The following is a 72089-nucleotide window of genomic DNA, read 5'->3' as shown; positions in this document are numbered from 1 at the left end:
GCAAGCTGCATATCTTTTGGCTGTATTGTCACTCGCTTTGCATGAATGGCACATAGGTTGGTATCTTCCAACACTAAAATGATGTGGGCCTCTGCAGCTTCTTGAATAGCCTCTAGCGCTATTGCTTGCATTCTATACTGATTTCCATAGCTTTGAAGAACTTCCTTCACAGTGCGAGCAAAGGGGACGCGTCGAATCAAGAGCTCCGTCGTCTTCTGGTAGTGGCGGATTTCTGCAAATGCCCTTGCTATTTTTCGGCGTCGCTGCGGTTGTCTTGGGGGCACTTGCACATTTGCTGGCGGGCGGCGTGAAGGCTTCTTTGAAAAACTTAGACTTGCGTCTGTTTACATGCTTAGGGGCTGGTTCTGCAGCCTGTTCTGATTCTTCCTCTTCCCTTGGTTGCCGATCTTGTCGTGTGGGGAGAGCTCCCTTGCCTTGAGGCAATGTCTTCCCCCCAACGGCCACCCGGTGTGTGCGCGGTATGTTTCTCGCAGCCATGGTGGCTCACTCTCTGATTCGGTGTCTGTATTGACCACCCGAGTCCTGGATGGTCCTGCTTGTGATTGGGGGGCGACGGCGCTGCTCCCTATCGGACTCTGATGTTTGCTGGCCCTCTGCTTCTCTCCAGCGCTGGGCACGTTGCTTCATTCTCTTTCTAGGTGTTATATCTTGAGGAGGTGGAGATTCAACAGTCCTTGATGACTCTCGTGCCCTACTACCATGCCCACTACCAGAAGAGTTCCTGGAACGGCCAGGTGTTCGTGGCCGTTTTCTTGTGCCTTTAAGCCATGACGGCTTCTCACATCCTTGGAGGTGTTTTTGTTGGCAGGCGGATGCTCTTTCGCGGTTTGTTTGGTGCGCGCCATTTCGTTGGTAAGAGCTCACTTTGCTCTTAAGAAATGAGTGATTTATGAGAGCATGCAATATTTCATAAGGGCCCATTTAAAAAGGGCCCTGTTCACACTAATTTTTTTAAAAGAAGTATTATTTTTTAAATAAACATGTCGCTAAGAGTTGGACCCTACGTTCACGTTTAGTGACTCGCGCAGTATCCACTTTGATCCTTGTCGCACTCTGTATCGCCGCCATGCAGCATGCTTGGTGGGACCTTGCGACATTTTCCACTTGTTGCTATGCTCTTGACGACTCCATTTGCACACTTCAATAGCAATCTTGGATTGTCGCGCACGCTCCATTGTGAGCTTACGAGCAAATGTTGTGCGAAAAAACCAGTTGAACATCTCCTCCAAATAATTGGATTGCACCATTCCACCACTATGTCGAGTATTTTTGAAGTACACTCCCCTTGCTCGATAATGGAACTTCTCCATGCCTTGAGTGCTAAAAATTTCAAGCGATCCATACTTGTGCATAAAAAATGCACCATGCGCAAACAAGATATGTTGTTCACATGAGTAAACGATCCACATTAGTAAATAAAAACAATCCCTTGTAATGAATACACCATGAATGACTTACCATGTAATGTGTGATGTTATTTTCACCCCAAGAAAGGGTGAAGACCTTGGTAAAATCCGCCAAAGCTTCTTGAAATGATTGCCGTTGTTCTTCTGTTGTGCTATTAAGGCTCATAAGCTTGACCATTTTATCAAAATGGGCCCAAACTTGCTTGCGCTTGTTTGCAAGCTCGCCATTTGAATCATTGTCAGTAGTAGCTTTGCATAACTCCTTCCAAAGCTCCCAAAGGTTACCTGCCTGCTGGTTGGAGCTGCTTTGAGCATCATATCGACTTGGCTTTCCTTGGGAAACTTTCTTCAAAAAGTGTGTAGCTTTTTGTCCACTCATTGACACTTGTTGAGCAATTTCATGGGCCTCCCCTGTGTTCTTTGCAGCAACTATAGACACATTTCCACCATGACAGCCAATGGAATCCAAGAGTACCTCCACTCTTTCGATCGCTTCCTGGGACTTTTCCAACGGTTTCATTGTGAAAGCATAGTCAATGTGGAGCTTCAATAGCCTATCAAAAATACGCATGAATGCGTGTAATGTACAAAAATGTACATTCGATAGAGGAAATCGAAAGATTGGATTCCAAGTGTGGTCCTTTTGATCACGGTCTGGGGCATTGAGCATGGGACATCTCAGAATAGACGCTTCCCATTCTCTACCTTCATCTCCGACATCATGACAATCTAACCCTTGTTCTCCATGCCCTTGCCATGGAAGCATGTAACTGGCCTTTGCAGTGCTCTTATGTGATTTTTGTCCATTAGGTTTTGTACCCTCGAGTGCAAAATGGACAAGGCATGAGAGAAGAAGCCCCTTGTTTGCATCCAAGCAAACACTTTATGGTCTTCAAATCCCCACCTAAGTGCCACTCCACATCATAACTACCAAAGCCCTCAATCTCCAACTTCTGACCTGCAATTTGGGAGTGTATTACTTCTGTGATCCATGGAGTTCTCTCAAAAATCCACGAAAGTACTCCATTGGTCTCTTTGGGCACCTCAATAGCACCCAACCACCAAATGTCTTTCTCTGATTGCACGCTAAAAGATAGGGTGGGATATGGCTCGACTGAATCCCTTCGCTTGGTTTGCAGAAGGGCCTCGTTCATTAGAGTGACACTTAGCCTCTCTAACCTTCGGCCTTTCACTATTTGACACTCATCGAGTTTCAGCACAAAAGCGACTTTTGTGCCAAGCACTACAAAATAAATAGTGCTAAGACCTTAAACTTCAGCTTCTATGAAAAGAATAATACCAAAGAAAAAAGTAAAGTGTGTCACCTTCTTCAGGTAACTCGTAAAATCTAAGCATGGCTTCTTGAAGCCTTCTAAGATCCACGAAAATATTGTTCCACATTGTGTAAGGAAAGCCCTTATTCGACGGTCTTATGGATTGTTTCTTACCTTTTCCCCTTGTCTTTGTTGCACACGAAGCATAAAGGGAAGTTGGCATTGTGTCCTCAATGTGTAGGTATGTCCCAATGCGGGAGAACACATCTTCGTTTGTGGCCTTCTTTGCGAGCTTGACCTTGTGAGGAACGGAAATAGGTTTTCCACAATGCCATGTTCTTTGAGGGCATCCTTTAGGAGTTGAAAAATAGCCTGATAAGCTTTGGTGCTGATTCCAGCCTCATCACAAGCTTGTTGAACGTCATCATCATTAACCACATTTCTTAATTTACGCATAAGGTCCTTGGTGACTGCATCCTTAATGTGCTTACCTCCAGGTGATTGTAAGATAGAAATAACGTCCTCGGTATTGAGACAACTAGTGAGAAGGTTGACTCGATTATCTTGGCTTGTTCCACCGCATGCCTCCTGGATGAAGTTTCTAGCAACAAATAAACATAAATGTTAGAAAATAGTGTGAAGTAAGAATGCAGCATGCAAGTAAAGACCAAATCACCTTGTGGCTGTAACTCGTCGTTTGCGTGCTCCTCCGGAATGTGCAAGAGTTCAAATGGATGAATACGGGCGTTTGCGTTCCCTTGCACCAAGGGGTGTTTCTTTCAAGTATGTGATGGTGTTGGTAAGCTTCTGGATGTGGGACTCCTTTTCTTGAATTACCCTCTCCGAAGAGGCAACACTCTCTTGTAATGCCGTCGTCTTGAGGTGAAGAGCTTGACATTCGTGCATCCACATATGCAAAGAAGCACCTGCACCCATACACAGCCGCTTGCAATAGCCTAACAAGCCTGCTTCTCCCCTCCCAAGAAATTGAAGAAATGTGGAAAGGCTATTAAACGGTGGATGGAAGCAGCTTATAGGATCGTAAGGGTACAAATGGCCATCCACCCAAATGTCAACATTGGTCTCACAAGCGGTGCGACGTTCCTGTGATGACCTTTGATCACCTTCACTAGTGGTCTTCGGTGCAAATGCCGTGGGTAAGCGAATATGTATGCTTTTGGTGTGCGGAGTACGTGGTGGTGGAAGCAAACCATTTGTGATGTCCGTGAGCACCATGGAAGCTGTTGCGTGAGGAAGCAAATGATGAAAAGATAGAGGGGGAAGGGTAGAGAGGCCGAGCAGGATGGGAGGAGAGAAGGAGGGAGGGAGGGGAGGGAGAGATTGGGGAGGAGGAGGAAGGTAGGGGCAGAGAGGGAGAGAGGAGGAGGAGGATGAGAGAACAAAATGTTTATTACTTTTTGGGGAAAAGATTTTTGAAAAAATGGACTTTCTAAGCTTGTGGGTTAAAAAATGGGTCAAAAAATGATTTTTGGATATGTATATATGTTGGTAGGGAGTTTTAAGTAAAAAACAAATAAAAATGAAAATTTTTAAAAAAAGTCAAATTTTGACTCTTTTTGACCCACGGAATTGCTGATGTGGACACACCCCTATGCTTCCTTCACTTTAAAAAAGGCTAGAGAGAGAAAGCAACCTTTTAGGTCCACATCCTACATTTGTCCAAAAAAAGGCTAGAAAAGCCTACTCAAAACTACCTTCTTCAATGCCCTTGCCCCCTAAACCCCACACAACATTAGCCTTAATCCTTAAAAATTAGGATTCCTTACAAGGCCCATGCAAGGTTCGTATTTCTCCTAATGCTCTCGCTCTCTCTCTCTCTCTCACACACACACACACACACTTGTAGATTGTAATCTAAGTTCCGAATAGCGTCTCTCTCTCTCTCACACACACACACACACACACACTTGTAGATTGTAATCTAAGCTCCGAATAGTGTGGATGATAAAAGAAAGAGAGAGAGAGAGAGAGAGAGAGAGAGAGAGAGAGAGAGAGAGAGAGAGAGAGAGAGAGAAATCACAGCTCTTCAAAATTTACTTTAACAACACAAACTATTGGACGATCCCTTCCTCCCTCCCGCAGCCTCACTCTCATCTGGAGCACAGGAAAAGTACACACACAATTTCCACTCCTAAAATGCACCCAATGGACCGAACAAAAATAGAAATCCTATGCATGCCTTCCACCCAAAAAACACGCCCTTGCTCGGCAACTTCGCATTGGCCTAAGCCCCTATGGCCATGCTAGAAAATTTCCTTTCCATAGACCCTACCTTACGACAGTGCCAACAACAAAGGCAAATAACGCATAATATAATGGCACATAATTAACTAAGGCAAAATGTGGCATAAGATAATGGCGCATAAGATAATGCAAAAATTGATTATGGATGTGTTCGACCTTGTCTGCATGGTGAGATGGCATTGTGGTGCTGCAATCTACTCCAAGACTAGGGCTGAGAGTCCGGGGTGGGCTCTAACGCGCAGTAAGAGACCCTACTTGCTTGTTGTTTTTGTGGCAACAAGCGTCCTCTAGCTTTGCTCTGTTTGCGGAGTTTTGTTGTGCTTAGTTTCTCAAGCATAGAGTACTACCCGCCTCTAGCTTGAAGTTCTGCTCACAGTTTGCTTGACATTGGGGCTTGGCCTTGGGCCTTGTGCTCTCGCATTGTAGATGGCAGTCATCTTCTGGATACATACTCTAACCTTTGTTATTCTTTCCTTAGTGAGCCGTTTTTAGGTCACTTATCCTTAGAGAGCTTTCGATTATAGTATGCACTAGTTTAGGAATTCTTATGAAAAAATTAAGCTGAACTTGGTATATCAAGCCCTATATCCATGGAAATACGCAGATCTAAGGGCTGGTATATTTAAAAATTTGATTTTTATAATGAATGCAGTAAGTCACAATAATTATCCATGCAATGTGCAAGGAGAATGACATTTGTCTTTGAAAAATGCCACTTCCACGCGGTTGGCTTCCGATTGGGGAACTTTCTTATCGACACTCTCAAGCAATGACACTGTCAGAGTGGGTTTTGTGTAGCCGGGAACACACAAGGTGCCTAGCTGTGAGAGTGTCGATTGTAGAGATGGTGCATTCAAAGAAGAGACTAGAAATGAAGTGATTATCGCACATGTAGAGGATAGGGGCAAGTAAAAGCACACATACACCAAGAGACATTACTGTTTACACCCAATACCTTTACAAAAACCTGTATTTCTCACCCTTGACATGAAAGGGAGCTATGGCGATATGAATCTTAATTTTCTAATGATGGCAAGGCGAGAGATAATCTGGCTATGGAGCTCAAAGAAGAGGGAGAGAAAGAAGCTTTATGCCTCCCAGGGGAGAAAGCCATGAAATATTGGCTTGAGAGTGAGAGAGAGACATAAACCTGTCTTGCAACATGCTATTCCCTTCGTTGCTTCTCCTCCGATCTCATCGCCGTTAAGCTCACAAGATAAGACCCTTCTTTTAACTTAAAGGTCGAATATATATATGCTCACATCTTCCCCCAATTTAACTTAAACAATCAGCAATACATTGCTTGAATGATCTGCAGCTCTCTGCCGCCCTCTCAAGTGGTGCACTCCCTTCTGATATGGCAGCCTTCTTTGGCTTTTCCAGCAGCTCACATCATCCCTCACCACGAGGGACCTCCCACTTCATGTAGCATGCTCCTTGGACTTCAAGAGCTTGCGGTACCCTTCCTTTAAGTACACCCACGCTTTTCGGCATGCTAGCTGACGTGGCCTTTGACTTTCCTTTCCAGCAGGGCGTCAAGATCCACACTCGCCGAGCCACGTTTTCCGTGGAGTGTAGTCAAATGACATGCGTCACCGGCCACGTCATGCAAGCGTCAGTCTGTTTCCAAGGGCTCAAGTCTGAGCACCCGCCGTCTGCTGCAGGATCTCATGAAGGTGTCTTGGCCTGCCATGGTCTCGGGTTTGGCGCTTGTAAGGCCACTCGCTAATGGACACGTCATTTTTTGTTCTTTTCTCCCCAATCAACCATCAATTCTCCCAAGGCTAAGGTTAACAAAAACACTTTAAGCTAATAAAGGAGTGAAACTTTCTCTAGCCACACAAATTGAAGAGCGCGCGCATGCGCACACACACACAAATGTTCACAAGAAAATTCTCTCTCTCTCTCTCTCTCTCTCTCTCTCTCTCTCTCTCTCTCTCTCTCTCTCACTCTCCCTCCCTCCCCCCCCCCCCCCCCCCCCCCCCCCCCCCCCCGCCCCCCCCCCCCAACACACACACATGATCATTAGCAAAGAGCTAGCTCTCTCTCTCTCTCTCTCTCTCTCTCTCTCTCTCTCTCTCTCTCTCTCTCTCTTTCTCCTCTCTCTCTCTCTCTCTCTCTCTCTCTCTCTCTCCCCCCCCCCCCCCCCCCCCCCTCAACAAGCAAAAACCCTTACTCACACACACACACAATGTTGACAAATTGGGAGATTTTAATTGAATAGGTTTCCTTGAGGGCCAATTAATTCACGGCATAATTGGATAAGCCCCAATCTCCCTTCTCTCTCTCTCTCTGTCTCTCTCTCTCTCTCTCTCTCTCACACACACACACACACACACACACACACACACACACACACACACACACACACACACACACACACACACACACACACACACACACACACACACACACACACAAACAATGCAAAATTTGCAAATCCTCATGTCCGGTGCTTTTAATGCTACCATTTTATAATGGACGCTTGTGCATGACAAGCGCTTGAAGTACAAGGTTATGCGACAAGCAATTATCCCATGGTCACGAGTTGATGATTTCATGCACCAGCGAAGGTGAAATTGATGGCTATGATACAGTGTCCAAGAAGTACACTCACCATCATCATCTTCCGAATGAAAAGAAGAGGTTGCTCAATGATGCTGGATTGAAAAGATTGTGTGAGTGCCAAATGATTATTGGTAACCTCCTAATTTTTTCAATTATTAGGTGTTTTTGAGCATTGGTCTGACAATTCTAACTTGTAGGTTTTGGTGTACTTATGGTCCGCACAAGGAGCGACATGGTGCTTCCCCCTTATTCTAGCAATGGAGATGCTGTATCATTACCAAGTGAGGTTGTCACAAGCAAGAAAACTCGAAGGCGACGCAATAAAATCCTCTTCAAGAGAGGATGTCAGTGCCATTTCAATAATAGCCGCTTGGCACATGAGCAAAGCCTTAGGTTGATCTCATATGTTCATCCTAATCATACTGATAAGGATGATTTGGTTTGTCATGGTGAGGGTTCTCAAATCTTGTTCTCTCCGTGGGTGTCCAAGGAAAAGAAATTATGGGTGTATAATCTACTACGGTGAGGGTTCACTCCTCAACAGATATTGGACGGACATATAAAGCATTGCACAATCAGCTCATAATGGATCCCCTCCGTTCTACCATGAGAGATGATTTTCTCTCCATACGTGACATTTTCAACATATCACGAAAGATAGCGGCTGAGACAATTCAATTTCATGAGGACGATGCCGAGAGCACGAGGCGGTGGTGTCTTGAGAATGAGGCTATAATTTTCATCTACCAAGAGCAAGACCTCACACATAGCAAGGATTTCATTCTTGGCATTCAATTGGCATGGCAAAGGGAGATGTGCAAAATGTATGGTGATAACAACCTTATCGTGATGGATGCCACATTCGGAACAAGCAAATACAAGGTATGTACTTCAATCCTCGACTTGCATGTCCATTAATTGCTAGCATAATCAAATGTGCATCATTGTCATTTATAGTTTCACTTGTATACTATCCTGGTGTTCAACGCCCATCGCAATGGCGTGCCCATAGCTTAGGTATTGACTTCAAGTGCCATGATGGAGGTGACTTGCTTATGGATGTCACAATTTAGAGATTCTATGCTTGATTACCATAAATGCTGGGAACCTTCTGCTTTCATGGTGGATGATGCTGAGAGAGAAATTTTTACAATTAGGCATTATGTATCCTTCTATCATGTAGATATATACACGTTGCTCATTGTTCTTTGATTGCTCATTGTTTTCAATGTGAGTACAGACATGCCTTCAATGTTCCTATCTACTTGTGCTTGTGGCATGTGCGGCGATGTTGGCTCAAGCATCTTGTTAGAAAGATACGGGGTTGGCCAACTAGGACTTCCATATTTCATAGCCTTGGAGTGATCATGCACATGCGAGAGCCTTCAAGAACGTCTAAGGTGGAAACACAAGAACACATTCAAGGCATGCTAGCTTCCTCTTCCTTGAATACCATGAGGAGGAGGCCTTTGTTGAGTACTTCAAAACATATTGGCTCCCAAAAATTGGTATGTATGGTGGACCACTTTCTTGATGAAAACACTTTATTCTCCGTTCTTGGCTTGATAATATTTGTGCTTTTGTTTGTAGACATGTGGGTGTGTGTAGCCAGGACACTCCCACATTCATCACGAGAGACAAATCGGGCCATCGAAGCCTACCATGGTGTGTTGAAGTCAAGATTTTTTGGGAGCTCGAGGAAGATGGCTGGCTATAGAGTTAATTGGTTGCTACATAAATTACCTCTGCGGCTCTTCCTTTCTATTGGTATGTTCAAATGATGAAAGATAATGGTTCTGTTCATAACAATGCCATTGAGAATCTTGTGGAAAATTCCTTTGTGAGGGGGATTATCGAAATTCCCGATGAGCATGTATCTATGATTTTGGGGAGAATGGCAAGCATGCCTAGTGGAAAGTGCATCAAACCGCATCGTGCGGAGAAAGAAGAGAGGACACCTTACTCATTGGATGTAGACACTTAAGTACTTATTAATAACAACATATTATTTCCTTACTTTGATTAATTAATCTTGAAGTCTCTCAGCTCATGATTCTGTCATCTAAGTGTGTGTGTGTGTGGTGTGTGTGTGTGTGTGTGTGTGTGTGTGTGTGTGTGAGAGAGAGAGAGAGAGAGAGAGAGAGAGAGAGAGAGAGAGTGTAACATTTAATGACCTAAAAACTTGTGTGTAGCGGAAATTAGCATGAACATAGTGGGCATTTCATTAGAATAGATTCCTAATGAGAATTACAAGAGTGCTTGGGTGGAGAGAGCAACAAAAAGCATAACACCTAGTTAGATAGCATAAACAATACTTTCAAAAGAGAGAGAAATTAAGCTATTGAAAACAATTGAGGACCGGATTTGCATGGAGCCGGTCCCCCCTCCAAAAGGCTTTGTATTATGGTTTCTCCCATCAAGAGAGACATTGTAAAATACAATTCTTTGTGTTCCTTCAAGACTAGCTAGTGCAATGAAGATGAAAGCTTCATGCACTAAACAAAACACTTAGCAAACACAACATTAATTATCCCCGATCTCAGAACCAAGACCTCACACACCTTCGAAGATGGTGAGAGCTAGCAGGGTATGAGAGTATATTGAGAGGAAGAAGGAGTATCTTACGAGAAAGATGTACATCTCCTCACATAATCACTCATATTAGCATAGCTTAGCTTAGTAATTAGCTTCGTAAAGGAGATGAGCATGCATTGAAGCTTGGCTCTTGGTTGGATTTGCATCCACATGCCAAGAGTGTGTCGATGTAGGCTTCTATCTCACAAGCTTGGAGTAGGTGATGAGCTCTCCATTAAAGCTTGGGAAGAGATAGTCTTCTCTTTCTTCACACATGAGATTGTGTGAGTGTGTGTGTGATAATGCCTTGCAAAAATCAGCCCCCCCTCTCTCTTGGGCGAGCCCTCTTGCTATTTGCTCTTGCTCTACCCTCATTGGACCTCCCCAAGTCAAGCCAATGACTATTAAGCAGCAGAAGTGATAGCCTTCTGACATGTGTCCCCCTTTCCCCTTTTGTGAGAGCTTAAGGTAATTTAATAATTCAACTAAACTCTCATTGGACCCCTTTGCCTCCTGGACAATAGGAATCAGGCAAGCCATTGAGCTGCTGAATGCTCATTGGACCACTTGGGAGACTGTCCAATAGTCTTCTAGAGGACTTAATTCTCATTGGTTCTTTTATTAAGTGTTTTTAAATTAATTAAACTAGATTTACTCTAGCCTAATTCTCATTGGTCCACCTCCAAGGCCATGCAATAGGAATTGGGTACACCTTGTGGGCATTTGGGCTAGGGAGCTGACATGTGTCCCTCATTCCCTTTGTGTAAAGGAATTTATAGAATTTATACTTTAAAATTATTTAAGACGACAACCTTTTTGGTGAAAAATGATCAAACTGAAAACTTCTTTTTTGTATAAACACATTGTGCAACAATAAAAAGCTAATATATCAAAACATGAATTTAAAATCATACTTGAAAATAAACGATTGAGCAAAAAGTGTTGTTTTACAAAAACATGCTCTAGAGATCAAACACACAAAACTCCAAGAAAGAGCGACTCAAAATGCGAGTTTGAGCTCCTTTTAAGGCATATTGACTTTTTCTTTTTTCTTTTTTTAATTTTTATTTTTTAAAATACATTTAAATAGGGTAAGAAGTGCTAAGGACGCTCAAACTCATTCTAACAAGAACCAAAGCTAAAAATTCCTTTGTGGAATCATTTTTTTGTCATTTTTAATATGTTGCCTTAAATATGTCATTTTCAAGCACTCTTGAATCTTTTCACTTACCTTCTTCCTTAATTACACCATTAACAAAGAATAATACATATAGCGGTGAAGAGGCAATTAGCCAAAGGCTTCAACAAATGTCGGACATGGAGTTGGATGCGTTTTTGGCTCTCAAGGAAATGTTGAAAGTGTTGAAAATTCAAACGCTACTCTGAGAAGAACAAAAAGATAACTCAAAGGATCACCTATGAAAGAAATTTGTTGAAAGTATTGTTGTGCAAAGAATTGTTTAAGAAGTTTAGGCTTTAGTAAAATCAACCAAGAAAGAGAAATATTCTTTGGGATTAAGCAATCTAACCAAAATAGTTTTTTATGTGCATCAATTGGGATAGTGAAGGAACACACAAGAAATCCATTTTTGGAAGAAATGGTATGCCAAATATGTGCTATAAAAGTTTTATGCTTGAGCAATCAGTGTCTGAAAAAAAATTCAACATGTTCAAGATTTGGAGAGGAGGTTATGCAGTGCTCATACACAACATGTGATACTCTAGAGATGTCTTTAACTAATTGGCTATATGTATTTGTGGGTTACAATGGTGAAAATATTTTGAACTGTAAGTTTACACACTTACCAGATAATTTAGAAAGACAGAGCTTTACAATCTTTATGATCACAATCTCAAGGAACGGAATATGCCAATTCTTTCTCTCCGCTCATTTCTAAGAGTTTAGAGAAAACACTTCTCCCACATGAAGATTCCCAAAAAAACAAGAATGGGTGTGTCAAATTTGAGAAAAAATAAAAGCAAAGCGATCCACATCCAAAACATTAGAACAAAAAAGTTAGCTCGATCTAGATTTTGAAGTTCAAATATAATTATTTGGAACATGTCATTCAATAACTAATATTGTTATATTGTTTTGTATCTCCTATTCAACTTGCACTCAAAAGCCACCGAGAACAACAAAGTGTAGAGCGACAAAAGCTAGCAAAGCATAGGAAAAAGTGTCTAAAACACAAAGATCAATACTTGGGATTGGTCATTGATAGGATGGATTAGAAGAAGACTTTGCTACCTCAAATTTTACGTGCTCCAAAAAATTTTAAAGAAGAAAATTTTGTGCAGCTACATGTGGTTGGACCACTTATCTTCAATGGTGTCATGACATCCAAAGTTTTCATCAACTTACCTAATCTACATAATGATCCAAACCTCTTGATCATTGTGATCCAAAATATTTTAAACGAGTGGGAAGGAGAACTACCAGGAACATTGCATGTGCAACTTGACAACACAACTCCGGAAAACAAGAATCAAGTGTTGATATCTACTTAAGCATGCTAGTGGAAAAAAAGTTTTTTAGAAGGTCAAACTTGGGTCTTTGTTAGCGGGACATACTCACTATCAAATTGACCAAATGTTCATTAGATTTTCAGTGAAGCTCGCAAAGAAAAGTGCATTTGATCTTCCTAAAATTTGTGAAGTTCTTAGAGAATCTTACAAACCTCAATCAAAAGTACATATTCACAAAGGAACATATGATTTTTGTGAGTTTTCCATTGGTGGAGCTGTAGGTACATCATCCTTTGTGCATCTAAATGATCGTAGTTTTCAACATCAATTCAAGATGAAGCAAAAAGATGGTGAAACTCAACTTTGGTGCAAGAAGTATTCTAACACAGAATCATGGCATCCTACTGCTGGTTTAAAATTTATATCATTTCTTCTAGAACAACAAACTGTGCCATCTAGATACATGTTATTAGCATCGAGAAATGAACCGCCAAAGGTTCTAAATGAGAATCAAAGCATCAATTATCTGCAATGCTTAGCTAAAATCAAAGACACAATATGTATACTTTCTAGCATGTTTGATGGAGTGGTGGCTTAGTTTTTTGAGGAGAAAAAGCAGTTAATTGAGGGCCTAGAAAGTGACATACCCCGAAGTCATAAACTTTGATCCTTTATTTTAGCATGTGTATCAATCAAACATTATTCCCAATGATAATTTTGTAGAGGGTGGAAATCAAGAGACTCGATTAATAGAGGAGCTAGAGCGACTGGTGCACAGAGAGACTCGAGAAGCATATGCTGGTGCAAGAAAAACAACATAGATATGACAACAATTAAGAGAAAAATGTAGGAGGGGAATGTCAAATCAGCATGATTTTCTGATCGGTGTTGCCTAAATCGATGAATTGACACCAATGAGACATGCTATCTAAATTGACATATCTGCACTTCTGCTGCCTAAATTGGCAAATTTGCATAATAATGTTTAAACTATTAAACTTATTTTTTTTGTGATGTCTAAATCGGCGAATCCGCACTTGTTAATTCGTGTTGCCTAAATTAGTGAATCTACACCAGGATGAGCATATACACACTACCTAAATTGGCAAATCTACACCAGGATGAGCATATACACACTGCCTAAATCGGTGAATCTATGTGTATGTGACAATGGACTAGACAAGTCATAAACTTAACAAGACATTTACTACCTACTTGACACTAAATTGGTAGGTGGGAAAAGTAAGTGTTGTTGATCATCCCAAATCACCTAAGCGCATGTGGATAGCTTTCTAGCTTAATGATTAATCATGTCATTTAGACCAAGTAGAATCCATGTCCATAGCGAATTTTTATTTCACAGCTCATAAAGTAATATAAGTAAGTAAAAGAGCCATGTCTTCTAAAAAATGGGTGATAGTATTCTACCTTGTTGCAAAAATGCTTGAGTGTGGCCCCGCCCCTTAGGTATATTTGCAAAAAGTGTCACTTAAAAAAACAGTGAACAAAATGAGAATTTATCAAATGGGTATATTAAATTGGGGCATTTTTATATAAGAAGATGTTGTAATGGTGGTGCAAAATTTAGAGATCACAAAATAAAGAAGGAAGGAGAATAAGCATTAAGATGGTGCATTATATATGGCATTTGGGCATATAAAGAAAACTAACTCATTAAAGAGAGAATAATTTTGTTAGGTCTTTTATTAATATAATACATGAATAAATTGTGTACATGGAGGTTCTCTAAAGAAGCAGCTAGTTGATAAAATTGATAAGCAAGCCACCCAATTTGATTCTATGCACTTGTATTTTTCTCTCAATAGGTGACTTCAATTCTTGTGTCGTTATTGTTATGCTCATAGTAAGCTCAAAAAGGAATTTATGCCACACATTCTATATAGCTCTTTGTGAATCATTAGAAGGTAAAAAATGCTAGAAAAAGGAATAAATATCATCAAAAGCAGCTGGTGAATGTGAAGACAATTGTATTGCCTTAAAATTGTGGTAAACACAATAAAGATAATAATTTTGACAAAATTTAATGTAATTAACAACTAGAAAAATATAACAATGAGTCATTTAAAGAGGAAAAAATTAAGAAAACCTTCTCAAATTTGTAAGTGTCACAGACAATAAGCCATACATATAGATATTAATTTTGGTGATAATTCTAAATTACTTTTAACTCATGTATTTAGCTTTATTTCAAAAAGTATTTTCTCAAAGACAAAGCAATAAGATGGTATGTTGTTAAATTCAACCATGGATTTAACTATACAATAAATATATTAACACTTTAGAAGTTTGTAATGAAAAAATGGGTGGAAAGTGGGAGTTATTTTCTGCTAAATTTTCTTTGAAAGTTGGCAAACTTGAGTACACATGAGAGGATAATGGAAAAGCTATGTAAATATAGAGAGTGATTTGCAAAGAAGGGGGTAGTCAGTATAGATCAGGGTTGTGTCAAAGCAGTACTAAGCATAAATGATAACTCCAAATGAAGCAGTAGGAGAAACCTTAGCCATTCATAAGGTAGTATTAAAAACAGTAGCAATGATGTCATACACAAGTAAAGAAATAATGTAATATCAACCACTCCAATAATATATGGGGTAGTGTTAACGATCATAACAAAGTTATCCATGCAAAAATTCCATTGTATTACATCAACATTAATAGATATAATCATACATCTTCCACCCAATGGCTCGTGGAAATAGTGAGGAGAGAGAAATTTATCTTGTTTTAGCAGATAATTTCTTGCATAGTTGTATTCTCCTTCTAATAACCAAGGTAGAAGTCATCACATGTATTAGGGAGAGTATTAGGGGTTCTAGTAGCAACAAGATTTAGCTAAAACTTGGTTGTCATGGCCTATTTTAACCAATTGATATTGTAGCCTATGAATGAGAATACTTGGTTTGTATGTCTATATTGATAATTATAACTATTGGCTAAAGGTAGATTCATGAACAATTGCGTTTAGCTTCTCCTCTTGTAGGCTATCTGCAGTGAGTCCCAAGTCATGATGATCTTGAGTGGAATGCCCTTCCCAAAGAGGATCAAGGTGGTCTTATTGTAGCTTTTGAAAGTGAATTATCAGGCTTTGGTAGAGAGGAAGACATGATATTTCTGTGTTGATCAATGTCGTTAAGAGGAGTGTCCATTGTAGATCTATGCATAAAACCATCATTTTTATTACAAGACTGGGCATCCTCTTGTTGTATGGGGTTAACTACGATTGGGATAACTGGCATGTAATGGTTAACTAATGTGCTATCTTTTTGTTTTTTACTAATAATGAGTTGATGATATGCAGATTGGAACTCTGGGAGTTGAGGAGAAGGCATTGGCATAAATTATTCTCTAGGTCATTTTTCGTTTACATAGTGTTATAGTTAGTTTTCCAATAAGCCACTATGGATCCCTTGTAAATAATCATAGAGAACGCACCTTATAGCAGGTCATGCAATAAGTGATAGCCACCACTCATAGACTAAAGGGGGGCTAAGTGTAAAGAGGGGCCTCCAGTTTTTGGCACCAATAAGCAATAATAAAATTAAACACCAAACTCCATTAGCCGTGGAGTTTGAGCCTACAATATGTAGGCCATTCATGCACAAGATTCTTTTCTCTTCACTCTTCTGCTATGCTATGTATTCACAAATCAAGTCTACATCTCCTTATCTTACAATCTTTCACTATCAAGTCTATTCTATATGTGTGTGTGTGTGTGTGTGTGTGTGTGTGTGTGTGTGTGTGTGTGTGTGTGTGTGTGTGTGTGTGTGTGTGTGTGTGTGTGTATGGCGTCCTAGTCTAGATGTGTGTACTCAGGTTTTGAGAGAGTTCTAGGAGAACAATTGCTTGAACAATTCAAATTTCCTCACACACATTCCCGTCGAGAGAGTTTTTGGGAGAATGATTAATACAAATTTCCTCACACAGATACCCATCAACCTCTCACCATCTCTCCCAAAGCCCAAGTACACACACCTAAACTAGGACACCATACACACACACACACACACACAAACACACATAGAATAAACTTGATATTGAAAGATTGTAAGAGAAGTAGATATAGACATGATTTGTGAATACACAACATACCATAATAGTGGAGAGAAAAGAATCTTGCACATGAATGGCCTCTTTCAATTTTTCTAGTAGATACTAGATCATTCACTTTGGGAATAGGAAATCTATTCTTAATGATGATCTTGTTTAGAACCGTGTAGTCAAAACACATACCAAAGATTCCATTTTTTTCTTAACAAGAAGTACTAGACCTTTGTATGGTAAACTATCAGGTCTAATAAGTCCTCGATCAAGTAAATCTATGATTTGGTTTTGTATATCCCTTTGTGCGGTTGGGTTTACATTATTGGGTACTATATAAGGTGGTTCATTACTATCAATTTTATGGTGTTTAGCATGCAATGGTGGTATTCCAGGAGGCAAATCATGCATGAAACAATGTCTGAACTGTGAGAAAAAGCATCATGTGAAGAGTTTTGAGAGGTTTTAGTTCGAGCAGAGAGTTGGTTTGCAAACAAATATGTTTTTTCTTGCTTTTGAATTTTTCATTTGGATTGAGTGTGAGAAAGTAGTGGAAATTTTTGATGTTCTAGGATTGATTTGATAGAGTAGGTTTTGTTTTCATGGGTGATCAGAGTCAAAGTGTGTGTTTTGTAATTGATTGGTGGATTGAATTTGTGTCAAAAAGGCATCCCCAAAATCATATAAATACCATGCTGTGGTGCAAAATTCAACAATAATTTGAGTTTTACAATTGAAACATTGATTGTTAAAGACAATCTTTACTTTGTGAGGTGAAGAGAGTTGAGAGAGAGAGAGAGAGAGAGAGAGAGAGAGAGAGAGAGAGAGAGAGAGAGAGAGAGAGAAAGTTGTTGTACCAATTGTGTAGAGATGAAATCATGGCTCCTACCATCATCTAAAAGAATTGAGATATCTTCACCTTTTAATTGTGCCTCTGACTTTGAGCAGAGTGTGTCTCAAAGATATAGGATTACCTAGAGTAGGATTTTTATGGAATCATACTCGGGATCATAGCCCTCACCATAATTGAATTCAACTTCATTGTCATTAGGAATAGCATCTTCAATGAGGTTAATTTGTACATTGTTTGGTCTGTTCTTATTGAATGGTCTTTGTTTGTGGTTGCATGTGACTCCATTAGGTTGGCGATTGGTATGGCCATTGTGCTTAGCAAGGTTGTTTGTGCACTTATTTGCATAGTGCCCAAAATGAAAACATTTGAAACATTTCACCTTTTTATTACCATTGGAAGGTTGATTAGGATGTTGATTGTTGGAAGGATTTTGGTTGTCCCTCTACTGCATTTGGTTGTTGCTGTTTCTAGGAGGTTGAGAGGATGTAGCAGAGTTGTCTACGTCTCTTGAAGAAAGTACGACTCTGGTTTTTCTTCCTGTCAAAGTTAGGAAAGGAAGGAACTCTCTTGTTACAGTTAGTGTTGCTTGGTTGATCAAAATGGATTTAATGTCCTTGAGTGCCAAATTGATGGCTTTTGATGTGAATCTGACTCACACATGTCTACTTCAACACCAATTTGCAGTGCTAACCCATATAGATACTTATGATTTAATTTACTGCGGTTGACATGTTCGATAGCTTGAAGCTGAATGAGACAATTCCAAAAATGGTCAGTGTAAGCATGTACATCTTCATTTCTACCTTGGCAAATTAAATCCCATTGGCAACATGCTTTAGCTTTGTACTTTGTGGGTAAGAAATAGAGTAGAAAGAACTTCTTGAATGTATGCCATGTGTGAGATATTCTACCGTGTTGTTTAGTGGCATTCCACTATAGTGTAGTGCTATCAATGAGGTGATTTGATACACATTTGACCATGTCATGCTCGGAAAAGTCTTCATCATGAAAATAGTCTTCTAATGGCTAACCCATGCCACTAATGTTCTAATATCTTTAGTATCGTCAAAATCCTTGAATGTGAAAGCTTTTCTGCTAATTTTGTTTTGCTTAGAGCAGGTGAAATTTTGGTGCGGACAGCATGCAATAGCTTATCTTCTAATTCTTATCTTTGCATGTGCTTATATAAGTGATTGTTGCAAATTTGCAAGCTCTTCAACAATAGAGGGTGATTGTGGGAGATGGGCCATGATAGCATACCTTTTCTTTTCTCTTTTTATATTTTTTCTCTTTTTTGGATAATTTTAATTACAAACACACATATATATATATTTATTTATTTATTGTTTTTATTATTTTTTAAAATGTCTATATATGATTGATATGAAAAATATTAAGAAAATAAAATAAATAAACAAATAATATGTACTTAGCTCTATGGTCGATGATGATGTCCCAATTTAAAGTATCGTACCAAGGCACGATTGAAATTTGCAAGGGATGGAGCATGTTAGTGTGTGAAAGAAGAGAAATCAAACTTATGTTTTCATTTGAACTTCCTTTTTTTCTTTCTTAGAAGGTGATCACCAAGGCATCCAATTTTTTGGATGTCGTTGCCTAGTAATTACTGGCTAGCATGATCTTGAATATATTCACTGCTGCTAGGATTTTGAAAACCACGAAAAACACAAGGTTTAGAATACTTGAATGTTTTTCTGATGTGTCAATTACTTCTTTTGAAGCCACAGAAGATTTGATTTTGAGCCTCCAAAAAGGCGTGGGTTAAAATTGGTAGTTGACCATGGGTCTGCCAAAGTTGTGTGGCCAATAAATAATTTTTTTGAAGATTAAGTGGCCAAAATATTTGAGTTGGGTAGCCAAAGCTGTTGGTGATGGGTGGCCAAAAGAAATAAAGAAAAATTATTTATTTTCTTCTTATATCTGGCAACTGACCAAGAAATTGAGGCGAGTGGGGGTGATTGCACCCTTAAGGACTATGGTCTTAGCAACTATAGGTGGCTGACCATGGAAATTCATTGAGGCAAATGGGGGTGACTGCACCCTTAAGGACTATGGCCTTAGCAACAATGGGCGGCCGACCATGGAACTTTATGGGAGGCCACACTTTTTTTCTTGTAAAAATAGGTTTGAAAGAGCCCTAAAAAAACCGCAAGTAGTGAGCAAAGAGAAGAAAACGACAGTGCAAGGGAGTTTGTGTTGATGGTGTGTGATAGGAGAAGATTTGACCCGGGTCCACAACCAGGGAAAGAACCAATAGCCCAGAGCAACCACATTGATGGATTCAGTATAAAGATTGAAGGAGGGTGCCCGTGCATGTGCTAGGCTTCTCCAATTTGTTTCTTTATTATTTGTTTTGTTCTTTGGAAGCAAGATGGTGCAGTACAATCTTCAAATTGGGGATTTGTGATGCAACTTGATCTCTCCCAAGATGTTCAGTTGCCTGCTGGCTCCCGCTATCAAACTTCAATTTCTCTTTTAGAATAACTTAAAATCTCTTGCAAGCCGTTTGTTGACTTATCCCTCCTTTGAAATCTTGCTTCTCATTGTTTGTCTCTTTACCTACGTTGGATTCTCATTCATTCAATATCTTCAAAATCTCTTGCTTCTTCAATTCTCGTTCTCCCACTGTCACAATCCACCACAAGATTTAACCATTAAATTGAATTTAGACGTGACCCAATTGTACATCTACCTAACCACCCTCTATTGCTAAACAACTCGCAAATTTGCAACAATCACTTAAATATGAGCGCATGCGAAGATAAGAACTAGAAGATAAGTTGTTGCACACTGCCCACACTGAAACTGCACCTGCTTCAAAGCAAAACAAAATTAGAAAAAAAGATTTCACATTCAAGAATTTTGAAGATACTAAAGATGCTATCATGATACTGGCATGGGTTACGACTATTTCATGATGAAGACTTTTCTGAGCGTGACATGGTCAAATGTGCATCAAAACATCTCACCAGTAGCACTACATTATGGTGGAATGCCACTAAATGAACAACAAAATACCTTGCTGCACGTGGCATGCATTCAAAAAGTTCTTTCTATCCCATTTATAACCCGCCTAGTACAAAGCTAAAGTATGCTACCAATGGAATTTAATTCGTCAAGGAAAAAATGAAGATGTACAGGTTTACATTGACTATTTATGGAATTGTCTCATGTCAACCGCAGGAAACTAAAGGGTAAGTATATATTTGGGTTAGCACTACAATTGGGTGCTGAAGTAGACATGTTTGAGCCAGATTTACTGTCAAAAGCCATCAATTTGGCACTCAATGTAGAGAAAAAGCAAGGTGGACATCAGCTCCATTCTGATCAATGAACCAACACTAACCGTAACAAGAGAGTTCCTTTCTCTCCTAGCTTTGACATGAATAAAAACCAAAGTCATACTTTCTTCAAAAGATGCAAATTAAACAACTCTGCTACATCCTCTCAAGCTCATGGCAACAACAACAACCACATGTAGCGAAGAGGCAACCAAAATCCTTCCAACAATTAATGTCATCATCAACCTTCCAACGATAATAAAAAGGTGAAATGTTTCAATGTTTTCAGTTTGCGAACTTGTAGATAAGTGCACAAACAACCCTGAGAAACGACCATATCAATGGCCAACCTAATGGAGCTACACGCAACCACAACCAAAGACCATTCAACAAAAATCGCCCAAATGATGCACAAATTAACCTCATCGAAGATGCTATTCGTGAAAACCATGAAGTTGAAGTCAATAATAATGAAGGTTTTGATTCTGAGTATGATGCCAATGAAAATGCTACTCTAGGTATTCCTATATCTCCACACACTCTACTCAAAGTGAAAGGCACAATTCACAATTCTTTTAGATGATAGTAGTAAACACTTGGCCATCAAAGAGTACACCTAAATTGGGAAAACTACAGCTCACCTTGAATTTGGCAAAAAGTTTCAAAAAAAACTAAACAAACATCAATGTCTGGAGCGACTTTAAAGAAAAGAGTCTTACTATGCACCGAGCGAGTTTTTCCCAAAAAAGACAAACCTGAGCAAGTGTTTGTACACACTATAGTAAATTTTATCATCAACAAATTTCGAAAAGATCCAAGTTACTTTTAAAAAAATTACCACAATATTTGTAAATATTAATTTCTTTTTGTGACATTTGTAGTGCTTCATTGTCTAGTACTTTGGTTCTTGATTGTCATTTCTACTTGAGAGAATATGCATCCTTCCTCCTCTTAGCTGCATCAATTTGATAGAAATTTATTGCACCTCATTAGTTCATTTACACATCAATCATCCACGTCCTCTTTCCCTACCCATACTAGAAGGTTGTGATACAAGGGCACCCTTCTTACACGACACATGGCCGACAAACACCATTAATTATAAAACAATTCTTTTGTTACAATAAAATCATGTTTTTTCTTAATTGACCAGTATAGGCCTTTTTTAATCAATTTACAAAAACTGCAACCAAAATTAATAAAGATCTATACCTAAAATTTTCTAAAATGACATCCTTATAATTGAAAAAAGTTAGTTGTAAATAAATAAAATATTGAGGTTCTTTTTACCTTATAATGTGACAACCTTAAAGCTTAGGGGTGTGAGTCTTCATATGAAGAGCTTTTTTCACAAAAGATTGAAGATGCTACTCCTTTCTATTTGAATCATTGTTTGAAAAAGTATGGCAAATGTTAGATGTCAAGAAGGCCATAACATCCACCACTAAATGGACAAGCACATCATCATTGGAATATGCTTTACAATCTTGGTCATGTGGAATATTCATGTCACCGCCAATTATAAGAGGTAAATTTTGCTACAATCTATGAAGATCAAAGCCAAGTCTTACTCTAAAAGGTAGTATTGGAGCCTTCTTCACATCTGAAACGATAGTTTCAACAAGATGGGAAGTTGTTGTAGTGACTTTGCATACTAATTTATTTACGGCAAAATTCATTCTGCTCAAGTTAAGGTGGAAAAATGGTTTTTTCCAGACACTGGAACTTCCTACAAAAAAACTTGGTGAACATTGCCTTGAAGAATTGTAGTCCCTCCCTCTCTCTCTCTCTCTCTCTCTCTCTCTCTCTCTCTCTCTCTCTCTCTCTCTCTCTCTCTCTCTCTCTCTCTCTCTCTCTCTCTCTCTCTCTCTCTCTCTCTCGCGCGCGCGTGCAAACAAACAAACAAACAAACAAAAAAGAACTCTCTAAAAGAAAGAACCGGCGTGCACTCTTTTGGAGAGTTCCTTTTTTAGACAGAGAGAAGTAAAAAATAACTCTCTGAAAGAGTATACGCCGTCGCACATTTTTTCAGAGATTTTTTTTTTAATTGAGAGAGAGAGAGGAGAAATGCCTGGACGTTAATAATAATCACGCTTACATCAAAAGCAAGGCAGGAAGCAAATCACACAGTGAGTTTTGAGGCGAGCAGACTTGGCCACCTAGTAGTCGTGTGAGACCTTAACGAGCGGTCAAACAATGCCCACCTTATGCTAAATGCAAGCATGCAAAGCGGTAGAGGATTCAAACTCTTAGGGTGAAGTTGTCGCAGGCTCAGTTAGTCACTTAGGTATGGAGGCGATGACCAACCAACAATTGACAACTCCCTTGCGAACCCTCTATCCTCTTTGAACCACCCTTAGAAACTCTTGGTGCCCACCTACAACCGGATTTTGTTCACCATCACCAAGGATTTCAAGCAGTCTTTTCCTTTGCGCCTCTTTGAAGGTCTCCATTATTGTTGCCTCTGCCTGTCCCCACCATCGATTCTAGACTCCCTCACTTGGTCCACGAACTAAAGCCTTGTTCTTGATTCTTCACGTTGCCCTCCCTCTAGCTCCACCTCCTCAATCGGCCGCTTTGTGATCGCAATGATGTGCATCAATCGGCTGCTAGCCGGTCTTGTTGGTAATTGACGATGGTGTTGTTGCTGCTACTCCAGTTGTTGTCTGTTGTGCTACCTTCCTGCTGTTGGGGTATAAAGCCCAATGTGGCCGCCCAGGTAAGTGGGTGGGCCGCCAGGTATGTACACATATTCTTTTGTAAAAACCTAATAAGAACTCACTATGCTCTACACATTACAGTAGAGCGAGTTCACCATATCGTCGTGCTCTTCTTCTCGCACTCTCTCTCGCGTCGCACTTCCGCTCGTACTCCTTCAACTAGTATCAGAGCTCAGATCGAAACTCGGGGCACCATTTGCAGATAGCCAGAGTCACCTACTCAGATTGGAGGGAGATTCGACAGGCAAAGACACGGCCCCAAATTCTGTGGGAAAGCCCAAAGGGCTTGGTGTTCTCAGAATTTCATTATGAGGTCATCTCGGCCACCGTTCGGCTTCGACAAATTTCTACGCAGGCCATTTTCGACTACGTGGTCTTGGCGGGTGCAGATCCGACTCTGCAAATTTGGGGTTTTCGGCTTACGACTGTAGGTGCTGAGGAAATCGGCACTCCCAGAGTGCTGATTTGTGGCTGTCTACACATCGAAGAACGGCTCACAGTTCTTGGAGGTGTGTCACATATGACACGGGCGCATCTACACACAGACTGTAGGCGACATCCACTAGTTCATCAGGTAGCTTGTGTTTGTTGCTTGATATTCCAGATTTCATCCTGACATTGCAGGTACTTCCACATGGGATGTATTGTCAGAGATGATGTATGTGTGTTGAGGGTTTGCTGGCTGTGAGTCACGCAGCAAACAACCGCCGCAGCGGTTACAACATATAGTGGGAAATTTGTGGATGTATGACTTTGTGGGAAGTCTATGTATTGTCAGATTTACTGCAGCCTTTTCTGAGGGTCGAGTGAGGTTTTATTGAGCTGGGGGATTCTCGAATGTTGAGATCCTTTCGGTGATACAGGTCTTGGAGCGATCCCTCGAGCACCCTTAGATAGGCAACTAGGATGTATTGACTGTGAGTTAGATAGTTGGGATTGCATATTTGCTTTACTGCCGTTGAGGCATTGTCGCAGTCTATGCTTACAGGACAGTGACAGGACAGTGAGAGACAGTACAGGTGGAGGACAGGTTTACCCACAGCTTACACTGTTAGAGAGAAAGTGGTTTTTTGAGCTATTTTTGGTATGTTTTTTAGTACACCAGAGCCATTTTACAAAGGACACTCTGCCGAAATTTATGCAAAATCTGAAGCTTTCTTGGTTCATTTGACAGGTTGATATTGGTTCAGAGGTCAGTTTACAGGGGAAACTCTGCTGAATTTTTCCCAGGAAAGTAAACTACTGTGAAGCGTAGCTATGGCTGGATCACAGGACACTGCTCTTTACAATATCAAGAAGCTGGATGGAACCAATTTCCCATTGTGGAAGAAGCAGATTTGGCACGTGTTGGTACAAAAGAAGCAAATAAAACCTATAAAGCTCAAGGGGATAAAACCAGAAGATATGGACGAAGATGAATGGAGCGAAGTGGATGAATTGGCACTTTCTACCATTATGCTGACTTTGGCAGAAAGCGTTTACTTCAATGTAGCAGACGAGATGTCGGCTTATGAAGCATGGACAAAGCTGAGTGATCTTTATGAGAAGCAGAGTGCAGCTTCACAGGTATACTGGCTTAAGAAGCTTGTTGACTTGAAGATGAAAGAAGGGACACCTATGTCCAATCATCTGAATGAATTCAACACCATCTACAGTCAGTTGTCAGCTCAAGGTGTCAAGTTTGATGAACCTGTTAGAGCTATGTTCCTGTTGATCACATTGCCGGAAAGTTGGGACACTTTTCGCACAGCTTTGAGTAATTCTGCACCTCCAGATGGTTTGACCATAGTAGGTGTAGAAGGCAGTCTGCTTACTGAAGAAACCAACAGAAAGACAAAGCATGTGGATGTGAAGTATCATTTCATCATGGAAATGCTCGAGGATAATCAAATTCAGCTTGTCAAAGTTCACACCACAGAAAATCCTGCTGATCTTCTTACAAAAGGACTTCCCTCAGAGAGCTTTGCGCATTTTCGCAAGCAGTTAGGTGTAGGGTAGTACATCACTTCTCTACATCTCTTGTATATTAGCTTGTATAGTAGCTTCTCTCACACTTAAAGTACCACATTGGACTTTAAGTGGGAGGTTGTTGGGGTATAAAGCCCAATGTGGTCGCCCTGGTAAGTGGGAGGGCCACCAGGTATGTACACATATTCTTTTGTAAAAACCTAATAAGAACTCACTATGCTCTACACATTACAGTAGAGCGAGTTCACCATATCATTGTGCTCTTCTTCTCGCACTCTCTCTCGCGTAGCACTTCCGCTCGTACTCCTTCACTTGCGTTGTTCATTCAAGTACTCATGCTACTAAGGTTTTATCGACTATTCCCTCACTTGGTTTTGTTAAGATGTAAGTTGCCAAAAAATTCTTTTACAGCATATCAATGGTGTTGTTTTCCCATGGAAACCAAATCCCCTCTGTGTACACACTTTTTACCATGGGAACCAAATCTCACCTAGATTTATAGGAAATTAGTACAAAAAATTGTAAAAATTAAAGTTTCCTCTTGGATGTATGGTTGAGAAAATGATTTTTCTCAAACTCTCCTAAGGACTCAATAGTTTCTATTAACTACAACTAAAAGCTCTAGCTGAATCACTTCCTCTTCCCTTTCAAGATTCCCTCGCCCATGCATAATCCTCAGCCTCTTCCCTTCCATACTTCCCTCTCTCTCTCTCTCTCTCTCTCTCTCTCTCTCTCTCTCTCTCTCTCTCTCTCTCTCTCTCTCTCTCTCTCTCTCTCTCTCTCTCTCTCTCTCTCTCTCTCTCTCTCTCTCTCTCTCTCTAAAAAAAACCTCTTTCAGAGTCCATGCTGGGGTGGGCTCTTTCAGAGAGTTTTTTTAAAGAGATAGAGAGATGAAAGAGGGGGGGGGGGAGATGACTCTCAAAACTCAAATAGATAGATCGATAGATAGATAGAGAGAGAAAGAGAGAGAGAGAGAGAGAGAGAGAGAGAGAGAGAGAGAGAGAGAGATGATCTGTCGAAAAATCTCTTAATAAAGAGTCCATTCTTGTGTGTGAAAGAGTCCACATGTTTTTGAAGGGTTTTGCTTATAGCTATTGACCTTCTTGCCTCAGCTAGTGTTGGCTTCCTTGACCAACCCCTTCAAAACCAAATTTGTCAATGAATAGGGACCCTGATATATACCTTTCCTAGCCAACACAGTTGTCTCAATGTGGCACAATGTTGTTGATTGTAGCACAACCAACCTCCCAGTCACCCCTTGGAGGGGGTTAACATGTGGGGTGCTAAGGACCACGGCGTCGGCCACATCATTCTGCAAGCAAATAGATGCAATCTTGGACTACCATCCACTTGAGTTGCTACAAGACATTGATGGATGTACAACTCCTAAACAGCAGATAGAGTACAAACGGAAATGGAGGGCTAGCCGCCTTAGGAAAAGCAATATAGAAGACTACAGTGATAGTCGTACACCATGGCTCTAAGAGGTGTGTTCATCATAAGGGCATTGCACGTTGGGTTAGTAATCTGGGTTGAGGCATGACAAACAAGTCAGCAAAGTATGAATCTTGAGTAGTCAAGGAACTCCGAGTAGTGCTCATATAAACATGGAAAATTTATGAGAAGGTTTTTACACTAAATTTTTACACTTAATTTCTCTAAAATTTGTAGGTTTTCTCACCTTCTACTTTGAATTTTGAATATTTGTAGGTGGATTATACTAAACCTAGGTTTGTTTTTTTTAATAAATATGGGTGGGTGAAAAGAACTTGTACGGGGGCAAAATTGTCCTAAGAAAATTGTTAATAACTTTATCCATCTTGCATACTCTTCTATCGAAATACTCCTTATAATCCCCCACCATTACCACCACCCTTGACACCTTTGTCACGACCACCTTTGGCAACACCACTAACTTTCCCACCCCCTCAATGGTAGGCTACATATGATAATTTCATCAATAATAGAGTTGTTTTCAAGTTCCCACCATTTTTGCTGGAGTAACTTTAAAATGCATGTATGTTATCATATATCAACCCACAATACCTTGCGGTAGAGAGAGAGAGGAGAAGAAAAAGAAGAAGTGCAGATCTACTAGGCTCTCCTTATTTATGATATTTGTTTGAGTGGCAACATCCTTACTTTTTTGGTGTAAAGATCTGGTTCAATCCTTCGATTGGGGGGTTGAAATTGGGGAATATTTTACATCACACTTTTTATGGAATCAATGGAACTATGACATATTTCAACCATTCTATACATGAAGCAATGTGTCATATGTGCTGCTTAACGTACAAACACCCAAATTGTTAACAAGCTCTATGAGGTCCTACGTGTAACGAGGTAGGAATAGGAGATTTATAATCCAACAAGGATCAATGGTGGTAGCAATGAGCTTCCAATATTTGAAGGCAACAATTTCCAAGGAGAGGAATATCAACATGTCGTTGCAATGGTTCCACATTTTCTAACCCATCAAAGGAAAAATTATACCCAGCCCTTGTTCAAGGGTTTTGTGTTTCAAAAATTTGTGGTCGGTTTACCATTAAAAATAGGTGCAATGTTGTTTTAAACTTTTGTTGTTGTGCTTGAAGTCACCTAAGAAATCATTTTTGCTTTTTGTTTTGTATAGTGTGCCTTGCCCTATCTCGCTCGATTTAGGGATTGCTCAAAAAATATCGCTCGAGCTTTGAACTTCCTTGAAAACATAACAGTGAACACTGTCAAAAAACTTCAATTTTTTGTAAACTTAATATAGAAAGTTATCTGAGATATAAAAAAGTGAAAATATTTTTGTGAAAATTACACAACATTCCAATAAAAAAAGAATTACATCCTCAAAAGCGTACAATTGAAGGCTCGAGACTTTCAATTACAATCTTGAACTTTTTCCATCATAATTTTTATGGTTTGTTGATGGAGATGACTAGACTTCTTCAAGGTGAAAAAAATACACTTGATAAATTCACAACAATCCATAATACAATAAACCTAAAACCCTCATAGAGCTAAATGTATGATACAATCTTCACATATACTTGATTGACACATATCCACTTAAGGCTAATAAAATAAAGCATGTGTTCTCACACACTCAAACATGCATAAATACACATATATTGGAGGAACACTCCAACCGAAGTGATGGTACAGAAGGCAAATAATTTTTGGTAAAAAAAACATTGCTTCTTTCATTGCAAGAAGATCCTAGATATAAGAGAGGCCACAATCTAAAAAGACTAACTTCACCTAGAGAACCCAAAGGGTTATAGTTGATACAATCAATAGAAAATAGCACTAGAGAATAGGAAAAAATTGATGTTCACCATTGAATGGGGAGCCTTTATGCTTTCAATAACTCCATTTGGATTATGAAACACTCCAGCAACCTTTTAGTAGTGTATGATGGAAATTTTAATGAGTTTTTACATAAGTTTTTGGCAATATTTTTGGACTACTTCACCGTGTTCTCAACTAAAGATATGCATCTCCTATTCTTGGAAATGATGTTTGAGAGATTTGGAGAGAAAAGGATTTGTTTGAATCCCTTCAAATTAGTATTTATTGTCTAGAGGGGACAAATTTTGGGACATATCATGTCCAAAAATGGAATCAAAATGACTAAAAATAAAGTCCCATGTGTCTAGCAGGCAAAGTCACCAACAAATGTGTCTGAGTTGAGCTCATTCTTGGGATACATTATTTTTTACAGATGGGTCATTCATATGTTTGCGACAAAGGATATTTTGTTATATGAATTAACCCAGAAGGGAGTGAAGCTTGAGTGCAAGGCAAGTTTTGAGTGTTTAAAAGAGGCCATCATCACGAAGCCAATTCTCTAGATTGGAAAGCTATATTCCATGTTCATATAGATGCATCCGGCATGGCGATGGGGCCATTTTGGAACAACCTAATGGAGAGATGGACTACCTAGTATACTTTGCCAATTTGAGATTCAGTATATATGGCAGAGCAAGGGTACAATTTGAGAGAGAAGCACTGGGAATGGTCTTTAATGCAACCAAATTAAGAAATTATCTGTTGGGAAAGTTGTTTCACCTCTATGTAGACCATCAAACACTTATCTTTCTAACTGACAAGGTGGTGATTCAAGGACGATTAATCAGATGGATGATGTTTCTGTGCCGGAGTTTGAATTCAAGATCTTCCATAAGCCTGGAAAAACTCATTGTGGTTCCCACTTGTTGTCCAGAAGTAATGAGGGAATTTCAACTACATCATTAAGAGATGAACCAATCGATGTTGGAATTTTCATGAACATGGAAACATATGGGACATATTAAGAATGGCAAGATGTGTATGGTTTCTCGAGTTAGGAGGTTTCTAGAGGATTGGTCCCAATTGAACAAGAAATCTTTGATAATCAAAAGCTTAAATTTCACTATCATAGTTGGATCATTGTATGGTGACAAAGTATGATGTCAAATGTTAGGGATTTTTGCAAAACATGTGATATTTGCTAGAGAATGGGCAAATTAACTACAACATACATGACATCTCTTACCACAATACAACCATTAGGCATCTTTAAAAAGTGGGGTCGAGACTTCATGGGTCCATTCAAGAAGGTTACTCCTAGGAAGATCATGTACATTGTTATGGATTCATGTTATGTGAGCAAATGGGTGGAAGCAAAGGCTTTACCCAATAACACATCAAAGTCAACAACATAGTTTTTATATAAACATATTGTAAGCAGTGGTTGTTTGATTGAGATAGTTTCTGAATCAAGGAACCCATTTCATCAATAGTAATGTTTATATTTTGAGTGATTTTTTTTTTCAATCAAGCATAAAAAATCAACACCATATTATCCCAGATGCAAGAAACACGCTGATAATAATAATAAGGCAATCAAGACCATTTTGACCAAGATAGTCTAGAAGGAGTTTCACATCTAGGATGATAAGCTTCAGGCAGTTCTCTGGGCTTACAAAACAGCTTACAAGATCACAACTGGTATGAAACCATTCATAGTGGTGTATGGAACTGAAGCAGTAGTACCTATGGAGTATGCCATTCCTAGTCTCAAAATGGCTATCAAACATGATATGGACTACAATGCAACACGAAAGAGTAGAGTGGATGAGCTACTGAAGTTGGAGGAGATAAAACACAGACAAATGCTAGAACAGGAAGTAGTACAACAATGAAGGAAATATTGGCATGACAGTAAGTTGAAGGTCAAAGAGTTCAAAAAAGGTGACTTAGTCTTATTAAATTAGTAAAAATAAGGCCTAAAGAAACCAAATATGAAGAGAGCATGATTAAAACCATATGAGGTGGACTGCATCTTCTCAAATGGCATAGTCAGATTGAAGGATTTATCTACATCGATGCTACCATGGGTCTATAATGGGGAAGACTATCATGTTGTATTATTCCAAATTAGGAGAATCTCCATCACCATATGGGCAACAAACAGAAACACAACGATGGTGGTTAGGGCATTCCAATCTCGGCGCTGGAAAACAAAGTAGCTTATCAATTCATTGTCGATGCCATAAGCTTAAATAACAACCCTTATGTATCTGAAAAATTATTGAGCACTCTTTGGTCCCACACCATGAATAGCAAGGTGGCCATCAATCTCGGTGTGTTTAGTAGTGTGGTTACACAGACGACCAAAGTAAAGACACAAAATTTATTCAAAGCTCGGTATGTGTGGTAGTTTCTCTATTGGGCAACCAGTTTGCCACCACATGTCAATGTCCAAAAAGGGATGTTGAAGATTAGTGGAGTTGAAGTCCTAAAGGACTAGACAAGCAATTTGGGGAAGGCCAAAGTTGGAACATATGAGCTGGCCACAAAGAAACAAAAATTGACTAAAGAATTCTAGGATCAACTTAGTGCTCTCACGAAGAAGTCCACTGCCACATTACCTGTTTAGAAGAAATCAAAAAACACATCGGAGAAAGATATTGGGACCTCTGCATAAAGTGAAATTGTATTGCTTGGCACCACTTCCAAGACTTCCATCAAGTTGCAAAAAAATCTAGAGTAGGAAACCACTTCTGAACAGCTTGCCATTCTTACATATATAATCATCGAAACAACATTTGATAGGCTTCAAGCACTTCAAAGAATTGTATGGTGGGTAGTATGGTAATAGACGCATCTCAAATGCTATTGAACAAATGATGGAAGAATAATCTTCACTTGAACAATTTGACATTACCCATTTGGACGAAGATATGGAACAAGAAATAATTAAAGTTAAGGCACAAAAGAAGGAAATCCTTTCCATAAAAGGATATGTGACTCAAGAAGAATGTTGAAAGGAACATAATTTCAAGACCATCAAGAAGCTCCAACAACAAGTGGATCAGTTGAAGGTGCAAAGTTCCACTCTGAATTCTAAAAGGTGAAAATTAACTAAAGACATGGCTGCACAGCGGGTCTAGCTAGACCAAAAATAGGCTACCCTCAATAGTCTCTGAAGGAAGTACAAAATGCCTTAAAACAATCTATTCAGATAGATACATTTATCAATGTCCAATCGACGTCTTTCATCCTAAAGGAAATTTAAGTTGAATTTTGAGGATCTACAAAACTTGGTTAGGACAATCAAAACTGATATGGAAGAAAAGATTTAGTTTACACTAGCACTCTAGCCAACCAAGATCTTATTGAGCCTTTTACTCCCAATGTGGATGATGATGAAGATCAAGATGAGGAACTAGATAAGGATCAAGAGATCAAGGGGGGTTTAGACAAGAAAGATAATGATGATGATGAACCCCCTCCACCTCCTCCTGCTTCTAGGGTTGCTTTGGGGGACAATCAACCTAGCTCTACTCAAGGAGGGTCTAAGGGTCCAACGGACCAATTTGAAACTCAAGATCAGGGGAACAAAACTAAGGAAGACAACTTAATGTGCCACCAGGTCAACCACCAACATGCCAATAGCATGGAGTAGAACACTCACCAGACAAGATGAGGGCAAGATGGTATTGATAGAGTTGGATTCAGAGGCCAAAACATGATATTCCAACCAATGGTTAAGTCTCAACAAAGGCTTACATGAAGAAAAAGTCTTCCAGCTATATAATTTTTAGGACATTTACTCGGATTTGGAGAGGTTCTGGATGCTATATGTTGGTGTCAAGAGAATGATTGAACAATGAGAAAATTATTAGTTATCATGAACAAGAATCTTGCAGACTACCACCTTATTTGAGTAGGTACCATTCAAGTTCTAAATAGGGTTCCAAATTTGTGCTCACAAAGATGATCTACTGGTGAACCCCCAAGCTCATCAATTGACCATGATGAATGTTCAAATTTTGGGTATCTAGCTAGAGATGAGTAAGCGAGTAAGCCTACAAATGCATGAAAGACATTCAAAGAGAGATGCAGGCTTTACTTGTTAAGATGAAAACTTTCAAGCGACTGCTAGACCAAAAAGCTACAATTCTTTTGGGAAAAAATGTGTCCAACAGTAGAGGGCCACAAACCAGGACGACTCTTCAAGAACAAGAGACTGCACTAGAAAGTTTATTTTACTAGGTTCACATTTTGAGGAAGATGATTTTAACCAATGAAAAGATGTTAAACTTCCACACTTATGTTCAGCCTTGTATTCCAAGTATAATGAACCAGAATTGTGGATCACATCAGAGAGTGGTATGAGCAGAGCAAGGCACTGTGGGTCACCTGGAAAAATGTTTTAAATGAGATGGAGCAGAAGGCCATCGTCTCATAGTCGAAAGATGAATTGATCAATTTCAAAGGGATGATCTCGTGGTGGAGAAGCCAAATCAGCATTTTGATCAAATATACAAATCAATTATAACAACTCTCAGTAGAGGATTCCAAAATCCTTGATAAGGACTTGGCTAGAAAATCTAGCTCTGAACCTCAGTTCAAAAAGATGGCCAAAATTCTCTTTGAAGCTTGGATCAAGGCCAACCAACCAGATCCAACTGATTGGATTCACACTACCTCAATATGTCATAAACAGGCCAGGGCAATGCTTACCAGAGGTAGAAGACCTTGTATGACCCTAACACTAAGACATGGAATGCGCTGACACGCTACGAGGTGGAAATGATGATTGAACGTCAAAAGCAGCTAGTGGAGGAAGCCATCTATCCAATCATCTAGCAAGAGAAAACTGGCTCTGGTGCTCAAGGGAAGTGGCCAACCTAGAGCACTTCCGATTCCACCCCAGATGGTCCAAAAGGCCACCTTGAAGAAGGATCCATATAAATGCAAGTGCAAACACTAACATCGGCATAGCCTCTGGAACTTTGAAATATGAAGAAAGAGGAGGAGGATGTAGATAGTGGGAACTCCCTATAGAGACACTTGTGCATTGTCGCATTAGCAGTTATTGGTAGTAATTACGACCATTAAAAATAACAGTGCACGGTCAATTAGAACTCAGTTTGAGCACTCATAAATAGAACCCGCTACTTTCATTTTGGGGGTTTGTCACTCTATCGAGTTTATTTTCCTCATGTTTATCTGAAGTCTGAATTTGTTGTTCCATTGTATCTGATTTGACATGTGACTCCGAATCTCCAACCTAGAATAAATGTCAAAGGGACCATCTCATTCCAATCATGTATATTGCATAAACGAAAGCATTGTTCCCATTTTGAGAGTCACTACTCAATTGCATCAGTAGTGTGAGTAGGCAATGAATCATTACCTAGTTATCAATTTTTCATGGAGAAGAATGGAGAAGGAGATCCAAAAATCCTATAACCTACACAAGCTTCTGATACTCCCCCACATGTGGATTGCTCCACTCTGCTGGTAGTCCATTGTAGGAGGCTCTAACACCAAGTATGAGGAGTAGCAATCCTTGCTATCTCATTTGACCTCTCTCTCTCTCTCTCTCTCTCTCTCTCTCTCTCTCTCTCTCTCTCTCTCTCTCTCTCTCGTAATGATGATATGTTACCTCCATCAAAAGCAAATACATAGGATTTTTTACATGTGCCCTATAGTTTGCTCAATATTTATTTTAACAAAATACTCTTAAGGCATGTCGAATGATTCTCCCTTACCTAATCTCAAGGCCATTTCACATTTTTGACCTCCTTGGGTGGATTAACCCATGACCTGTTCTTAGACTAAGGTCCCTTGCCCATACATGCCAATTCACGTGTTTTCTTGACCAACTTCGTCAACCTTTCATTCAAAAGAAACTCACTAGGTTGTCTCGACCACTTTGGTTATTCATCAAACTAGGACCACGGTCTTATTGTTTAACATAGTAGTTTAGCTAAAAGGAAAGCATGCTTTGTGTTGTAAATGGGTATCTAAGTTGAGGATCACATCGAATGATGGGAAGCCAAAGTACAAGGCGAGATTGGTTGCCAATGGATTGAATAAAAATCAATGTATAGATTTTGACAAGGCTTTTTTGCCAACTGTCAAAAATGACTATTTTGCACCATTATTTCCACTTTGTTGATGACGCTACCACAACCCATAATGCACTATAATGCACAGGAGATCCTAGAGAGCAAAGAAGAAGTATTCAAGAGTCCTTATTGAAGATGAATTTATACAACATACTCATGGAGAAATTTGAAGGTCTCTTGGGCCTTATCAATAGGTTCATCGAGAGTTGTGTACACACATTGTGTACATTGAAGCATAAGTTGATGATAAAGACAAAGTTGTTGTCCTATTGAGTCACAGTTCTAAAAGAGAAAAATCCAAGTACAATGTTGGAGGATGTCATCAGCTCCTTTTCCTCCTTGTTCACAAGGGAGCTTGTCTTGTTGCTAGGCTCTAGGCAGTGTTTGGGAAAAATCATTTTCACAAACATTCAAAAATCCCTCCAAGACAAATCTAAACCGGAAATTTTACAATACTAGCCAGCATTTTTGCAAAATTACACTATTTTCCATGTATTTTAAGCAGAATTTTCTCCTTCTTGCCCTCCCCTCAACCAACTACTTTGATTTTGCAACCGGCTCAAGGCTAAGCTGAGGCACACTTTTCCCGAACACTGGCTCTAGCTCTTGTTCAAGGGGAGGTCTATGATATAAGCAACTTGTCTGGAGTCTCTTGACATTATCCTTATCATTTTTTGTCCTAACCCACTCCTAGGCTTAAAGATAATCGGCTTGTCATTGTCTCTTGACATTATCCTTCTCATTTTTTTGTCCTGACCTACCCCTAGTCTTAAGGGAGGATTGTTAATTTATTAGCATAAGCATAGTGCTAGTGGCCGTTCCTTTTATCCCATGGAATGATATGGTCATGACCCATATTTGTCTAAGGTCAATCCATATTAATTAAATTTGTGTGAGCCCTAAATTAGCCCTTGGCTTAATGGGTCAAATTTGTGCCCAACTTGTATTAATCTAATTGAGAAATATCACGTACCTCAAATCTCTCTTTCAATCGATAATAGTCTTAGCTTTTTCATATTTCGTGGCTCTTTGCTTGATGCATATGTCTAGGTGATCATCAAGGCCTAATAATGAATGGCTCATTGGTGATGCTTCCGGAGTCCATAATCTCTTGCAATTGCACCACAAATGTGTTTGTTGGAGAAGATGCTTCTTCTAATGCCACTAGTTATCAAACTTGGGTCTTTAGGCTCATGCACATCCACCTTAAACACTAGGTCATGAATCACAATCCTTTCGGAGCCGACTCCCTTGTTTTGTTAGAGTAGAGCCGACAAAAGAGAAGAATAAGTGTCCCATCCCACTCAGTGCGTATAGCACTTGTAGTGCGTATTTGGACCTACCCTCATGCGATAGAAGCGCTACAAAAACCTAGAAAACATGGGTTTTTAGAGTGCAACCTACTTGTACAGCTAGTCTCCGCACTTTACTAGTGACGAGTTTTCCTGAATGGAGCTACAGGATGTGAACTTCTACCACGATTGTAGCGGGTGATCAATAAATCTGCAAATACCACGGCCCACAACTACTTGGTGGAACGCTCGTTCAGATTGCAAGGGAGGACGCCTGCACTCAAACGCCTTCAAAACCAAGTCTATTCACACTGTCTGTGGAATCCTTATAATTAAAAGGTGGCAAAGCAGAGGCAACGAGGGATGTATGGCAACGAAAGATGTAGGCTAAACACAAGTTAGTCTGATACCCCAGCTTCATAAGTTATAGGTAGAACTATGAAACTCTTGTTTTTTGGACGGACCTGGTCTGTCTGCTGAGCTTGCAGCCAGGCAGTTTTTGGGAGGAGGGGAGACCCGGGACTCGAGAGGGAGGGGTGTTGTTCGAATCTCTCTCTCTCTCTCTCTCTCTCTCTCTCTCTCTCTCTTTTCCTCTTCAATGGCCGTCTCTGTGCTCTTGGCTCTCGTGGGCTTTGCAGTGCTAGCCCTCTCAGCTTATGCAGCCTCTCCTTCGACCCAGCACCTGACATACACCCCTCATCACCTGCTCTCAGAATCCAAGCTCTGGAGCTTGTTTGAAGCTTGGAATACCAAGCATGGCAAGCACTATGGCTCCTCCCACGCCCATGAAAAGCAGCATAGGTTCCAAATCTTCAGAGACAACCTCATGCTCCTCGATGCGCACAATCACAACGACAACCCTTCATTCATGCTCGGCCTCAATCGCTTTGCAGATCTCACCCATGAGGAGTTCATGCAGAGCCGTCGACTTGGCCTCAAACATGCTTACCCCAAAATGGGCTTCATCAGAAGGCTATCACCGGCAGCCCGCCGCCACAGCAAGGCAGGTCGACAACCTGATAATGGTGACATGACCCAGGTTCCTGATTCGGTGGATTGGAGAGCGCTCGGCGCTGTCACTGAGGTCAAAGATCAGGGCATGTGCGGTATGCTACTGCTTTCTTCACACCTATATGTCGTCATTGTTTCCTGGCTTCCATGCATGCATGCATGCATGCAGATAGATTATGGTCCATATATGGATGCATGTGTATGTAAAAATACACCTTATACAATCAGGATTCATGCATAAGTGAAGGCGTGCATGCATGCTTATGCAAATCGACACACATATATATGTGAAGGTTACGCATGCATACAAAAACAGAGATTTCATATTTCTACATACTGAAAAGAGGGTGAATTGTGAAATTTCCACTTCTTGTTGGTGGCTCAAAGGGAGTTGCTGGGCTTTCTCTGCGGTGGGAGCCATTGAAGGGGCGAATGCCATCGCCACTGGCACCTTGGTGAGTGTCTCAGAGGAGGAGCTTGTTACTTGCGACATCGGAGGTATGAGCTCTGGATGCAACGGGGGCCTCATGGATGATGCATTTCAGTGGGTAATTCAAAATGGTGGGATAGCCACAGAAGAGAGCTATCCCTACGACAGCTACTTTGGCTATTCTGGGGTTTGCAATTCAGAATTGGTAAATTTCTTGCCTTTCTTTGTTATGCAGCAATTTGAAATGTGGTCGCAATTTGAACATAGTCTAACGTGATAAGAAAGTGGTTTTGAATTGTTGAAGCAAGGTGGAGACAAGTCGGTAACCATTGACGACTATGTCGATGTGGACTCGTACAATGAGAAAGCTCTCATGGAAGCTGTTGCCAAACAACCCATTAGTGTTGCCATCGACGGCTCTGCTTGGGACTTCCAGCTTTATGTGGGCGTAAGTCAAGATGCGGGTTTAAGCTAAGATGCCATGAGAAATTTGGCATTGGAAAATCCATGGCATATGTATGGTTCTCTTATGAATTTCCTCTCTTTGCAGGGTATATACAATGGTTCGTGCTCAAATGATCCTTACAGCATCAATCATGGGGTTCTCCTTGTTGGCTATGGCACCGAGAATGGGGTGGACTATTGGATTGTGAAAAATTCATGGGGTCAATCTTGGGGAGATGAAGGGTTTATCCGCATGATCCGCAACGGAAGCCCCTTTGGCATTTGTGCAATACATTCCATGTCCTCTTATCCAATCAAGGTAGTGTGAGTATGCATGTCTGTTGCATGTTTGTGTTTTTGTGCTTCATGCTTATTGTCGTAAGTTGATGTTCGGGTGTCGTGCAAATTTACTAATTTGCGACCTTTCCATCCATGTATGTGATTGTGTGTGGGGGGTCTGTGTGTGTGCATGCAAGTGTGCGCTTTTGGCTGGCTGTTCTTCAAGTGAGAATTTTCTCCTTAGGACTTATGTTTTGGTGCTAAGATTGAGTGCTCGTTCTGTTTTGGTGCTTTGCAGAATACATCATCGGAGTCTGTCATTGCTGATATGTGAGCAGCCCACTCCGGTCTCCAACATTTACATTTACATTTTTTTGGTGTTAGCAGCATTGTATATGAAGCAATTCATTCAACATTGGTTCTTTGATTGCTATAGGATTACAACATTTGTGTTTCTTGTACACACATTTGAGCGGCTTGAACAAAGGCTGAAAGCTTTTGAGCTGTGTGTGTGTGTGTGTGTGTGTGTGTGTGTGTGTGTGTGTGTGTGTGTGTGAGAGAGAGAGAGAGAGAGAGAGAGAGAGAGAGAGAGAGAGAGGAGTTTTTAATGTCGAGGAACAACCCTCCCTAAGAGACCTCAAAGATCTAACCAATGAGTTTTGAACTCAAGACCTGGTGCTCAAGAGGGAATTGGGATTAATAAATCTACCACACTTTGGTGATAGATAGGTTATTCTAGTTTCCATTCTTGTTCACATGCGTGCGCACACATGTGCACGCGAGAGAGAGAGAGAGAGAGAGAGAGAGAGAGAGAGAGAGAGAGAGAGAGAGCTTTTGGTTCACAATGTAAATTATGTGTAGGCTACACTAGAATCCCAATTGAGTTTTGAAGAAGCACCTAACACGGCCAGAAAAGCATTTGAAACTCCAACCAAAAGAGTAAAGACAACATTGTTATAAAAGTAAGTTTTCTCTTTACACGCTTTAAAGCTTTTAAGATCATTGGCAAACCTCCATGTTTTTGAAGCAAGCAATAGTGAAAGGTTGAAAGGTTGAAATCTTTTTTATTTCTTAGTTATTTTTTAAGATCATTTTTTATACATGTGAAAGGTTGAAATCTTCTTTGTTTCTTAGTTATTTTGATTTCTATACAGTTATTTCATTTGAGGACTTCACAAAGATTCATTTCGGTAAATTGTTTTATTATTTTCTATGTTTATCAATTATGTCTTTCTTTATGAAGGTTTTAAAATATAGTTTCGTTTAGTTTTTTCATGTCTTTATTTTATTGTTTTTATTTTATTTTATTTGTACTTTATTTTGTTTTCAATCGATAACATGCAATGTGCATCTTTCACCTTATTATTTAAGTGGGCCGGGTCTTTTTAAATTTTTAAACCATTTGTGATTATATATGTAGAATTGGTAATATAATGTATATTTTATTTTGTTTTCTAATCATAATGTTTAATATGCACCTTACACTTTATTATTTAAATAGGATTATGTATGTATAGTCGATAATATAATTTTATATTCAAACACATAAAAACTCTGTGATTGTAAGCACTCATTTAGACTTATTCTTCATAAATCTCATCCCTCCTTTTAACTTCACAGGCCTTTGTGCCTCCTCACCTTGCTAATTTCAAAAATGAGTTTTTACCTTGTTTTTGGTTGTGAAGGGAGAATTTTCTTTAGAACCCAAACTAGATTTATGTCACTCCTAGTTAAGGAGTAATAGATTCAACCTTCTTTGCCGTTCTTAGAGCCGAGTACCCCTATTGGCTTAAAGTATCAATGGTATTTTGTAATTTGAATGGGTGACGAGTAGTCCAATTCCAATCACTTAAAAATAGATACGGAACAACTTTCCCTATAAATAAGTGGACAAGAGAATGTGCCTCTCCCTTAGAAATACCAATATTTTCCAATGGGAGTTCTCTCTTAGTCATGCGTGTTGCATCAACATAACCTTGATGCTCTCTCTCTCTCTCTCTCTCACACACACACACACACACACACACACACACACACACACACACAAAACAACAACAACAACAACAAATAAGATGAGGAAAATATTAATTTAATCTATATCAACAAAGTGCACTTGTTTGGTTATTTCTCTCGCGTACCACGTTTTGAGTTCAAGACTTACTAGATAAATCTTAACTATCCTTGCATATCCACAATGCATAAAGACCTTTTCTATGGATAGAGTGCTTTCTCTACTCCTTTTACTTGTTAATTTTCTATCTAGTGTCTTCTAAAGCCTTCTCTATTCCTTTTGCTCATTAATATTCTAGCTAGTAGCTTCTAAAGTAGTTCTCTCTTCTTTAAGGTGTATCTTCATCGGTCGTCATCACATGGGAGGAAATTACGGGGAAAGGACTTTGAATATCCTTTCTCAGTCATTGAGTGTCCAGGGGAAGGGTAATGGCAATTTTTCATTTGTCTCACCAGATCTCAAACACAAATCATTTACTATTGGAAAGGTGCACAAGAGGAGCATATAAAGTCTAATTGTATCAAGTGTAATTTGTAGATCTCAATCGTTCCATTTGCATATGTGAGACGTCTTCTTTGCAACTTAACTATGGCAAGTGGAAGTTTTTGGGAGAATGTTATCGAGCTTAGTTTTGTAAACAACGTTGCTGCCTAGATAGTACACATATGGCTAGCAAATGATAATTTATTAAGATATTTGTGGAGTGGTTTGACAGAGGAAAAGATATTCCCATCTTTTCATGGTGCATGGAAAGGGGTCCACATTGGTATGTGTGCAATCTTATGATTGCAAAACATGTCATAGTTGAAGTTCTAATTGTCAAAGAGCTAGAGCTATAGGTCAAGCATTCACATTATCCGTGTCGTATCTGCAGAGGTGCAAGAGAGAATTTCATATTTGTAGATGAATCAAGGTATGATCTTGATATTGTCGATGCTATAATATTGTTATGCTAACTTGTCCTAGAGGAGTTTTGTAACCGATCGAGAGCTTCATTGCAAAAAGTAGAGCTATCATACAATAATATTTATGATTGTGGTTAAAACGAATGCCTAATTGATGGTAACTCAAAGCTGTTACTCTCATGTGAAGATTTGTTACGAAGTGGCACCAAGTAGCTAAGCATAAGAAGGAAATAAATCCTTACAGGCAAGGGTTTCTTAGGTGCTTAGCTAATTGGGCAAAGCAGAGAAGAGTGATGATTCCTTATGTGGCAAGGATAGTAAATCTAAGAGGGTCTGAAGAAACTAGGAGAAGAAGTTTCCTTGGTAGTACTTGTCAAAGATTTAAAAACAAAAATAGAAAAAAAAACATTTGATGTGGTTGGAATAACAAGATGAAGGCTAGCATAGTCTTCGTTAAGGAACGTGAAGTTGATATGCCAAGATCGTTGGGTAGACTTTATGAAACAACAAAAACCAACAAAAGTTAGTAACAAGGTTTTTAGTCAAAATTGAATTCTGCATGGGTCACTCGGTCTTAGGTCTTAGTCCCTCACTAAATCTTCACATGTAGGAGGCACCTCTTGCCACCATCTAAATTTAGTCCCTCATTTGGTTGCTAAACCCAAATGATGGAGACAACTTCGTAAGCTGCCCACCCATGGAAGAGTTTTTCTTTGGTAATGGAACTTGACATGGTTACATTTTAGTGGCTAGAACTTGGGAACATTGGTTTTATGAAATAGCTCCTTTGAAAAATTGATGTACGGACATTGCATTCCAAGGTGAATTAATGTGCTTGATCAACATGTGAGTTTAGATATCTAAAGGAAAATTCAATGTCATAGTCTATTTAGGGGCACTGCCCCCACATGGAAACATTCGAGACAATTGGACTTTATTACTATAGAAGTTTTGGTCCCAAGTTATGGGTGAATTGTTACTCCAAACTTCTTATCTAGAAATTGTACATGGAGGCAGCATGTAGAGTACGTAGCATGGTAACAGTAAATGGGCAAGCTATCTTAATGTCTCTATGGATAATTACTTAATTATGAGTAAAGTTGACTCATGATATAATTGAGATAGTTTATACAATTCTAGTAACTCGCAAAGTATATTAGATCGTTAAAAGTTGTGGTTTCTTTTTTAAAGAAGTCTCAAAAAGCCCTAAACGCAAGTAAGAGTTGTGTACAAGATATTTACAATCACATTTCTTAGAAAAAGGGTAAATGAGAAGTTTTATATTGACTCATTAGACTCTAATGCGGAACAAGTAAAGACACATGTGCATAGAAATGTAAAGAAAATTTTGTTAGTTTTCTTTGATACAATTCTCATGTCTGCATTAGCCAAGGCAATACAAGGGAAAAGTTTGGGGAGACTCTATCATTTCTACATCAAGATTAAAAGTATATGAGCTCAAGACAATAAATAGATAATTTTGATTCTCAATGACACCATCTCTTATTCTGGTCAACCAAACTAGGATTTTTAAAAGAAAAATTCACTTAGCTATGGGATTTCTCATCTATCAAGTATCTATGTAGCTAAACATGAACTTCAACTTTAAGCTATCATTGAGGACAATGAATCTTTTGAAGGGATGGAGAGAGTAGTAAAATTTTCACTCCACAGATGGTCATACACTAACAAGTACTCAAGTTATCAGGAATAGTAGGATCATTTCAATGTCTTTGTATTGAAAACATTTATGATCTTTGCATTGGGGTTGTTAGATTGATTACTAGTTTGTAAGTGTCCTCGATATAGCTAAATAGTTTGTAAATTTTCCAAGGGGAAATAGGAGGCCCAAGTTTGGACAAGAAACCTAGCAAGAAAATCGTAAATTGACCACCATAACTAATTCTTGCCTAGTTTGGCAAGTGTTTTTCACACCAATTTTTTTCCTTTTCTAACTACATCTTTGAAAGTGATCACTGAGGACAATGATCTAGGTTAAGAGAGGGAGAAGGCTAGACATCAAGTAACTTGTAGCATATTACCAATTAACAAGGAGTCAAGAGGAATCAACTAGGGTCTTTGGACAAGGCTTAGATCCTAAAGATAGACCAAGAATAGGTGTTGGGCATTAGAGGTCGTGCTTGTATGCACGACCGGTTAAGTTGGCTGAGAAGTTGCCAAAGAGTATTAGGCATGCCGGGCAATGGGTACCAAGGCCCAAGGCTGAGCTTAGGGGAATACTAGGGGAACACCTCCAAGGGGAAAGTCTCGATTGAGAAGGACCAAATGCAATGTGAATGGGACCTAGAATATACCAAGGGAGGTAAAGCTGAGTGGTACATTATTGAGCATGCCAAAAATCGGTCTTGTCCAAAGGAGTGATGGAGAGCTTGGAAGGGGGCGAGATCTCAAAAGGGCTAATAAGATGAGAAGGAATCAGGGAAGAGTACAGGAGGCCTTCCCCGTCCTCACAAAACTAGCATGCAAGCAACTCTTAATAATACCTTAGAGCTCATAGCCTTTAAATTTGAGGCATAAAAACCTATAACACCTAGGAAAATATAGTTTACAAACTTCAAATATAGTCAATTTCCCTCTAATTTTCCATCTGTTTAGAGAAAATGTATGTTTGAGTACTTTAAATTTTTATGTAGATCTGTGTGTGTGACACACACACACATGCGCGCGCGTGTGCACACACACACTTGGTCACTATATTTGACTATGATTGCTCCATCCCTCACACACACGCACGCACACGCACACGCACACACACACACACACACACACACACACACACACACACACACACTCGGCCACTATACTTGGCTATGATTGCTTCATCCTTCACACACATATGCACACTATATTGGTTTACATTTGTTAAACTAGGACACACTTGTTGGCAAAAACCTTCACCCCAGCTTGACTTAAGGCTTGTTTGTACATAATGCCTATAATGTTTGAGAAGAAGGCTTGGTTGTTCTTTCCCTTGATCTTGAGGGTGATTACCATGTATATTTATCTTGTTCTCTCCTCAATAGGAGAATCTAGCTTGTGCTATGCTTGTTGGAGCCGATGGGTATATTGTCTTAGGATGATTGCTATAAAGCTTTACCTTACACTTTCCTAGATGGTTATAATGTCCTCAACCGATCGTTATATTGTCTTGTGGGTAACTACCATGAGTTGATACCATGCATTTTCCTTTAAGGGTAGATTTGAGCTTATACTAAATGCATCATTGTGCTTATACTAAATCCTCTTGATCATTATTTTGTCGTTTGGGTGTACCTTGTGTTTATACCTTGTAGTTTCCTTATAGGGTGATTCTGAGTGTATCCTAAGTACAACCTCCTGCTTATGTTACTTTAAATTTATCTTTTCTAGTAAGCGAGGGTTGGTGTGATCACTCCCCTAATAATTTAACCCCTAAGGGTACTTAGTAAAACTTGTGTTGGTTCCATTTTTCTTCCCTCTTAGAGAGAATTTGATGCTCATTATGACTCAAATATAGTGGTCAATGCACTCCGTCCTCGTTTCATGGTCCCCCCCCCCCCCTCAGTTCACAAACTTGACATCATAGAGTACCCATCTCCATATGAGGCCTGGTTTGATGGTGGCCTGATGGGTGTGCCAATTTTCTCATACAACTCTAGCCATTTGCATCAACAAAACTTTGCTCTTTGCCCTCTAGGCTGATGACGGGCTGTGATGACATTGCGAGGATTGTCCTTAAGTATGCTGGTTCTGGTCACCACTATTGAATGCAAACACCTACCCGACGGGTTTTCTTGCCACTTTGTAAGTATTGCCCTGTAAAAATCCTATGTCCTGATTTTATTTTTTTACTCCTAGATGGTTAAGGCATTACCTTGAGATGCATATACTTCCTCTCTCAAGCCTATCACTTAAATCTACTTAATTGTGCTTACCTACAAGTACTTATTGAAGTAGATGGGGGTACTCCTATGGCCTAGCTTAGTTAACACTTTCTTTGGAAGGAGGGTGAGGACTGGTCTTACTACCCCTAGATCTTTTAAAGGCGAGGGAATTCAATCCCTCATACTTTGGTTCTCCACAATTTGTATGTCTTGCTTTGAACAGAGAGAAAGAGAGGGAGAAAGAGTATGTGTTTTCAAAAATGGCGAGTTTGAACCGACCAAGTTTGACGACATTTGAATTACCACTCTATATTCAACATGGATTTTCTTGAGGATGCCTATTCTTCATAGGTTACTTTCTAAAACCTTATTCAAGCTTCAGAAATATTGGTTTTTTGGTTCCTAACTTTGGCATAGTTGCTTATATTGATGGTTTACTGATTTTTTTGTGGCTTCTTGAATATCCTGACACCCTAATTTTTAGAGGCTTGTTGGCATGGAATTTTATTTTATTGATTTCTACTTGAGCATTGATGGAGTATGTGATCTAGAACGGTCTACATATGTTTATGATCATCTGGGATAATTTGGTTGTGATTGGCATGTTGCATCCTGATTGGTTACATACATTAAATTATGTGCTTCTTTGGCAGTGGTCTCTACTTAGATTTATGGATTTTTAACAAAAGTGGAGTGCCTTTTGTGTGTGATATGGGATAAGGGTAGTCCAATTCCTAGATAATTATGGTTTTCTCTAGTGCCTCCTTATGACTTTGGACATAGGATGCTTCTGTTATAGAAACTGGTAGATTTTGCACTGGATTTTGTTAAGAGTGCTTGTGACACCTAGCCATGCTATGGTGATTGAATTTTACCTATTGTTACTTTTTGATGGTGTGCTACAATCATTATACATCAACAAGTAGCTTTGGGGCTACTTTTAGAACGTTGTTCTAAAGGTAATGTTTTTGATGGGGAATGTAGTTCCTCTTGATATTGATATTCCTTTGATAATATTTGCTTATTGGAGTCTACTAATGACCAATTTCAGTTATGGCTCTTTGATCCTATCTTTTATATCATTGGTTTGATATGCATGAATTGTAGCACCTTGGATCCTACCACTCATATTGCTCTTGCAAGACTTTGTAGTTGTTGCCTTGCTTGGAAATGATCAGATCTCAATTATCTTGGTTCTCATTTTTCTTGATTAGAATCTCAAAACTCACTAGGTGATTCTTTGAATATGGTTGGCTCCTTCTAATATAAAATGCTCATCTAATAGGTCTTTCTTGTTGTGATAACCAAATAATTAAAGAAAACTCCATTCTTTCTTTTTTTGTGATTGTTGGTAAGCACCTGCACGTGGACTTTCTTGACCAAGTGCTTTGGGATACTTACTTTACCTGGTCTTCTTCGCTTGACATAGAGAGCAGCTTTTGGCTCTGGTTATAATTTCAAATGATGGAAAGGTTACTGAGTTTCAGAGTTAGATTTTCATTGCAAAATTGAAAATCCATTAAGGAACTTTTTGTCTATCCTAAGGGAACCTACTTATAATACTCAGTTTCTTGAATGCTGAGATGTTTTTTCACCTCTTTCTGGCAGTAATGAGGACTTGATCTATTAGTAACGTGATATGAGATTTTTTTTTTTAATGATCTGATGATTCAAATCTTTGATATCTAAATTGAATACTTCAAATTGTACCTATTGTCTCTATGAGAAGAATGAGTTGATTGATATTTGGAAAGACTTTGCTGATCTGACTTGATTTCTTAAAAACCCCAAGTCTAGTTCAATAAATATCTAATCCTACTGGGTTTTGAACAGTAGAGGATGGATGATCTCTATAAACGTACTAACCTTAGTTTTTTTGAAGAAAAAGTACGCAAACAATCTTCTAAAAAGGCACGAAGGAAGCCTAGGATGGTTTTTAGTTTCTAGGAAGAGCATGCTTTGGGCTCTAGTTAAAACTCCCTATAGAGACACTTGTGCATTGTCGCATTAGCAGTTATTGGTAGTAATTACGACCATTAAAAATAACAGTGCACGGTCAATTAGAACTCAGTTTGAGCACTCATAAATAGAGCCCGCTACTTTCATTTTGGGGGTTTGTCACTCTATCGAGTTTATTTTCCTCATGTTTATCTGAAGTCTGAATTTGTTGTTCCATTGTATCTGATTTGACATGTGACTCCGAATCTCCAACCTAGAATAAATGTCAAAGGGACCATCTCATTCCAATCATGTATATTGCATAAACGAAAGCATTGTTCCCATTTTGAGAGTCACTACTCAATTGCATCAGTAGTGTGAGTAGGCAATGAATCATTACCTAGTTATCAATTTTTCATGGAGAAGAATGGAGAAGGAGATCCAAAAATCCTATAACCTACACAAGCTTCTGATACTCCCCCACATGTGGATTGCTCCACTCTGCTGGTAGTCCATTGTAGGAGGCTCTAACACCAAGTATGAGGAGTAGCAATCCTTGCTATCTCATTTGACCTCTCTCTCTCTCTCTCTCTCTCTCTCTCTCTCTCTCTCTCTCTCTCTCTCTCTCTCTCTCTCGTAATGATGATATGTTACCTCCATCAAAAGCAAATACATAGGATTTTTTACATGTGCCCTATAGTTTGCTCAATATTTATTTTAACAAAATACTCTTAAGGCATGTCGAATGATTCTCCCTTACCTAATCTCAAGGCCATTTCACATTTTTGACCTCCTTGGGTGGATTAACCCATGACCTGGTCTTAGACTAAGGTCCCTTGCCCATACATGCCAATTCACGTGTTTTCTTGACCAACTTCGTCAACCTTTCATTCAAAAGAAACTCACTAGGTTGTCTCGACCACTTTGGTTATTCATCAAACTAGGACCACGGTCTTATTGTTTAACATAGTAGTTTAGCTAAAAGGAAAGCATGCTTTGTGTTGTAAATGGGTATCTAAGTTGAGGATCACATCGAATGATGGGAAGCCAAAGTACAAGGCGAGATTGGTTGCCAATGGATTGAATAAAAATCAATGTATAGATTTTGACAAGGCTTTTTTGCCAACTGTCAAAAATGACTATTTTGCACCATTATTTCCACTTTCTTAATGACGCTACCACAACCCATAATGCACTATAATGCACAGGAGATCCTAGAGAGCAAAGAAGAAGTATTCAAGAGTCCTTATTGAAGATGAATTTATACAACATACTCATGGAGAAATTTGAAGGTCTCTTGGGCCTTATCAATAGGTTCATCGAGAGTTGTGTACACACATTGTGTACATTGAAGCATAAGTTGATGATAAAGACAAAGTTGTTGTCCTATTGAGTCACAGTTCTAAAAGAGAAAAATCCAAGTACAATGTTGGAGGATGTCATCAGCTCCTTTTCCTCCTTGTTCACAAGGGAGCTTGTCTTGTTGCTAGGCTCTAGGCAGTGTTTGGGAAAAATCATTTTCACAAACATTCAAAAATCCCTCCAAGACAAATCTAAACCGGAAATTTTACAATACTAGCCAGCATTTTTGCAAAATTACACTATTTTCCATGTATTTTAAGCAGAATTTTCTCCTTCTTGCCCTCCCCTCAACCAACTACTTTGATTTTGCAACCGGCTCAATGCTAAGCTGAGGCACACTTTTCCCGAACACTGGCTCTAGCTCTTGTTCAAGGGGAGGTCTATGATATAAGCAACTTGTCTGGAGTCTCTTGACATTATCCTTATCATTTTTTGTCCTAACCCACTCCTAGGCTTAAAGATAATCGGCTTGTCATTGTCTCTTGACATTATCCTTCTCATTTTTTTGTCCTGACCTACCCCTAGTCTTAAGGGAGGATTGTTAATTTATTAGCATAAGCATAGTGCTAGTGGCCGTTCCTTTTATCCCATGGAATGATATGGTCATGACCCATATTTGTCTAAGGTCAATCCATATTAATTAAATTTGTGTGAGCCCTAAATTAGCCCTTGGCTTAATGGGTCAAATTTGTGCCCAACTTGTATTAATCTAATTGAGAAATATCACGTACCTCAAATCTCTCTTTCAATCGATAATAGTCTTAGCTTTTTCATATTTCGTGGCTCTTTGCTTGATGCATATGTCTAGGTGATCATCAAGGCCTAATAATGAATGGCTCATTGGTGATGCTTCCGGAGTCCATAATCTCTTGCAATTGCACCACAAATGTGTTTGTCGGAGAAGATGCTTCTTCTAATGCCACTAGTTATCAAACTTGGGTCTTTAGGCTCATGCACATCCACCTTAAACACTAGGTCATGAATCACAATCCTTTCGGAGCCGACTCCCTTGTTTTGTTAGAGTAGAGCCGACAAAAGAGAAGAATAAGTGTCCCATCCCACTCAGTGCGTATAGCACTTGTAGTGCCTATTTGGACCTACCCTCATGCGATAGAAGCGCTACAAAAACCTAGAAAACATGGGTTTTTAGAGTGCAACCTACTTGTACAGCTAGTCTCCGCACTTTACTAGTGACGAGTTTTCCTGAATGGAGCTACAGGATGTGAACTTCTACCACGGTTGTAGCGGGTGATCAATAAATCTGCAAATACCACGGCCCACAACTACTTGGTGGAACGCTTGCTCAGATTGCAAGGGAGGACGCCCGCACTCAAACGCCTTCAAAACCAAGTCTATTCACACTGTCTGTGGAATCCTTATAATTAAAAGGTGGCAAAGCAGAGGCAACGAGGGATGTATGGCAACGAAAGATGTAGGCTAAACACAAGTTAGTCTGATACCCCAGCTTCATAAGTTATAGGTAGAACTATGAAACTCTTGTTTTTTGGACGGACCTGGTCTGTCTGCTGAGCTTGCAGCCAGGCAGTTTTTGGGAGGAGGGGAGACCCGGGACTCGAGAGGGAGGGGTGTTGTTCGAATCTCTCTCTCTCTCTCTCTCTCTCTCTCTCTCTCTCTTTTCCTCTTCAATGGCCGTCTCTGTGCTCTTGGCTCTCGTGGGCTTTGCAGTGCTAGCCCTCTCAGCTTATGCAGCCTCTCCTTCGACCCAGCACCTGACATACACCCCTCATCACCTGCTCTCAGAATCCAAGCTCTGGAGCTTGTTTGAAGCTTGGAATACCAAGCATGGCAAGCACTATGGCTCCTCCCACGCCCATGAAAAGCAGCATAGGTTCCAAATCTTCAGAGACAACCTCATGCTCATCGATGCGCACAATCACAACGACAACCCTTCATTCATGCTCGGCCTCAATCGCTTTGCAGATCTCACCCATGAGGAGTTCATGCAGAGCCGTCGACTTGGCCTCAAACATGCTTACCGCAAAATGGGCTTCATCAGAAGGCTATCACTGGCAGCCCGCCGCCACAGCAAGGCAGGTCGACAACCTGATAATGGTGACATGACCCAGGTTCCTGATTCGGTGGATTGGAGAGCGCTCGGCGCTGTCACTGAGGTCAAAGATCAGGGCATGTGCGGTATGCTACTGCTTTCTTCACACCTATATGTCGTCATTGTTTCCTGGCTTCCATGCATGCATGCATGCATGCAGATAGATTATGGTCCATATATGGATGCATGTGTATGTAAAAATACACCTTATACAACCAGGATTCATGCATAAGTGAAGGCGTGCATGCATGCTTATCCTAAGGGAAGTTTTTGTCTATCCTAAGGGAACCTACTTATAATACTCAGTTTCTTGAATGCTGAGATGTTTTTTCACCTCTTTCTGGCAGTAATGAGGACTTGATCTATTAGTAACGTGATATGAGATTTTTTTTTTTAATGATCTGATGATTCAAATCTTTGATATCTAAATTGAATACTTCAAAATGTACCTATTGTCTCTATGAGAAGAATGAGTTGATTGATATTTGGAAAGACTTTGCTGATCTGACTTGATTTCTTAAAAACCCCAAGTCTAGTTCAATAAATATCTAATCCTACTGGGTTTTGAACAGTAGAGGATGGATGATCTCTATAAACGTACTAACCTTAGTTTTTTTGAAGAAAAAGTACGCAAACAATCTTCTAAAAAGGCACGAAGGAAGCCTAGGATGGTTTTTAGTTTCTAGGAAGAGCATGCTTTGGGCTCTAGTTAAAACTTGTATATTGCATAAAGGATGACACTAATTCCTTTAAGTATTGTGTACACTTTTACATATCCTAAGTTGGACACTATGCATTGGTTTTTAATTTGCTCAAAATATAATCTGAAAGTAATCTACATTAAGTAGTAAATTGTAGAGATTATTATAATGATCAGAAGGACATTACTCTGTGAGTATAGTTAGGTACTTCAAAAACTAATAAAAAAATATTTGTTGTCAATTGTGTCAAACCTTGAAGTAAGGAAAGGATGGGTTTATATAAGCTTAAAGAATAGGATCATTATTTTTTTGCACATATAGGATTGTAGCTAGTCTAATAGTTGTTAAGTTTGACATGGACAACAACTACTAGTCTAACAAAATCTATTGACTTGTCTATATGGATACAGGTGAGAAGTCTATCTTTGCTTTAAAACATTTAGCGTTGTTGCAGTCCGGCTCTAAAGAGCCCTACTGATTCAACCTGAATGGCCTCCACAACTCTATTACTTTAGTATAGAATCATTGGAATGATGCCTCATTCTTATTATATTGTAAAAAAATGAATCTAAGGCTAAGTCATTTTGTACAAATCATTGTCCAGCTATCTAAATCTAGTTGTCTTTTGAATGTTACGTTCTTTTGTGTATATGTATTAAGTTTAATACAGCTTCCAACTATCTAAATCCAGTTGTCTTTTGAATGTTACGTTCTTTTGTGTATATGTATTAAGTTTACAGCGCACACACACGAGCGCGTGCGTGCGTGCGCGCGCGCGCACACACACACACACACACACACACACAAACCCCAATGTTAAAAAAAAACCTAGGTTTAGTGTAATCTCATCTACAGTTGAAAAACTTACTATACAAACCTTCAAATATAGCCAATTCATCTCTAAATCTTTCCATGTGTAGGTTTTTCAAGCACTTTTTAAAAAAAAGTTTGAGAACTAACATTCTCCATGTGTAGGTTTTCCAAGCTTTTAGAGAAGATTCTCTCTCAAGCTATGCTTGGGATTGAAGGTCTTTTGGGATAATTCCTCTCTCTCTCTCTCTCTCTCTCTCTCGTGTGTGCACACACAAACTCAAAATCACTATCCTAATCTTCTTTCAATATTTAAGTAAAATCATTGTCAAAGCCATAAATAAAAATAGGGTTTCTTTGAATGTGGAGACTTTTGAGAACAATGATATAGATTTTGATTATGATAGGAGATTACATGTAAGATGAAATAGATGATAATTCATCATTTTGGTCCTTATCTAGATCATATGTGAATGTAATTAAATAAACTTAACCTAGAAAATATATGTAGGATTACATCATGCACACTGTGTCTTCCCTCCCCTTCCCTCTCTCTATGTGTACACAAACATGCAAGAGTGTGTATGTAAATGGATGCAATATTAGGATATTCTACTAATGGTTGTTTTGTGTTTTTAGTGTATTCTTTAAAGTTGGTCCATTTTCATGAAATTAAATTGTTTATTAATTGCATAGTAAGCTACAAATTTTTGACACGCGGCAATAAGATTTGGCTTTGTCTATTGTATTTACCGTTCCTTCTATATGTATGGACAATGTTTGTTTTCTCGTGCTCTTTATGTATCTTTCTATTTACAATTTAGATTTGTCTTTCATATTTAAGGTTCTTTCTATTTGTATGGAGAATGTTTGTTTTTTTATTTCGCTGTATGTATAATAACAACATCTTCTTACTACAACATATGGTTCGTAAGTGCTTGGATATCTATTGTTGGTTTAAAAGTTACACAATTGACCACTTGTCACGTGGTCATTCATTGGCTATGTGCATCATCTGAGCTGCATAAACAATTTTGTTTAAATGAAGAGCGTGGCTTCTCTTAGAACTTTGCCATGTCATTTGGCTATGTGTCTCAGTTTTGGAAACATGCGCACCTTATTTTAGCACTTGGTCATATAGTTTGGTTGTATGTCATCTTAAGTTGTTTATACTCAGGTTCTTTAACAAGCTTCTTTAACAAAGGTGGTTCTCATTTTTGTAATTCTCCATTATATTTGATAGCGTGTGTCTTTGAGAAGATGATTGGATGAACTAGCTCTTCTTTATTCTTGTCCTAGTCTATGCCATAGATATGTACTTATTTATTTCTCAAGTGATTCTGATTTGTGTTCTTGAGATCCTTTGTACAAAGTTTGAACATAAAAGATTCATTTTGAGAAAGAGAAGTATCTTTGATATGCATGACAATCACCATATGAGTATGACTCAACGCGCTGAATAGGTATAAAAACATCATAAGGTATGCATATAGTAGGGATACACTCATAATTACTTGGTGTAATGGGATTTTTGAAATTGGTCATCAGTGTCATCAACACATCCTTATCCTTTTTAGGAAGTTCCTAAAGAGTTTGTTTGGTGTGCACTTTCTCTAAGAGAAAAAATTGTGTGTCAATGTGGTGGAGATGCTTGCTTCTCTCTTTCTCAATGCTCTATATCCACACCATGTGGAAGACACTTTGGCATGCTTCTCCATGTTTGGCACGCTTCTCCATATGAAGATCTTTTGCACACTTCTCCATGTTTCCAATAATCAAAGTTCAAAGCACACAATATGTCATCTCTTTCTGTATCTTAAAGGTTAAAGTTGATTTTTCCATGAGTGCTTTAGATTTTATTTTTTGACCAAAGTCCATCACTTACCTAAAGATTGAACAAAGTACTGATCAAATTGTAGAATAATTGTGATAAAAGCATTCACGTGCATGTTTAGATGAAACCTAACATGGTTATCTCCTATAGCTATGCATGCACCAAAGGCTAGAGATTATGAATGAAAAAAGTAACTTGCAAAAAATATGGTTTGAATTGTTAAACTTGTAACACCCTTAATTTTTTCACATCCACAATGATAAGTAGATATTTTCAATCCTTATAAAAATCCATATCACATTACAACACCCTTAATTGTTTCACATCCATAATGATAAGTAAATATTTTCAACCCTTATAAAAAGCCATATCACAGTAGAACAATAATCATTTACTCTATTATTACTAGAGAGAGAAAATTGCTCCAAGAGTGCCATCATATTTGAAATAATCTAGATATACACATTGCAATTCACTATTAAGTTAATGTCAAGTATTTTCACATCTTTTGTATACTATGGTGGATACACATATCATCACCAATGACACTATAATTGGACTACACTGACTTGTTCTACCTACCAGGGTGATGGCACACTTATCCAACCACTTCAGTCACTAATGGTTCACACTAGATTGATGTACTAGTTTACTCTTATGTTGTATCATCTCTTTCATGCATTGTAGACTTCTTATCTTGTATTAGTGAAGAAGAAATAGAAGATTGGTTCAACCTCCATCTGTCTTTGTGTGTGCTTGCAAGAGCTCTCTCTCCCCCTAATACCACACATCCAATGGTGCTTCTTTTTGGAGATTGTACATCTTGGGTTTTGCACACGATTCTTGGCACTTGGGAGAACCTAATGGCACATCTGAAGTCCAAAAGGTTGACCTGCATCAGGTTGCCACCCACAAGAAAATTTCAAAAAAAATTGGTGTCATGTTGCAAGTCTGATAACTCAATTGTGTTCTATATAGTCTCAGTAAGTTGCCTATGAAGTTTGGAGTCAGTCGGAGTTGATTTGCTCGAGGATTTTCATGTGGATAGGTGAGAGGGCAAGAGAGGAGAACCAAAGATTTTAGTAGATAGAGTGCACAGTGAGTGTCAAAGTGGAGTGTGTTGTGTTCAGACAAGAGATTGAAAAACCTCTTGACATGCCTCCATGACCTGGTCAAGTCACTTGCTTCCCAGGATCGACATTTTGTGTTGGTTCCGTATCTTTCAAAGATGTGATAGGTGTTGACCCTTGTGTGCGCCGAGACATTGGTGTCATTGCTAGGGAACAAGTACCTAGACTAGTGAACTTAGTTGAGTCTAACAAAGTTGCCTTAAGTAGACTCTTAGGTTAGATAGGTTAGAAAAGGAGATCACGGTTTTTGTGGTCTTTGTTTTGTGTGTGATTGTAATTAATTTTTTTCTACAAAAGTGTTACACAAATTAGGATCAGTGTTTTAGATAAGGTTGGAGCTTAGTGTAAGAATTCATCAAAGGGTAGAGTGGTAAAGCTTGCACTAGGCAAGAAAAACGTAAGAAAATAGAAAAACAGTTCAGAGTCTAGTTAGGGAGTTGTAGATTAGGCATCTTGAACCTATTTTCCATTGATTTCTTTTGTTTTAGGAGTAGGGTAAGTAAGCAAGTCTGATAAGTGCTCTCAGCATCTCATTGGATCTGGATATCACGAAAAGGATCTTTTGCCACATGTAATAAAAGCTCAAAGAAGGATAATGCATCCAAGCAAGTGAATGATTCTGAGCATGATTTGCACAAACAATAGTGTGTGAGTGCTCAATGATAACCGAAATTCTCAAAAACCTCTTAATCAGCATCTATGAGAGAAAATCACAATCTTCTACTGCAAGTGAAGCTAAAGGACAAAGTTTGTGCATGATACCTCACCAGTTTCATTGACTAGTGTGTTTAAGTACTTATATGAACTTTGGTGCAAATTGACCATGAGAAAGTGAGTTTGGAGCCAAGACTTGACCTTTTATGCCAAAAAAAAGTGTTGAAATAGAGCTTGAGATCATTTCACTTGCCCAATTGAAGTGAAAATTGGCATAGGCACTCTTGAAGAAAGGTAGAACACTTGGGGATTGACCAAAATTTAGAAAAGTGATCAAAAGCGGGAGTTAAGGAGAAAATCACTATTTGTTCCTCAACTTCTGCTAGGAATAGATTTTTTGGCTAAGTTTGGAACCAAGGGTTTGTCTTGAAGTGTGAATCACACTGATAAGGTTGAAAGTTCAATTTGACCTTACTCCACATAGGGAGGGAGAAAATTGTGATTTTCTTCTCAGACCCTAGCTGGTGTTAGGGTCTTGAACCTACTTCCATCCTATGCCTATGTGAATAAACCCTTATGGTGCTACTCTCACACACTCTAGTGGGAAAAAACAGTTTGCATAACTATGTATGTGCCACCTACATGCCCCTACCTTGCACCCAAGACTGCCACCTCCTATGTTATACATGGCTCTTGATGCTACACTCTCGTAGTGCTATATAAGCACACAACTCATTGTACAAACATATGCATCTTATGAATCTACCTATTTTGTGTTCTTTTGTATTTATTTTTCTCACATCAATTGTTATATTATCACATTGATTTAAGGCCCTAATCATGAATGCGATTAATCATCATCAGCCTTAATTCAAGCCTTACAAGTGGTATCACAGCTTTATTGTGAGGCTGATCATAATTATTAGCATCGTCTTTTATTGTAAATATCCTTCTATTGAGGTTTCTCCTTGTACATGCATGTTAGATATTAAATAGCACCTCATAAGCTAAGTGTCATAGTGTGACTACCCTACGCATTCAATGAGTTTATTTTTTGAAAGCTTTTTTTTTTTTAATGGTGAAAGACAAGTGGAGGTGTGCATGGTGAGCTGCTCTTTGCGTCGTTCAACAACCACTTGAAGGAACTCTAAATCAAGCCTTGCCTTCGCATCTGCCAACTTCTCTTCAACTAACTCCGAGCTCCACATCGTAGTCATCATCTCTCGTCACTATATGGCACGGCTCTGGGTCAGAGGGGATCTAGGGCCCAAATTTGAGGACACGAGGCAGCTTTAATCTCAACCGTCGGATCACGCAATGAACTAGGGGTGGGTGAACTAAGGGTGAACTAAGGGTGAACTAGGGGTGGGTAAGCTAGGGGTGGGTGAACTAAGGGTGAACTAGGAACGCCTAAACTAGTGTATGATCATATGCCATGCCAACATGGACAACGACGTGCGCTAGCGTGATGGTAGGGCATTTGTGTGGCAACCGAGACGTCCCCCACCCCGCGAGGCGAGTGAACTAGGGGTGAACTAGGGGCGCCATTTTTGCCCCGAGTTCACCCCTAGTGTACCCCGAGTTCACCCTCAGTTCACTGCGTGATCCGACAATCGAGATCAAAACGACCTCACGCCCCCAAATTTGGGCCCTAGATCCCCCCTGGCTAGAGCCGTGCCATATAGTGACGAGGGTCATCATAGTCAAGTGTCATCAGTTGTCCACTGCCTTGTTGAGGCACTGAATAACCGCCTTACAGTGTTTAGCACTACCCACGCTTCGAACACATGCTACTCGGCTATCTGCCCCTTCAAGACCCCTATCTTGCCGCTACGATACCCACTTTGCCTACACCACAATCGCACATCCATTGACTATCGTGCACACACTGGTCAACACCACCAAGGTACAATGCAACGACACTGCTGCCTTCAGTATCTACACCCATATCAGGTATACCCACTAGTCTATCCAAGCTTCACGTGGCACCATTAACTCTCAGCATTGAGCTCACTGTCCCCAATCGGAATCCTGCTCTGCGTTAATAGAATTTTCACTACACCTGAGTCATCAACCACTTGCCTCAGCATTTTCCTTGCCGCCTCTGCAGCCCCCGCGCGTTCAGCCTCCAGTCGCTCGCTTCTCCGACTTGCTTGCAATCGACACATATGTATGCTCAAACCACCATGTATGAAGAACATGTGCATCAACCTCACATTGAAATGTATGTTTAGACCTGTATCTTTGAGGATAATTTCATGAATATGCCAACATATGCAAGAGGACTAGACACTTCCATGACACATGGTAAGACCTTCCTCATGAGCATCAGATTATGCACACATGGATACTCACAACACTTGAAATATATGTGTATTTCTCTCCATTTTTCATGGATATTGTGTCCTTAATAGTTTGGACAAACAACATCAATGAAGAACGGCACGACTACATGATGATAACGTACGAAGCCGACATCGACAATAACGAACGACGGCTACAACATGCGAAACGAGAATCACATTACGCTAAGGATGAACAATATTGAATCCCTACATACTACACTACCACATGCCACTTGCATGATGTATCTGAAAGTGAGCAAAACATGATGTATCCAATTTGAGAGCCATGTTTATGCATCCAAATGTGAACCCATGCATCTACCTAGGAAAGCCTTGTATGAACCATGAACTCTTGAATCCACTGAGACCCAAGCATGATGTATCTTAGGCAATCCTAGGATGAAATCAGGTTTAATGGGGCGATTGTTAGGGTTTTAAATCTACTTCCATCATATGCGCCTATGTGAACAAACCCTTATGGTGCTACTGTCACACACTCTAGTGGGAAGCAACCTTGCACTTTGCATGACTATCTATGTGCCACCTACATGCCACTACCTCTCACCCAAGAGTGCCACCTCTTATGCCATGTATTAGGACATGTGGCTAAACATGTGCTTGATGCTACACTCTCGTAGTGCTATATAAGCACACAACTCATTTGTACAAGTATATGCATCTTATCAATCGACCTATTTTGTGCTATTTTGTATTTGTCTTGCCCACATCAAGTATTATATTATCACATTGATTTAAGGCCCTAATCATGAATGCAACTAACCATCATTCGCCTTAATTCGAGCCTTACAGTTGCATCATGTTTGAAGAGCCCATATTTGTACCAGAGAAAGTCCCCAAGGTAAGCAACCCACTAATAAAGCCTAATCTAGAATTACTCTCTTGTGCATAAGATTTAAGTCAAATCCCATCCAGAAAGTAGACCAAAAGAAGGTCAGAGGACTCATGAGACCATCAAAGGGGTCAAAACTTTGAAATTCTGGGAAGGAGAAGTTGTTTGGACTGAGTAGTGAGACTTTGAGAAAGCTGTAAGGGTAAAGTACCTCAGAGGACCTTACGCAAGAGAAAATCGCGATTTTCTCTCACATAGGACCAAATTTTTCAATCAATTTTGGCTCCCTCTTTTCAAGTGAGACCTGTAGGGCATTACTAAGTCTAGATTATTGTAGTTTTCCATGAAGTCTTGTATTTGACTAAAGTTGTGTGCACATCAATGCCAATTTGTCTTAACTCCATCTGTCTTTGATTTTTTACTAAGCCTTGTACATGAAGGGAGACTGGTGCAAGAGAAGAATTGGAGTATGCGAGAAACCACATGGGAACTAAAGAATGGTGCAAGAGAAGAGTTTGAGTAGGGGAGAAGCCACAAAAAAACTAACGAATTCTAGGTAACATGTCAGGGTTGAAATCATTATTTGTTCATGTTCTTGTGATCAAGATCTTGGTTAACGAGTCAGGTGTCGACCAAGTGAGTAGGTGATCCATGGAAGAGAGTGCCAACCAAGTGAGCCTAGACCCCTAGCATCTGTGCAGGAGGAAGAGGCCTCTGAAACTTCTTTTGAGCTAGCCTTCATTGTACTTATGGCCGAGAAAGCACCCAAAATGAGCCACCTTAGTGAGAGAAAAGGGGAGGGCACTTCACAAAAGCCAAAACTTCCCCTCACTAAACAAATGTACAACCATTACACTAATGGTAAGGGGGCCAAAATCTATGTAGACATCCATCATAAGTGCTATGTTTGAAAGAACTTGGGAAACCTTGAGTTTTGAGAACAAGTTGAGGTTGTTGATTATGAAGACCGATGTATCGATGAGAGAGGGGTTGTCTATCTTAGGATATATTATCTTGATTTTGTTTATGTTATGGGAATGACTAGAACCAAAGATAAAGTTTACAAGGGAATCGTGAGACCTACACTGGAGACTGACCCAGGCGCTAGATTCGCATCCATGAAAGAGCTAAAGAGAGTACTTGTAGATGATCCTACTATGGGATTGTACAAGTTTATGACCAAGGATGAGGATAAGTATCAAATCAGGGAAGATGTGAGTCATATGGAGCTTATCAAAATCAAACAGATGTACATGTATGTCTATGAATTTGAAATAGGGAAATAAACTATTTTGGTGGATAGCAAGGGACATGAATCTATATAAGTATGTGTACATGGCAGACATGCAAAAAGCCAATGGGAAAGGAGGTGGGTTTTCGAGTCATTGAGATTCCTCCCCATGTAGAAAGTATTCGTAGGACAAGATGAGACAAACCAGAAGTTTCAGATCCATGGATGAGAAGGGGTAGTTTGTCAAAACCAAAGCCTGTCAGAGGTGGCTATATCACCGCTACAAGGTCATCCAATCCATACCATATTAAAAGGGCAATGCTAGACGTACATATGAGAGAACGACCAAGAGCTACACCAAGAATGAAAACATCACCATATGAGGAAGCTTTCACAGGTGAGATATTTCACTGAGCCAAGGCGCATGCGTCCTTCCCAAGTTGCAAAATGCATGGCTTTGAAATACAATGGATCAGGTGATCCCCACGCACATTCTTCATCTTTCAAACATGTATTGAGAGCTAAATACATCACAAATTTCCACATCCAATTTGAAGGTTTTTGGTTGACCTTGGAAGACACTGCTCTCACTTGGTTCCAACCTTTTAAACGAGGACTATGAAGATATAGAAGCATTGCTACAGGACTTTGTAGAGGAGTTTTCCATGAGAGGAATTCAACTCAATGCTATGTCACAAATTCATTCCTTCAAGCAAAAAGAGGGCGAGAAAGTTTGAGAAGCCGCTTTAGAATTTTAGCAATACATTGAGAGGTCTCATGCGAGAAACCTCACGAGAGGATCGACAAGTAGTGTTATTCATAGAGGGGCTCAAGAATGAACACCTCACGAAGGATTTGCACTTCAAAAAGTGTATGGCATTGCATGATGTCACAAAAGGACGATGTCTACTTAGTGGACAACAGCCATATCTATGGAGAAGTGTCGAGAATACCATATTAGTGAATTTGAGAATTTCCCAATTCCCACTTTTAACAAGAGGTTAATATTTGACCACATGGTCAAATCTTAGCCAAAGTTTTTAGAGCATGGCTTGAAAGATCTTTTCAAGTACTACCTTATGGAAGGCTTTGGTCTTAAAAAACAGTTTGAGATTTTTCCACATGGGCAAATTTGTCAGGACAATGGTAGGACCAGTCCGGGTCAGGGGCCAGGGCTAAGGGCCAGGACGAACATGCAGTCAAGGGGGTCCCTATATTTAGAAGGCCAAGGGCCTATATAGGGCATGGCTAGGTGGTGATGAGCATGTTAGTTCCCCTGTCCTTTGACTGGTATCAGAGCTCAGGGGGAGGAAGGAGAAGAAGGGTGGGGGGCATGGAAGCACGGTCTCGTGTCTCTTTCTTTTCTCTCTCTCTCTCTCTCTCTCTCTCTCTCTCTCGTCACTTCGAGCTTGCCTGCCATGGCGTGGGCAGGGTCCCTTGGAAGAAGGAAGAGGATAGGGCCGCAGGAGAAGCCCCTTCCATAGGGTCTCAAGCTTGCAAGACCAAGAAGGAGCACGGGTAAGCACCCTTACACGGGGGAGGGTCGGAATCGACTTGCACGGATTTGGGATGTCTTGAGCTCGTCAGGGTCGCACAACCTACGGGAGTGTTTTTCGTCACCTGCACGCAGCCTGGAATGCAACGCAGAGCGCTGGGACTCCCTTTGTTGATTAGCGTTGCAGCCCGCCATCGCTGGTAAGTTTTTTTTTTTTAAAACTTTTTTAGCATTAACCCTAGGCAAGGGTGCATGCCCACTCCGGGCACACACCCCTCCGAATTTCGGCCCTAGGTTATGCCCAACTCGGAGAACCGAGGTCGATGGCCTCCTGAGTTTCATGACTACGTCCCAGCAGCATAACCTGCATGCAACGGTCGTCGTTCACAGCAAGAAGTACAACCAAAAACTTCGATGATACAATTCACAGATGAAGTAAAAGGTATAAGACATAGTTGTGCCATGCAAGAGACTGTGTAGGTAAGCATGCACACTTATTGGTACAACTCGGGCAAGGCCCTCTACAGTAGGAAGTACGGCATCTAAACACGATCAGGTATGTTGAGGCGAGTTTTTCACACGAACATATGCAGCAGACCATCCGACATCACATAAGGCATCGATAGTGAACAAAGTGCTTCACCTCGAATAGAGACAAATGGACTGTCAGGTTCGTAATTTCCACTTCTTGCAATTTTCATTATTTTCTGTATCTAATTCTATTGCAAGACTATGTTCTCATGTTGATATTGTCCATGGTGTCCGGAGAGATTATCTACGGGTCCAATATGACCAAAGTCAACACATTACGTCCAATTTTGGTAGTCATTACCATGCTTTGGACCATGGAGCACGGCTCCGATCGAGATACCCTCTCCACGAATTTCTTGATGCACAATTGCCTCGTACTGAAGGCAACTCAGGCATGGTTGTGCCTTATAAGGCATCGATGATTGGCAAGGCCGATTATTCTTCCAATTCTAAACAGTAATGACCGTGTCTAGTGAACCAAACATTATTATCCGGCAAATCACTTCTTGGTTTTCTTCTTGCTGGTGACTCATTTGATTTTTCCGCGGCAAGCTTCATCAGTAAGTGTACTGGATAACGTACGCAATTGATTTTTTTTATTTTTATTTTTTGGTTATGCAGCATCTGTTTGATAGCTACAATATGCAATAGACGTGCATATAATATGCATACACTTTAGGCTCACAAGCATGGCCTGTGCAAATTACTGTAAGTACCAAAATGTGGATTTGTTTAAGGATTGGAAATTGCAATCTTTAAATAGAAATGCATGGCCTTTTACTGCACCTGTTTTTGAAGGAAGCAAGGCTTCAATTTACGACTCTTACATTACGCTGTTTCCTGTTTGGGGTATGCTATGAGCACACGCCTTTGGGAAAGTTCTCCCTGTGCCTACAGTATATTTCAGGCTGACTTTTTCTCGTGCAACGGAGATGAAGATCTACATTTGAGGGAGTTTTTCTTTCCACATCTCAAGACCACTGGTTACAGGAGGATGACCAGGTTAGACCATGTTTAGTATTGTTTATTTTTTTCCATGTTTATACATTTACATTGGAAACTAATGCTTGTGTACAAAACAAAGTTCTTTGACAATTTTTCATGAAGCAAGGATTCTCCCTTGTGCCAAGGTACTGTCCAATGACTCGGAATCACGAGCAGTGGCACACAAGCTTGACAAACTGACAAAATAGGGAATAACACCTCACAAAATCCCTACCAGTTTAAATTGTGCAAGGCACTAATGGTTTTGGCTCTCCCGTTTGAGGCCGTCACTCTCGCCAAGGGCTTCACAATCTGTATGCACGACATGCTAACCAGGTGGCACAAATTCCACCGCTTCAGATATTACGCTTCCGCTTCCGCTATCACACCCGCTATCACAGACATATTAAGTTCTGGATAGTTTAATTTTATGGTTGCTGTCAATGCACACTACCAGTAAAGGAAACCTAAATCTACAACATATTTCACAGGAAAAGTGCCATTTTAAGTCATTTTTCTACAGTCACAACTCCATGGTAACAGGGTCAAGTTGTGGCTTGTGTTTTCTGTTCCCTCTCTCGACGAGAGCATTGTACATGCAAATGGTTGCATGTTCATAGGATAAACTGCACATCAGGCATAAGATGCCTAAGAGCACACATTCTAGGCACACACTCTAGAAATTGAAGGAAAGTTCCTTGGCCCAGCATGCTTCTCTTCTCTCTATTTTTTTTCTTATTTCTCTCAAGAATAATGAAAACTTCCTAAGAAGCTTTTCATACAGGTTTTGTTTGAAGTCAGCATGAGCCAAGGTGCTCTAACTCTCAGCGAGAAATAGGCTAAGATGCCATTCACATTAGTTTTCATCGGTTTATCGATTGAACACTAACTATCGTAAGAGCTAGGAGCTACACACAGGCTGGCTAAGAGCCATTGGCAGATCTTGGGTAAGATCCAACTACTGCCATTCTTTGGGTTATTGTTCTTGTGATCGAACATATTTGCCTAGTAGAGTACACATCAAACATCTTGGCGTTAATTGAGTCTTGTCATTTCGGAGGATTTATTGCTCTATAGCACTACGAGTGTCTATGGCATCACCGTTTTGGGGTATGACCCTGCGGGTGCTTACTAAATCACCCCATAGGCATTAAGGATCACAATTTGATCTGCATTGAGTATCACAGTTGATCTCTCCCAGTTATACTTTCAAGGAAAGAATTCCGCAATCTACCACGCGGTAGCAGACGAACACACTTTTCAAGTTGATTCCAATCAACCTGTACACGGTTGACTATGTTGGTTACTGTTATCTGCTAGTTGAGCAGTTTCTACAAAGAGTCTTATCAAGGGGTTTGACTACGTAGATTCTAATCCAAGAGCTTGGATTGCAAAGGCAACACCCAGGCTTCCCAGTGCAATGCTGTTTGTTTTTTTAGGTAGGGGACGTGCTCCTCTCCATTTGAATACGGGTAAGTGAACATTACGTTCAAATCTCCAGGTATGCATCTATTGATTTGGTGTTCTTCCATTTTTAGTATACTTTCCTTGGTTTTTCAAGACGTATAAGTACGCTTGAATGTTACAGAGTCATGCCAAGGGCATGTCGGCACAAAGTATTTTGGGCCAAGTATCCAATCTATCTTTTCTGCCTTATGCTGTTACGAACCTACTTGTAGGGTTCAATTTGGCACATGTTGTCACATGGGATACAACATGGTCTAGGACCTCAAGGAGTTCGGTTTAGCCAGTGTGGAGCAATGAATGAGGGTCCCTCTCACTCTTGTCGCAGAGTGTTTAGAGTTACCTCCACACACAAGTACATCTTGTACTTGTAGGATGTTCTTTTTCAAACATCCTTAGTTGAGACATATTCCACATGTGGCGAATATGAGTCTCTGGGACTGACACTGGCGCCCCCTATTTCAAATATGTGTCACGACAAAGTCCCTAAGTGCTAGTCACATCTGTTTTCTAGACCATTTTTAGCACGACGTATCAGGAGAAATTTCGTGGCCAAAAATTGTCGGATACCTAGAATGACTTGTTAAGGTACAAGTATTGCTAAACAACATTACACATGGTTGTTTATACATATAGCAACTGAAAAAGTTTCATTGTTTGTATCTAGAAGTGATCACTGTTTCACCTTCTATTATGGTTCAGACATTTAAGCAAAGCTCGCAAAAGATTGCAAATGAAAGTATTTAGTTTCTTTTTCAGAACTATTTACATTCCTGTTAATGTGTGCTAGGTGCATCACATTTTCCATAAGTATTGGCAAGAATTACCATGGAAATACAGGTTCGGATCTGTTTTTTGCTAAATGCATGCACACTAGGTGTTATGGGCCCTAATGTTTAGCAAAGGCTGATTTGGAACGGCATGCATATTCCTCAGGTTGTTGCTTATGAAGCATTTTTGCACTCTATGTGCACTATCTATATGAGATTACTTTTGAGTCTACTAATCACCAAAAGAGATCATGGCTCGGTTTGGATGTCGTTGGATTTTTCAAGTTAACCACAATGGTTATGCCGAACATTGTTGATTCCTCAACAATGTTATACGCTATTGTGATTCCCCGTTCACCAGTCGTTGTTAACCCTCATGGCTCACAGACACCCTATCACCTACGACGGACGCTGTAACCTATGGCGGACATTGTATTATTTACTTGTAGAGTCAGGTACCGGGCTTGTCGGTCCAATAGGAAAAGGGTAAGAGTGATCGTCGATGAGAGGAGCACTCTAACTGGAACATTCAAGGGACTAGTTGGCTAAGCATGGGCGCCCAAGTGTGAATGCGGCGAGCTCATATAAAAGTCAACTAAACCTAAAATTCACTCATTCTCTCATTTGTGCAATGCAAGAAGAGTGCTCTTGCTCCATCTCCTTCTCCATCTCCTTGTGTACTAGTGTGTGTGTGTGTACTTGAGAGAGAGAGTGTGTGTCTGTGATCGAGCATTGCGGCGGCACGACGGCGGTGAAGCGGTTGAGCGCGACGTAGCGGCGTCTCCTTCTTCTTCGCGGCGAGGAATCCTCCACGACAGGAGCATAGAGCGGTGAGTGACACACCATCGCCCTCTTTTGAGCTTACTAGTTAAGCTAGTTGTGTGCTTGGAGCCGTCTGTGGCTCGCACACAGTGTTAGGCAAGTCCCCTGGTTCGACAGTGCGGCAAGGAGCGCACATTTTTGGCGCCGCTGCCGGGGAATCGCCCTGCACTAAGCCCAAGAGGCACTTTGTGCTTCTTCTATGAGTTGTTTGTAGTAGGAAAGAAGAGGAAGAGGAAGAGGAATGAGTTATTTTTCTGCAAGTTCTATGATTTCTACATAATATTGTGTTTTCTATTTGCACACAGTCTTTGAACAATTAGTAGTCGTTAGCTTGTTCGCAGTGAATGAGTAATTAGGTAGACAGTTAGCAATTTCTGTTTGCACACAGTCTGTACACAGTTTTCTGTTAAGGTTTGCCTGCACACAGTCTTTGCACAGTAAGGTAGTGAGAGAGGAAGTAGGTGGACAGTTAGCTCACTGTTAGTAAGCAGTTAGCAGAGTGGTTAACAGATTAGTTAGTGGTTAGCAGCACTGTTAGTAAGTAGATAAGGTAGTGAGTTGTGAGCTGTTGACAGAGAGGTTAGGTAGGTGTTGACAGTGTGTGTGGCCAAGAAAGGGTCACCTAAAACGTACGCGGTCGTCGCCTTTTTTTTAAAAAAAAAAGTAAAAAATCCGAAAATATTTAAGCGTGAGTGACTAGGGGGCTACACTAAAATTTTGACTGGGATCGGGATCATTTCCCCAAGCCCAAGCCCAAGCCCACGCCCAGGCCTCAGTCTTATGATATATACTAGACTCACTCTTATATATATACCCTACCCCCTCAAGAGGGAATGAGAGCATGTGGGGCAAGTCCTCCGCTATCCTCCCTTCTCTTCCCACTTGCACCCTTAGACTTTCTAATTTGGGCCTAGTTCCCTACTATAAATTGACGGTTTTAGGGATTTCGAGGACATAAAGTGACCAAACGGAGGGCTGTAAAGCACGGCACGTCCCTTTGACCGAGACGCTCGTTTTGAGCTATCATACGTTCTATTCTATAGCTGGGTCAGAAAAAAAGGACCATAAAATAAAAAAAAAGAAAAGAAAAGACTTGGGTTGCAAAACACCCAAAAATACTAGGTGAGCAGCCTTCACGGGCACTCACTGACACTTCTAGGGGATCAAAGTCATATGAACCTACGCTCTGGAAGAGTGTTAGAGCACGAGCATATTGGTAGTGCCTCCATTTACGCGGGCACCCATTATTCCTCCACCCTAGGTTCTGGACCTTCGGCCGGGACTCAAGGTAGCGCGACCCAAGATCCTCATATCGCATCTAGTGATTCTTCCTCTGACTACCAAGTCATGGAGGGGTATCCTACACCAAACCCTGATAGTTCAAGTCAAGACATGCATGCCATGGGCCCACGGCCCGGGTCCAGCGTGTTTAGCCGCTTAAAAGAGACCCTTAGTAGAGCTACTTGCTCCGAACATGCGGTTAATGAAATAAATGAAGGGAGTGGGGAAGTAAATTCGTCATTCATGCCTAAAATAGACCCTATGCTTCTTGAGAGTGTGCATATGAATGTTCCATCCACTGCACCTCCTGATCCTTTAGGACTATCTCCCTCTGAGGTTCTACTACCCGATGGTAGGAGTCTTCCCGAAGTACAAGTACAAGAGATCGAACGCTATATGCAAGCAAAAAGGGTGAGGGAAATTGAGAACCTACGAAGGCTAGAACAAAGTCGAGCCCTGAAAGCAAAGGCTCCTATGACAACAATCATGCCCGTCGAGCAACCGAGTGCTCCCAAGGTAGCAGTCACGGAGGGGCAAGCGATGGGGAGCAATAATGCTTCCACTTCGAGGGAAACCTCCAGCACGCCAGGCCTAGATGGGATATTCCTAAACGAAAATTGGGAGTATGACCTACAAGCAGAAGCTTTAACTGATCGGTACACAGGACATACCTATCATGTGGGTTGGTTAGATGTTCTACAATCCACATCGGGTGCTACTAGCATAGATGAGCAACAACAGAAAGTCTGTGATGTTCTCCATAGGATTGTCGAGTTAAAAAGTCAGAACACAGGGATCAACATGCCTTCAACATGCCTAATGAGATTCTTGGATACGGGAAAGGCCAACCAACCAACCCTATCACAAATGGAGACTCGCGCAGTGAGCCCCATTGATCATCCATATGTTGTTTTGCCAGGAGCCTCAGTACAATCTGAGCCCACAAGTGGCAGATTTACCTTCCCAGATCTAGCTCATCTTTCTCTTAATGACACTACGGCTACCATGCATATCCCAGTGGTGAGCATGACAAGAAGGTTCTACACCCTTAAACATTTTGGTCTCTCTATCTCTCCGCCCCTTCTTCTTGGCATGTCATTCATTTTTCTAGAAACTTGTCTTCTCTCTCTCTCTCTCTCTCTCTCTCTCTCTATATATATATATATATATATATATATATATATATATGTGTGTGTGTGTGTGTGTGTGTGTGTGTGTGTGTATTGATAGACACCTTTGCCTATCACAATTTGTAGAATTTATAGATTTTTAAATGTTGCCCACGGCTTAACTCTTAACAAAAAAAGGACAAAATACTGCAAAATTGGTAAAAGGCCCCCATTTGAGGTGCCAATACCAGTGATGGTGTTTGCGGAACATTTTACACATTTCAAGGCATTTTGCCCGTTTTATACGGGTGAAGATTGCTAGCTACCGTTTAAAACATACACTATAATGCAAAAAAAGTTATAATATCTTGAAAATTTGAAGGGTAATGGTACCCCATGTGAGAGGGAGTCCCTATGAGTAGGACAGCAACCCCCCCTCCTCTCTCTCTCTCTCTCTCTTTCTTTCTCTCTCTCTCTCTCTCTCTCTCTCTCTCTCTCTCTCTCTCTCTCTCTCACACACACACACACACACACACACACACACACACACACACACACACACACACACACACACACACACACACACACACACACACACACGAGCGTTCGTGTGCATGTGCGCTCGCACACACAGAAGCAATGCAATAATCTGTGTGTGTGTGTGTGTGTGTGTGTGTCAATAACGTGGATAACAACCCTTTCATTTGCATGCATGTCCTCAAAGTGAGATAGCCCCAAGTCGACGCATAGACGGATAATCTTTCTTCTTTTTCTCAGAAAAGATAAACTTGCACAAATTTCTAAAAAATATCAATATCGATCTTGAAGAAAACCCCTTGAAAAGATAAAACCAAATTTATATTTAAAAATTAAATTTCTAATAAATATCAAAATCTTCACTAAAATTATATTTTTTAACTATGTGAATTTAAGCTAGTAGATTTATTATATGTAGAACATAAATTCTTTTGACTTTACATTTTCAAAAGTCTTTTTATTTCTTACAATCTTTATATTTACCTTTCAAGTGAACCAATGAGTGACACATGGAGGCTTTCTCCTTCCTTGAAAATTTGAAGCTCCATTATATATAGTATAGATATAGACTAGTATGTGACCTCTGAGTTGCTGCAGAAGGAAAAAACGAATGGCCTTTATTCTTATCAAACTAACTTATGTTTCAAAGCACAAACAAATAAATGTTATATTTATGTTCCTGTCATGTAATATTAATTATACAATGGATGCTCCATCAATGTATGAAGCTTTTATAATATATAATAATACATTTTTCAATCTACTTAATGACTATAACACCAATACGACAAAAGAATTAAGCTGGACTTATGCACCATTGCATGCACTCAAGTACGCTATAGGGCCACCTTTGATGAAGATCATAGAAGTCTCTCTCTCTCTCTCTCTCTCTCTCTCTCTCTCCACACATACATCTTGAGTTAAAGAAGACTTATTGGTTAGATCTTTGAGGTCACTTGTAATAGCTCTTGATTTCAACACCCCTAGATAATACATAAGTTCTATTAGTGATTTTCCAATGAATCTGTCTCTCTCTCGCTCTCTCTCTCTCTCAAACACACACACACAAACACACCACACAAATTGTAAACTTGTGTGTATCATCCCTTGTGTCGATTTATTTTTATCATATGCTCTCTCTCTCTCTCTCCCCAAGTCCAACACTTGAGTTCAAGATTTATCAAGTGCAACTTTGAAATCTTTTGGAACTTGTTCCAACTATGTTGGAATATATTTTCTCTTCCTCTTACTCCTTCTCCTCTCTCTCTCTCTCTCTCTCTCTCTCTCTTTCACACACACACACACACACACACACACACACACACACACACACACACACACACACACAATGTGCACTTGAGTTCAAGACTATGGATATAAATCTCAAAGCACTTGTGATTGTTGTTCCAATTTCATTGCATGTGTGTGTGTGTGTGCGCGTGTGTGCACACTCAAATTGTCAAAGACTTATAGCATAGATCCTAAGACCTCGTGCAATTGTTCCTTGTTCTTTTTTTCAATCCCCCACCCACCACCTCTCTCTCTCTCTCTCTCTCTCTCACACACACACACACACACACACACACACACACACACACACACACACACACACACACACACACACTTATTACAATGAAGAGATAGATGCATCTCTCCTCCAATCTTCTTCTATACATATTGGTTGACAATCGTACCATCTTGTACATAACTATGGACTTTCTTGCTCTCATATACACGTAATCAAGTAGGGACTCTCTCTCTCTCTTAGCAAGAAATTTTAAATTGTAACAGGGTGAAGTGAATAGAGGGATCTCGTATAGGGCCTCTAAAAGCACCATTACTGGGTCCTTTACTTGCCTGACATGGGGCCCATATGCTTTTGATTTTCTTGATGTGCAACGAACATGCATATTGACTCCGAGTCTAGTGAATCTTGCTATTTTCTAGAGGGTGCTCCAATCACCCTCCACATTCTTGATACTCCTTCTAAATTGGCTACTTCAAATAAGATGCCCAATTGGAACTTCTCTGCATGCACCAAAGCATCCTGCCATGACTCCGACAGCTTGTGGGCAGCACTGTATTTTTTTTGGCTAAATATCGCTAATTTGGCTAAAAACACAATTTGAACCCAGGTCTTTGGCTATAACTAGGAGAAAAATTTTGATATATTATCGCCAAAAATATGAGCATTAGGTAACATGTATAAACTTTTGTAGCCAATTTGTAATGTTTTATATAGAGAACATATTGTAAATTAGAAACAATATGCTAAGATTTACAAAATTACCTCTTATAAATGGGAATCATACCACAACTTATTAATCATTTTGACTTAATAGTGTTTGGAAGCTAATTTTGTTTCTAATGCTATTATAAGCCTTAAGAAAAAGGTAATTTTTCTCCAAAACTTATAGTTTATCTCCAAACAATTAAGAAAAAATCATAGGGTCTGTCCCAAAAAAAAACACACTGTGGGCAGTTGTGTTAAGCGATAAGGACCCATTAAATTAAATTCTCTTTATAGGGCCTATGGAGAATCCTCACTAAGTAGTTTCATAAGGGAGATTTCTTATTCTTCTTCTTCTCCTTCTCTCTCTCTCTCTCTCTCTCTCTCTCTCTCTCTCTCTCTCTCTCCAATGAGGTGTTGCAAAATCTGATGTAGTTGTAACCAGAGCATGCCATAAAATAGTTTTCCTAGCCAAAGAAAATTAGGGCACACTTAAAACTAGGTCATAATTTGAATTATGTTAGTATTTTATTGAAACCTAGCTAAGATTTTGCACACAATGGCCATACTTCTCCCTATCTCTTTGTCTCTCTACCCAATAGGCCTTTTCAACCTTTCAACGATGCAAGAAATAAAAAAGGTTCGACTCTAATTTTTCAGAATTTCCTTTTCCTTTTTAAAGCCAATTGAAGGGTGGCTAAACTTTGTTTTTGGAAATCCAATCGCAATAAAAGTTTAGAATTTAAGAAACTATACGTATGTACACTATAAAAATTTATCGGTTTATTTCAAGACGATCTTGGAATCTAG

General features: G+C 39.9%; 2 protein-coding genes across 3 annotated transcripts; both read left to right on the top strand.

Moving 5' to 3' along the window:
* Nucleotides 1-36344: 36344 nt before the first annotated feature.
* LOC147457966 (cysteine protease XCP1-like) lies at nucleotides 36345-40839 on the top strand. Of its 2 annotated transcripts, XM_086512725.1 has the most exons (7): nucleotides 36345-37275; nucleotides 37568-37815; nucleotides 37915-38058; nucleotides 38161-38373; nucleotides 38632-38663; nucleotides 39195-39295; nucleotides 40678-40839. In XM_086512725.1, exons 1-6 carry the CDS (start codon nucleotides 36768-36770, stop codon nucleotides 39202-39204), a joined length of 1155 nt encoding a protein of 384 aa, XP_086368851.1. In that variant the 5' UTR covers nucleotides 36345-36767; the 3' UTR covers nucleotides 39205-39295; nucleotides 40678-40839. The 2 variants fall into 2 exon arrangements, with proteins under 2 accessions (XP_086368851.1, XP_086368852.1); XM_086512726.1 differs by lacking the exons at nucleotides 39195-39295; nucleotides 40678-40839 and having other exon boundaries at nucleotides 36349-37275; nucleotides 38632-38837.
* An 8743-nt stretch (nucleotides 40840-49582) lies between these two features.
* LOC147457965 (cysteine protease XCP1-like) lies at nucleotides 49583-51828 on the top strand. Its single transcript, XM_086512727.1, has 2 exons — nucleotides 49583-50587; nucleotides 51613-51828. The coding sequence occupies exons 1-2, from the start codon at nucleotides 50080-50082 to the stop codon at nucleotides 51678-51680; spliced, it is 576 nt and encodes a 191-aa protein (XP_086368853.1). The 5' UTR covers nucleotides 49583-50079; the 3' UTR covers nucleotides 51681-51828.
* Nucleotides 51829-72089: the final 20261 nt, after the last annotated feature.

The sequence above is a fragment of the Adiantum capillus-veneris genome, chromosome 5, assembly GCF_014529385.1.
Source record: "Adiantum capillus-veneris isolate H3 chromosome 5, ASM1452938v2, whole genome shotgun sequence".
Taxonomy (NCBI): Eukaryota; Viridiplantae; Streptophyta; class Polypodiopsida; order Polypodiales; family Pteridaceae; genus Adiantum; species Adiantum capillus-veneris.
Note: the sequence above shows the minus strand (reverse complement) of the source record. Positions and strands in the feature narration are given on the sequence as shown.

What these genes read in the sequence shown, in the direction of transcription:
- LOC147457966 (XM_086512725.1), top strand. Translation starts at nt 36,768, where the DNA reads ATGGCCGTCTCTGTGCTCTTGGCTCTCGTGGGCTTTGCAGTGCTAGCC. An exon ending in CAAAGATCAGGGCATGTGCG is followed by an intron (nt 37,276 to 37,567) that starts GTATGCTACTGC and finishes GGTGGCTCAAAG; the next exon opens with GGAGTTGCTGGGCTTTCTCT. An exon ending in GGGTTTGCAATTCAGAATTG is followed by an intron (nt 37,816 to 37,914) that starts GTAAATTTCTTG and finishes GAATTGTTGAAG; the next exon opens with CAAGGTGGAGACAAGTCGGT.
- LOC147457965 (XM_086512727.1), top strand. Translation starts at nt 50,080, where the DNA reads ATGGCCGTCTCTGTGCTCTTGGCTCTCGTGGGCTTTGCAGTGCTAGCC. An exon ending in CAAAGATCAGGGCATGTGCG is followed by an intron (nt 50,588 to 51,612) that starts GTATGCTACTGC and finishes ATATGGATACAG; the next exon opens with GTGAGAAGTCTATCTTTGCT.